Source organism: Cornus florida, unplaced genomic scaffold, assembly GCF_030987335.1.
Source record: "Cornus florida cultivar Cherokee Brave unplaced genomic scaffold, ASM3098733v1 CherokeeBrave_3.0.0_Hap2_Chr11, whole genome shotgun sequence".
NCBI lineage: Eukaryota > Viridiplantae > Streptophyta > Magnoliopsida > Cornales > Cornaceae > Cornus > Cornus florida.
The window spans coordinates 120,867,534-120,939,622 of NW_026775581.1; the positions used below are offsets into that span (position 1 = coordinate 120,867,534).

The 72,089-nt window shown below is 35.0% G+C and overlaps 5 protein-coding genes and 1 pseudogene across 8 annotated transcripts; 1 reads left to right on the forward strand and 5 right to left on the reverse strand.

Annotated features, from left to right (window-relative positions):
* Nucleotides 1-896: 896 nt before the first annotated feature.
* LOC132285457 (7-deoxyloganetin glucosyltransferase-like) lies at nucleotides 897-6,291 on the reverse strand (annotated as a pseudogene).
* A 4,273-nt stretch (nucleotides 6,292-10,564) lies between these two features.
* LOC132283575 (EPIDERMAL PATTERNING FACTOR-like protein 1) lies at nucleotides 10,565-11,538 on the reverse strand. The gene is made up of 2 exons (XM_059785549.1): nucleotides 11,192-11,538; nucleotides 10,565-11,088 (listed from the first exon to the last, which is right to left on the reverse strand). Exons 1-2 carry the CDS (start codon nucleotides 11,315-11,317, stop codon nucleotides 10,831-10,833), a joined length of 384 nt encoding a protein of 127 aa, XP_059641532.1. The 5' UTR covers nucleotides 11,318-11,538; the 3' UTR covers nucleotides 10,565-10,830.
* Nucleotides 11,539-25,592: 14,054 nt separating this feature from the next.
* Nucleotides 25,593-28,224, forward strand: LOC132284045 (F-box protein FBW2-like). Its single transcript, XM_059786104.1, has 3 exons — nucleotides 25,593-25,853; nucleotides 26,677-27,002; nucleotides 27,433-28,224. Exons 2-3 carry the CDS (start codon nucleotides 26,695-26,697, stop codon nucleotides 28,085-28,087), a joined length of 963 nt encoding a protein of 320 aa, XP_059642087.1. The 5' UTR covers nucleotides 25,593-25,853; nucleotides 26,677-26,694; the 3' UTR covers nucleotides 28,088-28,224.
* Nucleotides 28,225-31,073: 2,849 nt separating this feature from the next.
* LOC132282600 (uncharacterized) lies at nucleotides 31,074-39,898 on the reverse strand. 3 transcript variants are annotated; one of them, XM_059784330.1, is made up of 14 exons: nucleotides 39,627-39,894; nucleotides 37,980-38,045; nucleotides 37,844-37,892; nucleotides 37,133-37,272; nucleotides 35,918-36,019; nucleotides 35,365-35,439; nucleotides 35,176-35,279; nucleotides 34,998-35,079; nucleotides 33,885-33,977; nucleotides 33,348-33,412; nucleotides 32,907-32,919; nucleotides 32,699-32,779; nucleotides 31,630-31,738; nucleotides 31,074-31,414 (listed from the first exon to the last, which is right to left on the reverse strand). In XM_059784330.1, the coding sequence occupies exons 1-14, from the start codon at nucleotides 39,753-39,755 to the stop codon at nucleotides 31,302-31,304; spliced, it is 1,221 nt and encodes a 406-aa protein (XP_059640313.1). In that variant the 5' UTR covers nucleotides 39,756-39,894; the 3' UTR covers nucleotides 31,074-31,301. The 3 variants fall into 3 exon arrangements, 2 of the variants coding, with proteins under 2 accessions (XP_059640313.1, XP_059640314.1); XR_009471803.1 differs by lacking the exon at nucleotides 32,907-32,919 and having other exon boundaries at nucleotides 39,627-39,898; XM_059784331.1 differs by lacking the exon at nucleotides 35,365-35,439 and having other exon boundaries at nucleotides 39,627-39,895.
* A 2,641-nt stretch (nucleotides 39,899-42,539) lies between these two features.
* On the reverse strand, nucleotides 42,540-51,820 carry LOC132283134 (uncharacterized). Its single transcript, XM_059785040.1, has 3 exons — nucleotides 50,977-51,820; nucleotides 47,051-47,161; nucleotides 42,540-43,114 (listed from the first exon to the last, which is right to left on the reverse strand). The coding sequence occupies exons 1-3, from the start codon at nucleotides 51,613-51,615 to the stop codon at nucleotides 42,920-42,922; spliced, it is 945 nt and encodes a 314-aa protein (XP_059641023.1). The 5' UTR covers nucleotides 51,616-51,820; the 3' UTR covers nucleotides 42,540-42,919.
* A 1,084-nt stretch (nucleotides 51,821-52,904) lies between these two features.
* LOC132282766 (polyadenylate-binding protein 2) lies at nucleotides 52,905-59,115 on the reverse strand. Of its 2 annotated transcripts, XM_059784550.1 has the most exons (6): nucleotides 58,906-59,115; nucleotides 58,674-58,776; nucleotides 57,650-57,720; nucleotides 53,973-54,164; nucleotides 53,393-53,520; nucleotides 52,905-53,279 (listed from the first exon to the last, which is right to left on the reverse strand). In XM_059784550.1, exons 1-6 carry the CDS (start codon nucleotides 59,029-59,031, stop codon nucleotides 53,231-53,233), a joined length of 669 nt encoding a protein of 222 aa, XP_059640533.1. In that variant the 5' UTR covers nucleotides 59,032-59,115; the 3' UTR covers nucleotides 52,905-53,230. The 2 variants fall into 2 exon arrangements, with proteins under 2 accessions (XP_059640533.1, XP_059640534.1); XM_059784551.1 differs by lacking the exons at nucleotides 57,650-57,720; nucleotides 58,674-58,776; nucleotides 58,906-59,115 and adding an exon at nucleotides 56,618-57,360.
* Nucleotides 59,116-72,089: the final 12,974 nt, after the last annotated feature.

The window sequence follows — 72,089 nt, forward strand, 5'->3', positions numbered from 1 at the left end:
TTTATATTTGTCAATTTTATACCGAAGGGTAATATAGTCAATTTATCATTGTAAGGGTGTCTTTGTCCATTTTATCAAGTGTGAGGGGATATCATTGTTCAAAAAATAGATAATTTTTATCTGTGTGTCTTTTTGGCAAACCTATGGGGTGTTACTATATTTTACTCTAAATTTTTTTTTTTTTTTTTCTTATTTTGTCCCCTTCACATTCATTAATTAACAAAGAAATTTCTTTGAAAAGACAGAAAAGGCTTTATGTCATTATACAACAACAATGCACACAACCAGAAGAAGAAGAAGAAATTCAAACAGAAAAGAGGATTCTCAGAGCAAAAAACCTAGAACTTCCATTCAAAGATCTAATATCTTTGATGCCTTACCCAACTATTTTCTCATCTCCATCCTCTCCAAGTTCTCTTCCATCCCTCGAGTTCAGATTTCATCAATATCTTTTAACATACATATATAGATGTGTGTGTGTCAGTAGTAGTTCTTGGGTTTCTGTTTATTATTGAAACCAATATTTTTCTCTGTAAAGTTTCAACACACTTGCAAAAGACTGAACAAGCTCCCTCTCCACCCACTAGCGTGAGTGTAATTTGTGAGGTCAAAATAGTCATTTTAGATTTATGATTTTTTGGAATAAAAATATTTAAATATTAGGGGTAAATTTGTTTTTTCACACGTTTTTAACGGTGTCATTAATAGAAAAGTCATTCTGGATCCGAGTGATAGTAATTTTCAAAAAGGTATCTACAGTTGATATTTAACCAAATCTCAAGAAGTGTCGCTGAAATTAACCCTAAAAATTAAGTTCAATCCAAATTCGATCCTAATTATAAAAATAATTGGCAAAGTCTGTAAAAAATCAAATTCAAACTCAAGTTGCACCCCTATCTATTCTATTCCAATCCAAGGGTAAATTATAGAAACTACCATTGAGCACCAACAAAAAATTAAAATAAGGCTGGCCAAACCAACGGAAAAGATAGACAAAGGGATCACAACTTGCACCCTTAATTTGTACACACACAAAAACAAAAACAAAAAAACAAAAAACAAAAAAACAAAAAAACAATTTTGTCAAACCCAACAATTAATTCTAGCTGCTAAATTTAAGCCAGGGACACTTTGTTAATTAGGGGACAGATAGAAGCACTTCCTCCACCATTTTGTCCAAATTCAAGAAAAAAGAGCCTCCACTAGGACTAGTGGCCTCTTCAGCTTTCTTCTTCAACTCCATCACCCTCTTCTTCATTTTCTTCCCCTTCTCTCCCTCCATTAACTCTCTCACTACCCTCCACCTTCTCTCTCTTCACATCACTATCAATCTCAATGCCAACACCCCACTGCGTGCAAAAACACATACAATTCGTCTATTGATCCGCGAAGAATGGCCAACAACTCATCGGCACTCCTGCACTCACGCTTTCCATTATTAAGTTCCACCCACAATGTGTTAAAAACCCTCCAATGGAGGGATGGTTCAGGACTTGTTCTTGGTCACACCAGCTTGCTAACAAGCCTCTGCCTTTTTGTTTGTGTCACAAACTCGGGCGGCAGAACTAGTGGGTCACCCGTGACGAGATCGGGTCGGATGATCCACAAGAACTTTTGCTTGCTGTGAGCAAGTCCCCATGCAAACTCAACCAAATGATTGTGTGTCATGACTGTTATGCTCCCGAAGTTTATGTAAACCACTGACTCGGGTTCTTGCGAATGGAGCTATTCAAGACAACCCGCATCTTCCTTCCAGAGGCTGGATCCGATTGGCTCCGCATCATCATTTGGGACCCGATTGAAAAGAAGTTGAAGAGGTCCAATTGTGTAGATACGTTTGTGAATGAACGAAAGTGACTCCAAAACATCGTCTTCCAGGGCATCAAATGTGTTCAATATGATAGCGGTGGCTTTCTGAGCTCTTTGAATTTCACCCATGGCATATTGGAGCATGCAGTCATTCGGGTCAGTTGCTCGGATATGAGTTGGGAGTTCTCATAAACGGATACTTTTAATTCCGGGAATCCAATCAATAACGGTGTCTAAATATCCGTTTGTAAGGTAACTCGCATCTGTAAAATTAAATATTATTAATATTTACATTTGAGGTACTGTTATATTCATAATTCTTTTTAGAGCACTACTAGCATTTACAATCCATGTGGCAACTAGAAATTCACTTCTATAGGTGCAACTTTTGATAATAATATTATTAAAAAAATTTAAACCAAAGCAATAAATTTAATTATTAAACATAATTTACTTAAATTCAAGATAGCATTATAATTATATGCTAGTTATTAAACATAATTTACTATTTTTTTATTTTTATTTTTGCAGTGAAGGACTTAGGTGGCGGTTCGTACTCACGTGACATTTTGTTGAATTGTGGTCCTCCAGTTCCGACAAAAGTCTTTTTTTTCAAATCTTAATGGCTACATTTATATAAATAAGCTGTCGTATTTTCATGGGGGCCTGACTCAATAAAAACAAAACAATCACATGATTTCAATATAAAGTGATTACCTCGCAATGGGTCCCATGTAGTTGGTAGAGTGATTCCACCATTCTAATTCACTGAAGAGTATCTTAGGATTGTGTGAGATTACAACACACCAACAAATAATTTATCAAATATAACATTAAAAAAAAAAAAAAAAAATTATCAAATATATTACAATTTTTTAATGGTAGGTGTCAAATTAATGAGTGAAATTTTATTTGTTTGAATATTATTACTACAATTCATAGCATTATAGTCATGAACTATAAAGTAAGGCAGGTAACGTATGTCCAAACCTATTAAATTGTCCAAATTTGCTCATTAAAAATAAATTATTTAAATATTAAGATTTAAGTGAGTGGGTCAGTAATGGATAAAAAGTAAGCATCCATATAATTCAAGGGTCAATAGTGTGGATTAAGAGTGAGTACCTATCTTAACCAACTCAAACAAAATAATTTTTTTTTTTTTTTTTAACAGTCCTCTCTCTTTCTCCTTGCATAAACTCCTGCCCTATCAGGGCAAGTTTTGTCCTCCACTCTGATGTGGTCCTATAAAAACTTGACACCTATCCCAAATATTACCCGTTAGTTACTCGGATTAAAATCCATCACAGAAACCTATTTGCTCTCTCCTTCAGGGCTTAGATCAACAAGAGAGAGAAGGCATGTGGGTCAGATGACGGCGAGAAGAACCCAGACGATATAGGAGCTAGAGTTGCCGGCTCCGGCGACAAGATCCTCGAATTCTGAGAGGATCCCCGGTTGAGATAGGTTCGGCGATAAAGTGGAGGCCGACAATGTGGGTCAACGATGAAGTCAATCAGTGGCGTGAAGATGATCTCTGGAGCCGGCGAAGATGGAGATGGCAGTTGAGAATTGAAGCGGCGAAGGTGCGAGAGAACAGATCGCCGTTGGTGATAGCGATAGATCGCGACGGCCGCACAAGGCAAATATATATCAGTCGGCAGCGAAGGCTCCGGAGCTGAGAGTTTGGGGCGGCGAATCTAGGTGGAGACGAGAGAGATCCGGCAGAGGGTTTTGAGATCGAGGGCTCGGCCGTAATGGAACCGATTGACCGATGGAGGGCTCGGCTTCGGATACTGACAACGGCGGTGATGGGCTAACTTCGGACGGTGGCGAGGACGGCCCGGTTGAGGAAAACTCGGATGTGGAGAGCTCGGCCGTGAATAATCTGACCGGCGGTGGAGATGGCAGACCTGCGAGGACTAAAATGGTGTGGGCTTGCGGCAGTGCTTGGAGAGAAGAAGAGAGAGAAAGAACTGAAGGAGAGAAAATGGGTCTGTCTATTGGATTCTACCCGATAACCCAATTTGATTCAATATGATTCATTTTTTATATTTTGGACAGGTGTCAAGTTTTCATAGGGTGGAGGACAAGGGCAGGATCCAAGCATTGCTCTAAGCAATAATCACCTAAAATTTCAATTTTTACTTGGGCAAATTTCTATAAACTCCCATTACTTTCAAAAAAATGATCATTAAACCCCAACCTATTTCTAAAAATCCCAACACTATTATAAAGTTATCACATTGCCTTAATATCCGAGTCTGACCTGTTAACCGAGCTGTGAAATGACAAATTTGACCTTATCCTTTAATGTTAAATTAAAAATAGAAAATTATTATTTTTTAAATTACAAAATACCCTCTCATTTTTTCTTTTCCTTTTTTTCTTTTTTGTTTCGTCTCATCATCATCTCCGGCAGCAAGAATACTGCAGGCAATGAAGCAAATCGCCGCCGGTAGCGACCAAACCAGGTCGCTGCCGGCTTCCTCTCATTCCAACGACCTTTTGACCCAAGAAAGTTTAAAAACGCGGAATGGTTTATTTTTCGTTATCGCCAGAGCATTTTTTATATTCCGAAAGTAACCATCCCTCGTTTATAAAGCCGCGTCAATGAAGAAATCAAAGATAGCTCCAGTATTGTGTATAATAAACCAAACTGCGTGTCATACATCTGCACTAACACATAATACAGAGAGAGAAAAAGTAAAAAGAGAGAGATGGAGAAGAAGCCGTGGTTTAGCTTCAAGAGACTGGGGAAGAAGAGTTCGTGGACATGGAGGTTCGGGAGTTCTGGGTTTCGGTGGAAGAGGCTGACTTTTCAGATTGGGTTCATCAACGACTTTCTCTTCATGATCGCGTCTGTGTTTGAAGCCATTGTTCTAGTCTCAACACTCTGTTTCTTCTACCTATGTTGCGGTTGTAACTTCTGAGCCTTTAATTGGAAGAATTGGGTACCCTGATCTTCTAGAAAGAGAGAATAGGTACGTTGGAGTGAGAAACAGAGGAGGAAGATTGGGCTTGAGAGGGAGGAATGGTCAAATCTTGCGTGTGATTGAATATTCTGAAATTCAAGTCTAATGGGCCTTTTTTTTTTACGAAGAGCATAAAGTTTCTCTCTCATTTAAATTGGGTTCCCTGAGAAGAAAGATGAAGACAATGAGGTAGTGGAAGAAGAAAGATGGAGACGATGAGGTTTGGTCGCTGCCGGGGTCGATTGGCTTCATCGCCAACAGTATTCTTGTTGTCGGAGATGATGATGAGAAGAAACAAAAAAGAAAAAAAGAAAAAAGAAAAAAGGAAAGGGTATTTTTGTAATTTAAAAAATAATAATTTTTTATTTTTAATTTAACATTAAATGATAAGGTCAAATTTGTCATTTCACAACCCGAATGACGGGTTGAGATTTAATGATCATTTTTTGAAAATAACGGGGGTTTACAGAAATTTGCCTTTTTTACTTTGAGCCATGTTTGTTTATCAAGAAAATGAAAGAAAAAATAGGAGGTCAGAGATCTCAGCTAATCTGGGAATGTATTGGGTCCTAACAAAAGTGCCAGCGCCAAGATTGGCGATCTGAGGTGGCTTCGTCATCTCCTACTACTTGGAATGTGTTGGTGATTAATTTGCAGTGTATGCAAAACCAATATATATATATATTAGGTGCCTAATTGTTGTTTTGTGAAAATTATATTAGGTGTCTAATTGTTGTTTTGTGAAAAATAAATTAGGTGCTTATGAAGGGACCAATTTAAAAGCTGAAAATGTATGTTGATTTCAAGAACAGATTGGAGTCTCAGTTTTAACTTCCTCTAGTGAAGGTTAAACACACTGACTTGATCCATAGAGACTTAAAATCCGATCTGCCCTAAGTGTCCTTTAAGAAGGTGAGTTTGTAGTTGACGAGTACTCATTTGGTGTGAGAGAAATTTTCATATGCATAAGTATACACAAGCATGTACCTTTAAGTGGTGTGAAACCTCGTTGAAAGAGTTGAGGGAAGTGTAGATAGCACAAAAAGCAGAATGCACTGACCGTCCAGAACAGCACACTAGCAACTCCCAATTCTTCAACTACTTGAAGCGCGAAGCTCATGACCCCATCGGAGACGATGCAAGACACGGGAGGTACGTTTGACGACGACATAGAATTGAGTCTATTACAAAGATTACGAAATGGGACCAAGCAGTTTTTGGCGGTGGAGATGCAGAGTTCGATGATGTCTTGGGTGGCATCCGGGTTCTGCGGTGGCGGGAGGCCATCGGGAATGGTTTCGAAGCGGAAGGTGGGCGAGGCACGGAGAGATTGGGGACCTCTAGACCTGAGAAGATGAGCATAGTTGAACTCCGTGTGGACAAAGGTTATGTAGAAGCCTTTGTGGTGAAGTATCTCTGCCAACTTTAGCATTGGCCCAATGTGGCCTTGTGCTGGGTATGGGATGCAAACCGCGTGAGGCCTATGCAGGCTATGCGTCTCTGCCATATCTGTCTCACACAGACACACACACTTGGGTGCTTGCCTCCTACAACAAATTTCAAATAAAAGATGGATGTACAAGTCGAATTATTTGTTGGGAAATGATAGCAGTACTGTTTATATAATTATGTCTGAAAAAATTGTTTTAAAAGGTGTCACTTCAAATATGGAGCCCTATTGTTTAAACATGGAATCCTATATATATAATGTTCCGTATCACGTTTTTATAATAGCTCGGATTGTTTAACATGATATGTGTTGTTTCTCTTTGTTTGTCAATATATATATATATATATATATATATATATATATATATATAATCAATATTCAAAACAGCATTAATCACCACCAAAGAATCATATTCAAACCAAAGAATCTCGCGTGTCTTCTCTCTATTCAGAGATCGAATAGTAGTTCGTACATGCATCTTCACTTTTTACTAGTGACACACAGTGAAATCGTTAAATCACCTGTAATAAAATAAATAACAGTGAAAGGAATTCGTGTCTAGGTTGATTTTGTTACTTTCTAGTCAAGTTGATAATTAAACTACATTCAAAATTCAAATAGACTTCTTGACTGGTTAAGTTGTTATTTAAAAATAATAATAATGAAAAAAAAAATAGAGCAAGCTTAGAATGAGACCAAAAACTTGTCATTCAATGAATTATAAATCTAATAGATGAGACGACCTCACCCTGAGCCTGAGGGCCAATTGAATTATTATTTGAAAAAAAATTGACATGATAATTAAAAATTATTAGGACATTGTTTGAGAATATATGATTTACATTAATGGTGGAGGCTTTATCGGCGATGAGGCTTTATTGGCGACGTTACTTTATATGTGATGAATCCACACCATAGCCGACAGTGTGGGTTTTCTTTTTTTCCTTTTTTGGTTATGGTGTGGATTCAAAATTAGGGATTGTATTCTCAAAGCCCTATAAAATTGAGTTATTTTTAAGGTATATTGGTGGGCCGATTTGAAGGAGGAAGGGCTAGCGTTTGGTGGAGAAGTTGCAGAATAGGTACTAGCATTTGAGTACTAGCATTTGGTCGCAATTCCCCACTCACAACAGGGTTGTTTCATGTTTCTTCTCCGGCGAACACTTCCTTTGAAAAATCTTTGATTGTCCGGTCTTTTATTGAAGAATTAACAAGCTATATGTGTGTGTGTGTATATATATATATATATATAGAATGAGGAGAGGAGAGAGAGATGTTCAGGGCATGGTCAACCAGAATTTTTTATTTTATTTTATTCTTATCCAACGTGAAGAAGATGAACAATAATATATATATACACACACACGCTATTATATAAATGTGCGTGCGTAAATGTGTGTGCGTGTGTTGACAGAAGGCGTGTTTGTGTGAATAATAGGTGCATAAGGGTGCGTTTGGGTTTTAGGAAGGAAAAAAAAAAAAAAAGAAATGAGAAAGAAAAAGAAAAAGTGTGTGTGGGTGTGTAATGGCACAAGAAGGGGCATTAAAGTCTTTTCATACTTATAAAGGTATTATAATTATTAAATTAAATATCGAGGGTCACGTGACAGTCACATGACCGTTTTATGGACGGCAAATTTGGAATGGAAGTTTGCCGAAAGGGCCATTCTGAAACAAAAATGTATAGCTCAGGAGTTAATTAATTGCAATTGTAGTCGTTTAGGGGGTTAATTGTTGATTTCTCAATAGTTCATGATTGTTTGCATTTTATCTTTACATTAATTACAATGTCTCAAAGTAAATATGTCAAATTTCATTTAGATTATGTTTAGCAAGCATGAAATTAGAGCTTTGAAATTGAAATTAATAGAATTGAAAAAAAGTAAGTCAAAATATTATATCAAAATTTTTCTCATTTCAACGATTCCAATTCCATACAGCCAAACACATATTCAGTTTTTTTACTTGGGTGGTAATTTCTTGGAATAAGTACTGAAAACACCCCTAAAGTATACTCGGCGTAGCACTTTTACTCCTTATATGAAAAAGTGTGCAAAAAATATACCTAATCATTTCACATTATGCAAAAATACCTCTCAATCAAAAATCTTACATAAATTAGTATTGTTATACCCATTTTACTCTTTTACTCTTCCAAAAATTCCCAAAGGTGTCTATATGCAACTAATCTACTTTAAAATTTTTTAATTTTTTCATTTATTTATATCTTTAAACATTTCTTTTAAACAAACTTTGATAAATTGTAGAACAAGGATTTGAATTTTTTGAGAGTCAAGTTTACTGTTTTTTACTATATATATATATATATATATATATATATATATATATATATATATATATATTTCATACCAACAATATTAAAAAAAAAAAAAAAAAATCAATATCAATGTGAACTGGTTTTTAGAGTTTGGAGCATATTTGTTTTCTTTAGTTTGCACTTTATTTTCTATTTTTATCTTTGCTTTTCTTTTATACTTTTGTTTTTATTTTTATTTTCTATTTTTGTCTTTAGTTGTCCATTGTGGGCATCATCCATTAGTGTCTTTTTCGATCATTTTACATTATTATTATTATTTATATATTTTATAAAATGGTTCAGTAAGAGTAATTTAGTCAACTTAAGATTTAAATTTATCAAATGAATGTATTTGCATCAAATTGAAAGTTTAGGAGTGTTTTTTGCACGTGGGGGGCGTCCTCCAATAGTGTCTTTTTTGATTATTTTACAAAATTAATTATTTTTATATATTTTATAAAATGGTTCAGTAGGAGTAATTTAATCAATTTATGGTTTAAATTTGTCAGATGAATTTAATTATACCAAATTAAAACTTCTAGAAGGTTTTTCACATGAGAAGTGTGATATGCACCGTCTTGAACTTAATTTCTTCTTAATAATAAGACCAGCTCTGCAAGTCAATGAGAAATTAGAACCTATTTGCATCAAATTAGAACTTTAAGAATTGTAATTTGTTTCTTTATTTTTCTTTTATGTTTTATGCTTTGAACTTACACTTAGATTTTTTTTCCCTAATGTGATTTTTAAGAATTAATTTAGAATTTATTTGAATATTTAATTGGAGAAAAGGTTTAAAGAAAGGGACATAGGTGGTATTATAAAATGAGAGGATATATTAATGAGTTTAAGAATCTTTTTGTCATATTTTTTAAAGAAAAAGAAAAGTAAAGTGTAATAGTATAATAGTAGAGTACAAATCTGCCTCTCTCGAAAAAAAAATGTATTGAAAGAACACCAAGAGAGTTTCTATACTTTACCCATACATGTGTGACTCGTAGTAAATTTCTATGTTTAACATAAAAAAATTAAAAATTCTAAGTTAACCTTAAACAAGTCATTTATCTATCACATATAATCTCCATCAGGCTGCATTGTATATATATAAAAACTTTATTGTGGTTCAAATTTGGATAAATTGAAAAAACCTTTGGCTGCATTTAAGGACATGAAATTAAAATTGATAGAATTAGAAAAAAAAAAAAAAAATTGTTCAATTTTTTAAATTGTTTTTTTCTAATTCCAGAAATTCTAATTCTATAACTACCAAACATAACCGAAATTGACAAAATTAGGAAAAAATTTTGTTCAATTTTTTGAATTATTTTTCTCTAATTTCACGAATTTCAATTCTATACAAACTAGACATAACCTCAGCCAATTTTGCAGTTAACAAATTTTAAGAAATCTAACAAATAAATTAGTTTAGAGACAATAATAAATGCTTAACCTCTGTGATGGATCACCTTTTGAACTCATACAGTCGTACTCCCTCCAAACCAAACCAAGTCAACTTCATTCCTGACTCATTCCTTGGCTTTTCAAGATATGCCCAAAAAAGATCAGAAGCACAACTATTGTTCAACCCTATTATGATTTCTATTTTTGAAAAAAAAAAAAAAAAAGAAAAAAAAAAAAGACAAAATATATTAACTGGGTGCCCACAAATTTTAGCGTGACTTGGCTAGAAACAAACTCTGTCAGCTGTTAAAAAGATGATATGACAAAAATACCCATACACTGCATCACATAACACATCAAACATGGCAAGGTGTTTTGGTCATTTCGGGTACAAGTTGTACATCGCTACTGTAAGCAAAAGATTGAAAAGAATTGCAGACGTAAGAGAGATGGCGACGATTCTGTGTAAATCCCAAGAGGATAAGAAAGGAACGACCGAAAGATTTTGAAGAAACGATTCATCGAATCTTGGGCAGAGGAGTACTGCGCATACCGAGTAAAATAGTAAAATTTGCCATTAACAAGCAACATTTAAGTCAGACTGAGAAAGTCTGTTACAACCCCTGCACAATCTCTATAAATTTCAATTACTGTAATGTATATACACAATAATAAATGCCACTAACACCCTTCAAACATATCTCGTCTCTAAAAAATAAAAATAAAATAAAATCTCACATGTCTAAAAATCAAAATTAAATTAAACAAATTAAAATACAAATAAAAACAAACCATCTATTGAGATCCATAAAATAAAATAATATTTATATATATATATATATAAATTAAGAGCAGCTGGCTTGATTGTTATAATCTGATCAAGGGTTGTAGAAGTGGTCATCACATCTGCATTTCCAACCAAGTGGCTTGTAATTGGAGTACTTGTTACCTGCTGATGATGAAGGTGATGAGTCAGAGTAGTCCACTGGAATGACTCGGTTTGAACCCGGTTGGACTCGTTCGCGACCCGGGAGAGTCGGCACTTGGACTGCCATGCATGGGTGGCACTGGTTGCACTTGTTGTGACAACTCGGAGGGGTTGAACCCAACCTCGTTTTATCTTCAAATAGTAAACCCTACATGCATGTGAAACTCACCCAATTCAGTATACATATACTGATATATATATACATATATATTATGGTAGTGAGAGAGAAGAGAGAGAGAGAGAAGACTTACTTGAGTGGAATCTGAAGGGTGTTCCTGTTTAAAGGAAGATGATGGAGACAGTAGTTGGAGGATTGTAATAAGTATGGTTGTGGAAGAGAGAAGATACCATTTAAGTGAATTCATGGCCCAAAACATTTTATCTGTCCATCATTAACACACAAGCAGAGAAGTTGAGTAATAGAAACTCAATCGCCACTATCTCCAACCTTCTTCCTCTATCTGAAGATAAATGCAGAGAGAGAGTGAGATATATATATTGGGTCAATATTATATATGTGTTGTAAGGAAGTGAAGGAGCGTAGAAGGTAGGAGTGGGTGGGAGTGGCTTTCAATTAGAGAGAGAGAGAGAGAGAGAGAGAGAGAGGATTTATTGAGGGAAGGCAGCAGAGGAGTGAAAAGAACAGGTGAGGAGGAGAAAACAATAAATGGAAAAATTGATATCAGAAAGAAAAGGGCCTTTGGACCACTGTTTGTTTCCTTTCTACTACTCTAATGGGCTTGGCTATTAGTAGCTATATTGAAAGTGACAGATTGATAGTATGTCTTAGTGCTGCTAAAAAATAAAAAATTACTAAGCTGCAATTTTGTCAAACTGACAGTAAATATTCTTAAAAATATCAGCAGCACGATGGTAGGATGAAATCCTATTCAATCTATTTGAATGTGAAATCGAATTCCTTAGCTATACATATTTGTAACTTAAATCTCACCCGTGTGTCACAAGACTAATACAAATGGAGGTCATTGTTGTCCAATGAAATTAAAGACAGTGTTGCATAATTTGCATTCTTAATTGTAACATATTAAATCAAAATACAATATTATTTGTTTTGTTTTATAATAATACCAAAAGATTAAATGTAGGAAATTAATAGTTGTACCCTGCAACTGGAAATTATATGCATGGTAACAGAGAGTAGTTAAAACCTCATTTAATAGGGGAGACCATCTTCTGCTTGGGTTTCAGAATCAGAATATGGGGTTTTGACTGTGATTGATATAGTGTAGAACGAATAAAAGTGAGTGAGATTGCTTACATTTTCCAATTTGCCCAAAAAACAGAGATGGCTTACATTTTCCATGTGCCTGGACATGATTTTTTGGCAAAGAAAATAAATAATAAATACCTTAAAATTGTGTAGAAAATCTGGGGTCTTCCACTTGAAATTTAAGGAAGAGAGAGGTGTGGTTAAAAATGTCATTAAATAAGGGAAGACCAAGGTTTTGTTTGGGTGTTGAGAAACAGAATAATGGGCATGTACATAGGGATTTGACTGTGATTGATAGAATGAATATAGGAAGAGGAAGTGAGGGATATGGATGTCTTGCATTTAACATATCTGGGGATATGATATGGCAAGGCGTGCTGTTTGTTTACCTAGAAAATGCATTGACAAAGACCTGTCCTTCTCTTATGGGTCACTGTGCATTCAAACCTCAATAACTCTACCATCAAATTAAACACTCTTGTCAGGACACTCTAGTTTAACCTTATTGTATTCTCAATTTTTTATTTTTAATGTTCACGTAGTCTTTTTTTTTTTTTTACTGGCAAAGTTGTAAAACGGCAAGAAAATGAGAATATATGAATTTGTGAAAGAATATTCAAACAAAATTAAACTAATCTTATTTAAAATGTAATTCAACAATTAGGATGTTTAATAGAGGACAATATATTTTTGTTTGTTAAAAGGAATCTTTCCATAAATGTTACTGTATTACATAATGGGGAAAGATGGTCATGCACTTTTATGGAGCCTGCACTGCAGCTTAATTTGGTTGCCGAATATTATTACTTTTATTCTCCGTACACTTGGCTGCATTTTTCGTTACAAAAAAAGAAAAGAAAAGAAGTCAAATGATAATTAGTGACTTATTTATTTATTTATTTATTTTTTGGTATATAAAGAGAGTATCCTGATCCTTGTTAAAAATGTGTGTGCCAGCGATGCTATAAATAAATGTTGTAATTTAGTTGTATTTTCTTATCTTCTAAAATATAAGTTTGAAAGTTCAAGTTTTTAATAAAAAATAGGTATGTGCGTGTATAAGTTCGAAAGTTCAAGTTTTTAATAAAAAATAAGTATGCGTGTGAGTGTTTCTTGTCATGATAAAAATAAAAAATAATAATACTAATAAAATTAATAAGCAAATATTCTTGATGAGAGATCCACATATCCTTTAATGCGATTTAAGTTTAGCATGAGAGATTCCTGTGCTCTTCAATGTGATTTATCTTCAATGTGATTTAAACAAGTGTATATTGAGTATGTCTCACTAATAAATATACCTCCTCAATCAAATATAACATATTATTTTGTTATGAATAATTTTATAAATAAGTAGACCAACTTTTTTTGAAATTATGCATTGTCATTGATTGGCTACAAGCCTATACCAATGACTTGATATGCCTAATGCAGCCAACATTTATTCCATATAAACGCATGTACTTAATATTAAAGGAGTCTAGCCATACATTCAGTGTCTTGCGTCATTCCTCCATAATGTAACATGTTTTGTGGGGTTAAATCACTTGTACAACAACTCACATCATTGATATAAAAATTTCACATTATTTATGCAATAATTTTTATTACATGGTCTATTGCCATATGGTCTGGTCAATGATAACCAGATATACAAGTAAAATTTGAATAAAAATGATACATTTATTTACATTTTTAGGTGTCATGGGTGGAATTTTAAGGTGAACTCCACATACCATGAAAAAATAAATAAATAGCTTTTTCATGTATATGTTGTATTGCACCGCTTACAAAGGTACATTCCACCAAACCATATGATGCTTCCTTTTATTTTACTTTTGTATGTTTCCTGAATATTTACAGATCGCTATTAGATTAATAGCAATCTGTAAAGAATGCAATAGTATTAGTCAAAAGAATCACGGATTGGCAGTAATATCACATGTATTCTTAAAATAATATATATATAGATATATAGATACAAAAGCTGAGTACATAGAGACTGTGTGTTGTTCTGGACCTCTGGTTGACAGTAAAGAATCCAATGTAACGCCTTTGTACAGTGATTAAAAATAGCGGAGAAGAAGAAAGTTATTCAGCTTTTTAGACGCTTTAGAAGCACGGAATAATAACTTCTAAGTCTGACAATTGGAAAACTAACATGCCTATTTTCATCCACGTCAATTAATTATGATTACATTGTATTAGCACAACAAAATGGCCTATTTTCATCCACGTCAATTAATTATGATTACATTGTACTAGCACAACAAAATGTAATGCATCAACGTTAGAGATACTGCTTCCACACCTGCCAAAAGAACTCTCTCTCTCTCTCTCTCTCTCTCTATATCTGTATGTGATTCATATAGGTGTGCTTGCATCTCCATGAGGTACAATACTTTACAGAAAAATGTCACCTCTAGCTCAAATATCACTTGTTAGGTCCAGCGTGTAATCTCATCTAAAAATTAATTGGTGTCCAGTGAGAGTAAGAAACGATTTTTATTACATTCGATCTAGGCCTACCGTGCAAGGAGCGGCATCATGTATTATTTTGCTATAATAGGTAGGCGTTTACTCATTTATTAAAAAATTTAAACTATTGGGTAGTGTTGCATACTCACCCATTTATACCCCCATCCAAATTCGATGTGGGACAAGTTCCACTTGTAATATTCTCCCCAACCCGAACCCACGCAATGCTCTCGTTACTGTCGGACCACCCTGCCTACCCAGGAATAGACCGGATGCCCTCCGGGCCGGACGCTTGGCGTGACACCGAATTAAGAATTGGGTCTGACTCTAATACCAACTGTAACGGGTGGGCGCTTACCCATTTACCCAAAAACTTGAACTATTGGGTAGTGCTGCATACCCACCCATTTATACCCCCATCCAAATCTGATGTGGGACAAGTTTTACTTGTAACACTTGCCAACATGTATTGCATCAGACGGTCTAGAAGCATCACACGTGATGCTTTGTAGACAAGATCGTGGAAGTTATGGTGCACCCTGCCAACATGTATTGCATCAGACGGTCTAGAAGCATAGCACGTGATGCCTTACAGACAAGATTGTGGAAGGTATGGTGCACCTCACTCACAATTCACTAATAGGGTTTAACTTCTTTTTTTTTTTTTTTTTGGTTCTAATAAATACTCCCTCCATCCCATATTAGTAGTCTATTTTTCTTTTTTTATATGTCCTAAATTAATTGTCCTCTTTGAAAAGTCAAAGTAAATAAATTCTATATTTTCATCATTACCCTTTATCTTTTTAAAAAAATTTAAATTTTGTAATTATATATAGGATAAAGTGCATTCCCCCCTAAACAATTGGGGTATGTGCAAGAAACCCCCTTGAACTATAAAAATTACAAAAACACCCCATGAACTATTGGGGTATGTGCAAGAAACCCCCCTGAACTATAAAAGTTACAAAAAAAACCCCCTGAACTATTGGGGTATGTGCAAAAAACCCCCCTGAACTATATATTTTTTTGCAGTTTACCCCATCCACTAGAATTGATTGACTGAAAGGGACGATGAAGTCAAGGAATTTGTTGCTGGGATTGGTGGGTCTTATGTCATAGCTCAATCATAGCCGTTGCACCACTAGCCAGATCCGTCGGCCATATATATCGCACTTCTTTGCACCTTGCGTTAGCCCATCGCCGTCACCGCCTTGCCTGCAGTTCAGCTCACCTTGCTCGCCGGTCCATTCCACCGTCCATTCCAATCTCGCCAGCCCATTCCGCCATCTCCATAGCCGAGCACATCGCCGTCCGTGTTTCGAGCACATAGCCGTCCACAGTTCACCACCGAGCCTCCTTGAGCTCGCCGCCGCCTCCACAGTTCACGGCCGAGTCAACCGAGCTCTCATCACAGCCGAATCCTCCGCGCACAAGCTGCCATCATCCAAGACCAAGCCATCCCGCTGACCTCGGATTTCTTTGGTCTCTTCTCTCTCTCTAGCTCTCAGTTTTGGGTTGTGTTAGGTGAAAGACATCTTTTGGCTGAAAAAAAAAATATAAGAAGTGTATAAGTTAAAACGATGCAGTGTAAGTGTTATAAGGGTAAACTGGTCTTTTAAAATTTTCGGTACCGGAAGTTAATGTCATGGGGGTAAATTGCAACAAAATTATAGTTCAGGGGGGTAAATTGCAACAAAATCAAGTTTAGGGGGGTAAATTGCAACAAAATCATAGTTCAGGGGTATTTTTTTGTAATTTAGGGGGGTTTCTTGCAAATGACCAATAGTTTAAGGAGGTAATTGTAACAAAATCATAGTTCAGGAAAATTTTTTGTAATTTAAGGAGGTTTCTTGCAAATGACCAATAATTCAAGTAAATTTAATGCACTTTATCCTTATATATATTTAAACTTTGTAAACGCATTCCTCTTTACAAACTCTAATTTTTATACATGGATTTCTAACGTGGGACGGTAAAAAAGTTGAGGGGAGCAACTTATAAAAGTTTAGAAGGGCCACATGCCCCGTGGGCCTTAATTGGGTCAGTCCAAGCTTGTAGACCGTTGGTTGAGGCTGTTGAGCTGTACCAGATCCCACCAAAAGTTGGTAGGACATGATCGGAATCCAAAAGGTTTGATGTGTGTGATTTGGAGTGTACAACCCGTCAGATCGTACAACGGTTCACATGTCATGAACGGTGGTGATGGACTGTCACTGCCATCTCTTCGTACTCAAGTAGTCTTCAGACAACACTGTCTTTTCTCCTTAAAAGCTTTAAATTTTGATATTTTTTTTTAAAGAATTTATTGCTGTAACACTTATTATTTGGTTGTAAAATCAGTCAAAAAATTTTGGGTGTGATCAATTGATGACAATGATTTGTGCCACAGCTAAAGCAGTTTGATTGAGATCCTGATAATGTTGTTTTCTGATAATGTGGCACAGATAAAATCATGGTGGGCCTTGTCGTTAGCCTCCAATTTTTTGCCTTCTTTTTTTTTTTTTTTTTTTTTTCTAAAAATATTTTACACCTAAAATGATTTTTTTTTTTCGCATTTTTTGAGGGTCCAACCCCAACCACCCAACTTCAAAGGGCCCAACCCACTATATATACCCCACTCATCCCATATGTATAATCTCCTATGTAACACGAGCCCGGATACGGGACACGAGTACGATACGATACGGATACAGCGATACGACAAATTTTAAAAAAATAAAACACGAACACGGCATGGATACGGTAATAAAATAATAATATAATTTTTATTATATATATATAATATTTACTTTTAATTAATTTCTTATATATATTAATAAATACAGCTCATTTAAATTAGGCTAATCATCTTTTTTTTTCAAAAACATAAAGTCAATAGTACATATTCTATCCCAAAAAAAAAAAAAAACAAATATAGAGAGAGAACTATTTATAAATTAAAATATATGTATGTGTGTGTGTATATATATATATAAGAAATAACCCGTACAGCTTACCTAACCCGCCCTATTTCTCTCCCCAATCACTTTTTTCAATGACCCACTCACCCACGTCTCTGCTACTACCTTACCTCTATCTTCCCAATTTGAGATCTCAGATCTATAAATAGTAGCAATTAATATTACACTATCGTGTTCCTCTATGGTTTCCGATTATTCTCTTACGGTCTCTCTATCTTCACAATTGTTACATCCATAGATACATCAAACCAATTTCGATTTCAATTATATATATATATATATATATATATATATATATATATATATATATATATATGATACCATGTTACAATGGTTTGTCTCCCTTCTCAACTTCTTCCTCTCTGGCTCTTTTCATCCTCTTCCTTCACTACTTCAGGCAAAAGAGGCACGGTGAAATAGCTCAATTCTGAGATGAGAAGGCCGTGTCCGTTCAGATCAGTGCATGTCCGATTAGTGTCCAACCGTGTCCGTTCGGTGTCCGACTGTATCAAACATATTAAAAAAATGCAGGACACGATTAGAGAGTGTCGAACACGTGTCCAAGTCTGGGATACGCGTGTCCGACACTGGTACTTTAACCCTTAGAGCAGTGTCGGTGCATACTTCATAGATAATCCCCAATGTTATATGCCCTTTGATAAATCCTCTTTCTAGAAATTATATTATTATTTTTTTTCTACAATAATAGCCAAAGAATAATTTTCTCTCCCTATTTTAACCTTTTATTCCTCTTCATTTTATGTTTAAGTGCCATTGACACTCTGTCAAAGAACCACCATTACTAATTTCTAAATAACCACATCTCTTATCATTTCATAGCTCAACTCTTCGACTTGTACATTGTTATGATCCAGATATTCTATTGCACATGAATGTAATAATTGATGGGGAAAATTAACTCCCTTCAATCCACTCAACGGTTGGCTGTTGTTGAGAGTTAAATCTCTCTTTCATCACATACAGCAAAAGTATCATCACATCACATCAACACAAGCATATATGGAGATAACATTCATACACATCTACGCACAACACAATATTTTACATGATTCACCCAATACTAGGGTTACGTCCATGGGTGAGAAGAAAGAGAATATACAACCACATGTCAAAACCCCATTCACCCACTCATCATCTCTTATGAGGCTACATGTATACACTCGGGAATTACATATATTCACTTCTTTACTTACAACACTCACCCTTAAACCCCTATACCTTTTCTCTCCTCTCTCTCTCCTAAACCTAGGGGTGGCTACGGATCGGATCGGATCAGATTAGGCATCAATCCTAATCCGATCCGCTCGCAACAGATTGGGAGATTTTGAATCCGCCATCAATTTGTTAGCCAACGGATTGGATCAGATCAAATCAGATCGGATTCATAAAATAACGAATCAGAATGGATCCAATTCGCGGATTGAATTTTTCAAAATAGTCTATTTTCACCAATTTTATATCCACTTACAAAGCAGTATAACATAACATAGATAAAACCAATTGAAATGCATAATAGGTGAGGTGACCGCTTTTCTCTATGCTCTCTTTAATACTTTGAGTTATTTCATCTTTGGCTAGGTTTAGGTTTTGATTAAATGAAAAGTCTGTGATCCACTATTATTGATTGAGTAATAAATATTATAAAATTAATTGTATAATACTTATTAAAAAAAAAAAACAAAAACAAAAACAAAAAAAGAACGGTATGTTTGGAGTTCATATTATAGTAATATCTTTACTTTTTGGTAAATAACATATATACATTTATATATATATATATATATATATATATATATATATATTACGGATCGGATCAGATTTTTGATAACCTAATCCGCCACAGATCCGTGGGACTACGGATTCAATAAAATTGAATCCGCTACCAATCCGTGAGACTGGCAATTTGATCCTATTCGTACGAATCGGACTGGATCAGATTCATTAATTTTTTGCCCACCCCTATCTAAACCTCTCATACTCATCTCTATTTATAAAGTCTTCAAATCTAATTCCTTGTTGGAAAAGTATTCCCCAACTTACTTACAAGGAGTTACTATATCAATCCCAACTCTAAAATATAAACTTAATGGGACACAATTTTCTTCACAAATTTCAACATTCTAAAACGGAAAAGGAAATTAATTTCTGCACACAATTTTGAGACACAAACCCAACAATCTCCACCTTGGCTCGAAATTGGTCTTCACACGCTCCTCCATAACTCCATTTCAAACAAGAATCTCTTAATAGCTCCACCTCAAATAAAGCCCTATGATGAAATTGAAAAACACTCTAACAATAGTAAATAATTTTTTTTTATTTATTTATACCCTCAATATATATATATATATATATATATATATATATATATATATATATATATATATATTAGCATGATTTCTATATTTATGGTAGGATTTTTATGTTGAACTAAAAAGAATTTCAAATGAAATTGAATTTAAAAATGTATATCATAGAAAATTTTCGACAATTTCATACCCGGAATAAATAAATAATTAACTATTGTATTTCATGTGCAATAATTTAGTAAAAAATCAGAATTCAATAATTCTAAAGGTAACAATTATAAAGAATTCATTAATTACAAATATATATATATATATATATATATATATATATATATATATATATATATATATATATAACGTACATTTCATGTGTGCATAACGCCCTTCTACTATGAGATTAGTAACATATATACCCCTTGGGCATTTTCAGAAAAGTAAAAGGGAAAATGGGTATTACAACACTAATTTATGTCAGATTTTTTATTGAGGATATTTCCTCACAATGTGAAAAGAATAGGGATATTTTTTGCATACTTTTTTAAAATAGGGGGATAAAAATACTACGCGGAATATACATTAGGGATATTTTCTGCACTTGCCCATATTTTATACAAACCAAACACCAAAAAGTAAGAAAAATATTTTACATCAAAACAAGCAAAGATTAAGGCTCTTTTGACGAAAAAAAAAAAAAAAAATCAGTATTTTTTTTTTTTTATGTAAAATATTTTACACATAAAATATATATATATTTTCTTTTTTGGTGTTTGTTTGGCTTGAATTTCAAAAATATTTTATACAAAATTAAAAAAAATTATATTTGGTTACTTCTAAACTCAACTTCCAAGGATCCAACACAGGCCCTTTTGATAAAACCTCTCTAGAAATTATACTCTCTTTTCTTTGTTATACAGCATCAGTTAACGAATGGTTCCCCTCCCACTAGATTTTTATGTTTCTATGACCTAGATATTCTTTATGGGGTTTGACAGAAAACTTTAATCACTTAAATCTTAGATCTGTTCTTGTGTTTAGGATTTTGAAGAGGGTAAAATTTGAAAAGTTTTTTAATGGCCCCTAGTTACAATTTGGAAACGTTGTAACATTCAATCGATTTTTTGAGAGGAAAGAGATATATGATAGATTCTCACAGACGCGTGAGAGTGAACCAATAAACCGGGTAAAATATTACTGATTTTAAAGGTGTAAAATATTTTACTGAAAATTTTTACTAAGTATTTTATAAAACCAAACACTAAGAGTATCTCTAATCGTTATGTATATATTTTTTTGTGAATATCTGATGTGTCACAATGAATTTATACAAAAATTTTAAATTATTTAATTTTAGTTCCAACGGTTGTTTTATACCTTTTAGGTAAAAATATATTTCTTAATAACCATCAACCATGTGTCATGTCAGGACCCCACTTTTATAAACCTACTTAATATATGATTGATTATTTAATGGAATGAGAAAGAGGAATAAGAAAGAAAATAGATTGATTTGACAGTATAAAAAGGTTGTGTAAAATACACAATCCTTTTACATATAACCTATTGGTAATGTGGCAATGTATTTTAACAGATTGCTGAAGATAGAAAAAATTTACACATCATAAGTGACAGTGTATATTTTACACAAAAAAATATTTTAACATATGACTAGAAATGCTCTAAAAAAATAAGAAAAATAAAAATATTTTTACATTAAAACAAACAGGGATTAAAACGCTATCTAGACTAGGATTTTAGAGTGGAGTTCCGTCCCTTGTCAGTACAATTCAATTGTAAACTGTTTACTTTTACCATTAATGTAAGTGCTTAGATTAAATGGTCGAACGGTTGAAACTTGGTGGAACCTTACTTCAATAACTCTTCCAGTGGATATTGTTTTTAGGTGACTCATAATTTTTTTTTTTTTTTTTTAGTTGTAAGGAATTATTTATTTATTTATTTTTTTTTTCATGTAATATATTTGAACATAGAGAAGATATCTTAAAACGTGAATATCAATTAATATCAGCTGTGAATATCAATTTTTTTTTTTCATGTAATATATTTATTTATTTTCAATTGATTCTTTACCAAATAATTCAATTAAATATTCAATAATATCAGGTGTGAATATCAATTAAAGAATTCAATAATTCCAATATATATATATATATATATATATATATATATATAACGTACATTTTATGTGCACATAACACCTCACTACTATGAGATTAGTAGCATATATATTCCTTGGGCATTTTGAGAAGAGTAAAAGGAAAAATGGGTATTATAACACTAATTTATGTTATATTTTTTATTGAGGGTATTTCTTCACAATGTGAAAAAAAATAAGGGTGTTTTTTGCACACTTTTTTAAATAGGGAGTAAAAGTATTACGTAAGATATACTTTAGGAGTGTTTTCTACACTTACCCCTTTTTTATACAAACCAAATACCAAAAAATATGAAAAATATTTTACATCAAAACAAACAAAGATTAAGGCTCTTTTAACGTTGAAAAAAAAAATTCCGTAAATTATTTTTTATGTAAAATATTTTACACATAAAATAATTTTTTTTTTTTTTTTTTTTTCTTCAGATTACCAAAGAGAGAAATTGAGGTCAATACCCTGTTTATTCATTAATAAATTTAAAGATAATTTGAGAGAGAAAATTTTAGTGACACCACAAACGCATAATTAATGATATCTTTTATACGTAATCTCTTTTATCTCGTAATAATAATCAATGACATTGTAATCCTCTATATTTTTTAAAATATATGGTGGGATGGTTCAAGTCATTTTAAGGACAAATGGGTGTTAAGAATTTATTGTCAATGAAAAAAAAAAAAAAAAAAACTTATAATAAATGTCAAGGGTATATTAAAAATAAAATTTTAAAATATTCAAAGCCATATATTATGAGAAAATAAATGTAATCAATTTCAGGGTTTAAAAGCTGTAATATTAAGAAATAGTACTAGTGGCGGGATTTATTACCACCTTATAAAGACAAATGGGTATTAGGAATTTATTGTCAATGAAAAAAAAAAAAAACTTATAATAAATGTCAAGGGTATATTAAAAATAAAATTTTAGAATATTCAAAGCTATATATTATGAGAAAATAAATCAGTAATCAATTTCAGGATTTAAAAGCTGCGCAATATTAAGAAATAGTACTCGTGGCGGGCTTTAGTACAACTTACAAGGTCGTTAAGCTTACCTTTTCAAAAAAAAAAAAAAAAAAAAAAAAAAAAAAAAAAAACTTACAAGGTCGTTAAGGCCATCGCCTGAGGCCTGCAAGTAAGCCACTTGCACATTAAGGCCTCACTCCTCACTTATTACATTTCTTTATTATATATATAATGCTATTCTTTTTTTCTTTTAATGTGAATATAATTAGTTATTTAAAGGAGCCCTTAAAGAGATGTCTTCTTCTTTAACAACTCGGTTTTTGTTTCTTTGAAAAATGACTTCAAATTACTTGAATAAAAAATTATAGTTTAAGATATCTCTCAAATGTAGTTATCTTTTAATATAAAAGTTTGTATTTATTTTTATTTTTTTTGTGAAAAAGAGAATGATCAATATTTTAACTATAGAAATCAGTTACAACCTCTCATTTTTACACACGTGGAGAGATTCTTTGTATCTTCATCAATAATATCATGAGAGAGAATATGAGAAGTTGATACATGTACCAGCCTTACTAACTTTTGAGTGAGGAAAATATCAAGATCGATTCGTTTTGGATATAATTAGCAGTTTTGGAGCTTAATAAGTTGAAAGGTTTGGAATTCGAATTCTGTTGAGTGTTTTTTGTGATCCTTCAGAACTTTAAGAGATTAGTTAGATTGTTAAGGGATCTTAAAAGTTTGTGTTATTTCGAATACTACGAATTAATTAAATATATATATACACCAAGAACGTTTGCATTTATTTAAAAAACAAGAATTTTTTACTTGTAGTCACGGGATTAAAGTGGGCCTAATTGGAATAGATTATTGTTTGTGTGTGTGTGTGACTTAGGGAAAAGTTGAAAGAAAGTACAATGACTAAATGCAATATATTTGTGCTTTGCAATTAACTAATATTGTGGGTATCATTGAAGCGTGGTGTAATTGCTTCTAAAAAGCTATATTGGACAGAGATCTTCTCACATAAAGAAATAATACTTCATTGTTCATGTTGGATTAATGAGATGGTCATCCCAAACGTAAGTTAGAATTGATATCATTACCAATGTTACATGAATTTGAGACTTCTTTTGCATGGAGGATCGATGCTAAAAGCATACTTTATGCATTGCAAAATATGAAAGTTGTGACTTTCCGAAAAATAACAGAAATATGAATTTTGTATTATCTAATATTTTAAAAATTAAAAAAATTAAAATACTTTAACTACTATCACAATTATTATCGATCTCATTCAAAAAAATGAAATTAGACAATTATATTATTATATTGTTTTGGAAAGAACTCCCAACAAAATATTTAAAGTGTAAGCAGTTTCATAAAAATTTTCTTTTCCTATTTTGGGAATCTTTTGATATTATGTTCAAAGGGTACTTTCCAAATTAAGAAATATTAGGTGTTACCTTCCAAATCTGTTAATATTAGGTACAACTCCTCTGCCTACGCAATTACTCAGTCAGATAAGAGCATTTGCAACAGATTTAATAAGAAAAGTAATAGCTAAAAATAAATAGAGTAAAAGAAATTTAAATTTATCAATCCTCTAATTTACAATGGTTTCTTAATATTTTAAAGATTTGACATTTATTACGGACTGTAATGAACCAAAATATAAGTTATATTGAATAAAAACTTTAAAAATGTGTTAAAAATGATAACAAATTTTTTTTTTCATGATATTGACCATTTTTATATTTGTTCCGTACTTAAAGAATGTCTTAATATATAAGAGATATCCAAACAAGTTCTTAAAAGTTTATAATAGTCTAATCATTATTTTTTTTTACCTCATGTAAGTATTTTTTAAAAAATTCCTTAAATCAATCATTTCATTATTAAAAAATTAAATAATATTTCTCTAAAATAAATGTACCCATTCATTTAAAATAAAAAATATAACTTTTTGTATTTTAAATAATATTAATATTATATTTTTCCTTAATGGTTAAAGTTCACTCAAATATTGTACATGTATAACATAAGTAAGTGAATAAATATACACACAGAAGTTAGTGAACAAGTATACCGATTAAGATATTTACTATTTGACACAGTTTAAATTATTAGGTTTATCGTTCTTAAGAGACCCAAATCATTTTTGGTTTGAATTCGATGAGTAACAAGAATTTTTAATATTTTTTTATGATCAGAACTTATATTACCGTCTACTCGTCCCCTTTAATAGAACAAAAACCCAACTCGTCAACGTATTAAAGATTGGACCCGCTCTAATATCACTCCGTCCCACATTGTGCTGCCTAGAAAGCAACATAAATTGAACTCCCTTCAATTAAAAATAACACAAAAGACAATGTCGTTACAAGTAACAACCTCCCAGCGCGACGTCGTTTAAATGCATCTGTGGAACCTTTCCTCTGCCGACAGATTAAAAAAAGTTGCATGTAATTCGCAACCTCTCATTACCCAAAAAGATATACACACACTCATCATATAAAATACACACAAACACACACATATACAATACATTAAATTGCTTTCTCAAAACAGTTATTTTGCTTTTTCTGTTTCACATTTGCACTTCTTCGTACAAATTGTATCCCTCTGCTTCTCTTCTTGTTTTTTCTGTCTACTTATACGTACCCGTCGTCATCTACCCTCTCTCTCTTTCTATTTCTCTCTGAAACTCTCTCTCTCCCCCCTTCTTTCAGGCGGATAAACCGGTGTGTACAGATCCAAGGCTACATATAGCTGGTAAATTAATCCTAAGCTCTGTTTTACAAATTTTTTTTTCCCCTCTTGAATTACTAACTTCGATTCATTTCTTGGTATGCTAATGGATTGAAAATTACAAGTGGGTTTTCACCAACTTCATTTATGATGCATTTACTGTTCTTCTTACCACGTTGTCTTGCTTTGCGAGTCTTGAATTGCTTCTCATCTTTCTGGGAATTTGGTTCTTTGAATTTTATAATTTTCTTGCACATTTTTGATGAAATTGTGAACTTCTTTGTTGGGATTCGTTTCTTTTTCTTGGATGATCGCGTTTTCGATTGTCAGTTCTGTTCATCGTTTCTGTGCTTTAATTTCCTCCATTTTCCGAGGTCTGAAAATGGGTATAAAATGGGGTCTGGGCTTGTTTGAATTGCAAGATGGGTTTTGTAGTTATGTGAAGTTGCTTCCTTTATTAGGGATTGTGGATCAGTAATTTTGTTTTGGCTTTTGGGGGAGATTGGAGAGTTGCTTCCTCTGATTTGATTGATATGCTTTTTTCTTTTGTGAGTTTAGTTAATGTTTAATATATGTGTGTTCAGATCTCAATCATTTCTTATAGATACATAAACATTCTATTTGATAATCATAATTGTAAAGATCATTGATTTGTGTTAGATCACCTGTCTTAATTTTTGACATACATGTTCTTCCCTTTTTCACCATTTTGCTCTGATTTTTTTATTTTTATTTTTATTTTTTTTCAATTGATTATCACAGAGTTTTCCTAGCATTTCGGAATTTGGTTTCTTGATTTCTAGCTTGGGCCAGCATTTCTTGTTAATGGTTCTTCACTGTTTGGCAGGAAAAAAAGGAAGATTAAATGGAGGAAGGATTTGAATTTCGATGTTGGGACGAATTAATACCTGATGCACTTGGGCTAATATTCAGGAACCTTTCACTTCAGGAGGTACTTACTGTAATCCCAAGGGTTTGCAAATCATGGGGACAAGCAGTGATGGGGCCTTATTGCTGGCAAGAGATTGACATTGAGGAATGGAGTCGGCACTGCCAGACCAACAACATTGATCGAATGCTTCAAATGCTGATCACAAGAAGCTGTGGTTCAGTCCGCAAGCTCTGCGTGTCTGGCCTATCCGGTGACCCGAGTTTTTTCTTCATTGCAGACCAGTGAGTAAATTTCTCTACTGCATTACTGTTAGCCTTCAATTTCCATATGTTCCTTTTGTCTTTGTTTATGCAAGAAGATCACAGCAATCCCTCCTTCAACTTATAATAAATTCTACTCGAGAAATTGATCCTTGGACTTTGGTGATTTGGGTTATTCCCTTTTTAGTATATGACAACAGAATTAATGATTAACCAAGGAACAATGTAAAGTAAATAAGTCCAATTACAGCGAGAATTGTTTTGGTTTAATAATTTCCATTAACTTGCACAAAATTCCATGAGTTAATTGTATTTCCTGCTATTGTTTTTTCAAGTCAAAGCTTAGCTTCTCATTTTGCAAATTGCTCAAGTAGGAATATATGGTATAACTATGTAGCTTAATTGTGAATTCGGGTTTTTGTATTTAACTGTTTGTTGTTTTGGTTGGAAGTGCCAAATCTCTTCAGACTTTGCGGCTGCAAAGAAGTGAAATAAGCGATTCAGTAGTGGAACAGATTGCAGGGAGGCTCTCTTCAATAACTTTCCTGGATGTGAGCTATTGTAGGAAGATTGGAGCCCCAGCCCTTGAGGCTATTGGAAGGCACTGTAAATTCCTTACGGGATTGCGTCGAATCATGCACCCACTAGAAGCGATTGATAAGCTTTCTCAAGACGATGAGGCTCATGCCATTGCTGCCACAATGCCCAAGCTCAAGCACCTTGAGATAGCCTACTTGCTTGTTGCTACAAAAAGTGTGCTTGCAATACTTGCAAACTGCCAAGAGCTCGAGTTATTGGACTTGCGAGGGTGTTGGAATGTGAGTCTCGATGAGAAGTTTCTCAAGAAATTTGCAGGGCTGAAGGTGGTTGGACCCCTTGTTGATTCTTATGAGATCAATGGCTGGGACAATTGCTCGAATTACTCTGGTTCGTCTGGTTACGTGCCCTGGGAATTTGTGGCTGGTGAAATAGACGATTACTATGATGAGATATCCGATGGGTTTTGGGAAGACGACCAAAATGCTGAGGATGTGGAAATGTGGTTCTACGACGGCCTTTTTGATGCTGCTGTGGATGCTGGCCTTGATTGGCCCCAATCTCCTTGAGGTTTGCTTGTGTAAATGTTTGATGGATTTCGATATATGTCACTGCTCGTTTGCTATGTTGTTAGAAATTCTGCTTGTATTGCTACTTAGTTGGCCATTATATGTTCTATATGAAAGTATATCTCTGCTTTTCTAAAGATACATGCTGTTGAATGGTAGTGGTTTGTAACCTTGTTGTATATAATATAGTTCTATTTCTCTGCTAAAGAAAAAATGAAGTAACAGAGCAGCAATTGGAAATACTTTTGTGCTTTCAAATACTGAAATTTGCTTTCTTATCTGCTCTCAAATGCAATAGTAGATCTTAAAATTGATAACCAAAGAGAGAGAAAAATAATGTTTCCTGTGGAGATGACAGTCCTAAATCTACTTTGGTTGCCACCCACCCAAACAACACAAGGCAATAAATAAAATAAAAGCTGGAATCCAGAAAGAAATGGTCCCTATCATATGCTGAATGAGCTTCTTTTGCCTTCAAGAGTACAAATGGACCACTTCAGAATAATTCCTATATGTGGTGTGTTTATGTGTGTATTGTTGCAATGAAATATCTTCTCATTATTTGTTGACAATAATATAAATTTTTGATTCGGATTAAGAAATATTTGGATTTTAGTTAAATATTAATTAATCATTGTGTCTTAGGATCTATCCATTATTAGTTTGCAGGGTCCCACTTTCATACATGATGATGGGGGGTGCAATGCATGTTTGTCTTGCCCCATCTTCACAAGATGTTTTAAGAAGAAGTGATGAATAGAGCAGAATAGCTGAAAACAAATGGTTACTTTGATTTCACACCATTAAAAGATTTCTGCAGGCAACAAGAACAAACAAATAACACACACACACACAATTGGGCATGTATAAATCTAAGAAAAAGTAAATTGCTGGTGGGCCATTTCAAAGGGACTGAGAGAGAGAGATGCCAAACCTGTGACTCATTCTGTAGCACTGGAAAGTAAATTGGTAGTATAGAAGGTTTGTGTCTGTATTTGGTTGGCTTTACAAAAGATGAGGAGGAAGATGCCTTTTGGATAGATATCATATGAGTCTCAACAAAAAAAGGGCCAGCATTTCTTTAACTTTTGTGTGCCAAAACATCAACAACAATCTGTGTGTAGGGCCCTGTATCTTTTAGCTCTTACATACACGAGTAAATCTTGAAATTACAGTGAATGTTGGTTGTATCATGTAGCGATGTGATATATCATTGGCTTTTTTCTTTTTCTTTTTTTAATTACAAAAACACATATAATTGGCTGTTGGTGTTGGAATATCCTCACATTTATTATTATTATTATTATTATTTTTAAAAAACAAAGTAATAATTCAAAAGAAGAGAGAGAGTTCACAATTGGCTACCACTAAAATATGATTTTTCTAGAAATTGACAAGTGGAAATATATGTACCAAAAGATCTGAAATCTAGAAGATAAGAAAACAATAAACAATGGTAGATTTTTATAATAATTCAAGAAAAAAACTTGAGAAAGTGTGAATGTTTAAGAATAATCTTGAAAAAGGTTAGGAGGTAGGGTTGTGTTATAAATACGCCAAGACTGGCCATGGAAGCCAAACTAAAAAATTATCACTATGCGAGTTATAAAAGATATTTTTCTTCCAGCTATCGAGATGGTGAGATTGAGATTGAGATTTATGTTTTTGTCTAAAATTATCTTATAAATTATGATTAATTATGAAAATGGTACAAGTCTAAGAGATTCTACTCCAGCCATTGTCTAGAGATGAAAACTTCTCCGGAATCAATTAACCATGATTAACCAATAAAAAAGCATTTTCATACCATTCACGAGTGTCACGTATACACATATATGTCGTATCACATAATGAGATTCGAATAATAAAAAGGATAAATTACATTTGCATCCTTTGATGTTTCAATAAATGACACTCAGATGTAAATCAACGCATTTTTAACCATGACACTCCTATGGTTGCAAATGTCATATTTGTTCTTAATTATTTAATTCAATTAATTTATAAAATAGCAACCCAGTTAATTGACGAAACTACCCTCTCATCGTTAAGCCTCCTTCTGTATCCTAATCTGTAACTCTTTTTTTTCTTCTTTTTGGGTTCATTTTAGTACTTAGCTAGCGGCCGACTCTCCCTTTCTCTCTTACTAATCTCTTGTGGTGGTTATGGTAGTGTTTAGGTTATCAGGATGTTTAAAAAATAAAAATAAAAATTAATTTTTTTTTATTTATTTATTGTGGTGATGGTAGTGGTTCTGGTAGCGTCTCTGTGTGTTGGTAGTGTTGTCTTTGGTGTGCGGGTGGCATTTGGGACGAATAAGTTAGGTTGGCCATGACTGTTTTCAAATTTTTTATTTTTTATTTTTTATTTATTTTATATATTTATTTTTATTTATCTACTGTGGTCTTTGGGTGTGGTGGTGGCGGCGGCTATGGTGGTGTACTTGCTATTTAAATAAATATATTAATTTTCTTTTTAATTTTTAATTTTTATGTTATGGTGGTATAAGTATTGTTATATATAAATTATACGACAATACTTAAATCCTCTCACAAGCGAGGATCTACAATATACTCACTATCTATGATTTGGTAATTAAAATAAAAATTTATTATCGATCCACATCAGTGAAAATGTTATAAATCCTCACCAGTGAGGACTTAACTATTGAGCTAAACTATATCCATATGTATACAAGAGATGAAGATGTAAGTTTTGTCCAAAGTTAAATTTATGATTTTATAATTTAAATAAAGTTACTGATAAGTCAAAAAGGTTAAAAAATAATTTCATATAATTTTAGAGATTTGAAGGGGCGTGGATGCATATTTTTGAGAGTGTCAATGTAAAAAAATCCATTGACTTTTCACCGAGCGTCGCGACCAAAACCTGCAATTTACCTTAATAAAAAAAAAATAGCACATACTTAATTTTGATAATTTTTTTATTCAGCTGTATTGGGACATGAAAAGTCTTTCTAAGAATGTTTAAATCAAAAGTCGCAAAACATATGTATTAAAGTTTCAGAATATTCCGAGAGAAAAGGCACCAAATGTAAGCATTATTTTTTGCAGTAGCAAAACCCTTCGGAAAAGTAAAGTAATCTGAACATCACATACACACAGGACTTTTATGGCCACTAGTAACCATCACAGGCTCTGTTGAATAGATTGCAGAAACTGCAACAACGATTTCGACCCAGATTCATTAAACCTTATGCCAGAACCGATGACCTAGAATTTAATAAATCAGATCGATATAAATCCTCATCTTCAATTACAGGTGGTATACTCCATGTTCCAAGAGATGGTCCGGATATTTTCCCACCTACAAAAATCAAATTTAGTCAGATCATGTTCCAAAATAATAATAAAAACTATAAAATAAATAAAGAGAAATAATTGTGTTAATGAAAAGGAAAGAATGCTACCATATTTATACAAATAACAGGATTAAAGTAAATGATCCTAAATAGGTGGCACAAGGCTACGTTGAGTCCAGCGTCAAATGAACCAAATGTGAATCACCCACAAAAAATTTACCTTCTCTTGTGGCTTCTTCACATCTTCTCTGGTAATTCATGGACAGTTTAGAATCCAAAGCTTCCAATAGGTGTTTGTACTTCTTTTCAGCATCAGTTATGTATTTTGCCTATTGAAGGAGAAAAAAAAAAAAAAACACCAACACACAAAAACAAAAAGGACGACGAATTTTCAAGTAATGCTAAAGCTTTCCAATGACTATATACTAAAACAGTCCAAACAAATAAATCAAGAAACTAACGCTATGAGATTCAAATGAAGACATGAAAATTGGACATGTTACCATATGTGGTGAAGTTCACAGTTCAGGTATCCAAAATAATTGGTCCTACAACCCACTATAGGACACAGATTACTAAAATTATTAACTATTCAGATCATGCCCAAAGACTATATTTCCCCATTATGACAACCTTCCAAGAACATACTAAAGATACAAGAAACATCTACGTGACATGAGCTCTCCTTAATTCATGAAGTACCAAAGCAGGATAAACACCCGAGGAAGGGTATGGAATTGGACAGGCACCCATGAAGCGTAAACGAACACGTAAAACCCTCTTGCTATTTATTCCTTTTGTTACATCATTACTTAAAACGGGTAGAGTGCTCGTGTAAAATACTATATGTCCCATCAAACACCATTTTATCCTAAGAAATAATAAATAAATATATAACCTCATCATCATGTTTTTGGGTTTGGGATTTGATAAATCTGACAGCCGATGCACATGATGTGTCCATGCAACACAGAGAGATAATCGAGTAATGCTCCTAAGAGGACCCTCTTAGGAGGGCTTTACTCTATATAATCAGCCCATAGTTAAAGGCCACCAACCAACTGGCTTTACCAAAAACTGCATGGTGATGCATGTATTTCCAACCATATAACATGGTTGCTGTGTCTTGAAGAGAGAATGATTGTAAGAAATCATTTTTCCTGTTTATATGTTTTTTTTCCCTTCTTAGTACCGGTGCAAACTTGATCCAATATGATTGCCCAATGAGTGAAATAAATTTCAGGCAGTGATATTTATAAGACATACCAAGATAAACTAGATGTACTCACCAGCATGGTTGGTGCTGTGGAAGTTCCATATATTCTGACGAACATGCGTAAAATATTAAAATTATTCTCCAACACATCATCCTACAGAAGAAACAACAATATTTTATCTTCAAGAGAGGGCAAACTAATTAAAAAGAATAAATATATAACCAAGATTAACTAGGAAAAAAATATATATATAAACGAGATTAGGGAACTCCTCACTCACCTCATAGTCAAACCTACATCATCATGGTATCATCTTCTTAATAACCAGATATGATATTATGCTTCACATGTGCATTAAAATTTTCAAAAAAAAAGAAAAGAAGGTAGGATTAATTATCCAACAGAGATGGAACCAATAAATAATAGCCCCAAAACAGCAAAAGCATGAAAACAAGTGAAAATGCAGACATGTTTCCACAGACAAGATCTCAAAACTCACATGAAAATGCCTATCCTGATGGAATAATTATACGTAAACTCACGAGGACCAACACAAGCAACTTCCATATAATTTCAGTCCATTTCTTTTATGACTAGTACATAATAATGAATATAAAAAGGGCTATAACACTTGCTCTGTAGAATAATTTTCACAAAAGTTTCTTTAATGGAATTGAAGGGAAATAAATTATTTGAGTACCAAGAGAAGGAAAGTACTTACAAATCATCAGATACCTCTACGAGGAATTCAGAGATTGATAGGAATTCCATATGCAATTCATTTACCTTCACAACAGCTTCACAGAGAACAAATTAAACTGGTGAAATATAACATTTCCAACAGAACTGGAGAAATAAAATGCACTTCATCAAGTTAAGGTTACAATAGCAGTGAAAAGGCCAAAAAGGCCATTACCGAGTGGCTCTTCCTACATTTTGAGGTGCAGGGTGGAGAAGACTCCAATACAAACCAAACCTTTGGTATTATTTTGCACAAAGTGTCTACTCTTGGATTCCACAGAATATAGCTGGCCTAATAACCGTCCTATACAATTTTTCTTTTAATTTATTTGACATTCGTTTGTCAAATAGGATACAACTAGCTTGCCTCCATTCTGTCCACCTGCTCCAATCCTACATTCTACATCACCATCTGTCTACCCATCTTTTTGTAATCTAACATTCCAGATCAAAATAATTATCTCATTCATAAGCAAATGAATATAAGAAATCTACCAACAGGTCAACAGAGATGTACCTTTTCTCCTCTCAACTGATACAGCAGAAGATTCAGCACCCGATAATCAAAGGATTTCAGATGAATAGCTCTTATCACGTCTTCGATAGAAATCTGTGCAACATAATATCTATGATAACAGAAAACAAAGAAAAGCAAAATATTGATCTTTCCCACTTTCCACATAATGTCATTAAATTAAATACCAAATGTCAGCGGAGCATTTTTGTAGGAAAGTTTTTAAAACTGACATTCTACCAGTTTTCTACATTCAGAGGGAAAAAATGGAGAATTGCATGAAAACTACCTCAAGTAAAATTTAAGAACTATACTAGAAATATATCAATTTGAGAATAATTAAACGTGTCAGAAACAGTTTGTTAACTTTGTTAAGACTTGATTTATTTGAATAAAACAGCCTCTTGAGTTATCTGTGCAACATTTTTTAATATCACTGTGGTACTGTGATAACAGTATGAAGCCATATATCTTTCACCATGAAAGAAACTCAATTTGCTTGCTTTGAATTCTATGTACAGTTTCCAGCATAGCACAAGTATAGTATTTCATTAGGAACTAGCATTCCGCTTTTCTCTTATCCTGTATTTTAAACTAGAGTTCTCTTGCTGGCAGGCCTTGAGCAAAGAGAAGGATCGATGATTAGATATCCTAAATTTTAAAAATAATTAATTTTTCTATTAGTCGTATGCTGAGCAAATTGCAGAAAATATGCTACTTCTTATGGTCTGACCATCAGTAAGGAGCATGTCTTCTGCGTCATGAAAAAAGTATAAGCTTGAATTTAATTTCAGGATCCAGTTTGGCATTATCCATGCTCTTGCATATTGACTGTTTTGGATTTGAAGATTGAATAGGTTGGGCTGGATGCAGTACAGATATGAACGGCATTAAATTACATAAAGATTGCAAAACTTGAAAGATGATGTACAAGGAGGTTTTTCCCAATAAAATTCCTTGTGCGCATATAAGAGAATGTATTCATTAAATTATTAGTTTTCCTAAAATTAGATAGATAGCACATCATACAGACATAAAAAACAATGATTGTGAAATTTAAAAAGTTTGGATGATTAGGAAATTAATTTCAGCAGAAGAGATTATGGTGATATCTACCTCCATTTTGCTTGTTAGTGCACAGCAGAGCTTTCTTTCAAGAACCCAATATTCTTCTCCACACCTAAACTCTTCTCGTATCCTGAACCCATAAAGAACAAGCAGATGAACAAAACTCATAGGCGTGTTTTTACACTACTTTTCACAAAAGAATATGTTTGTAAGCAAAAGATTGGACCTCTCAGTCAAAAGTCCATGATGTGCAAGTATAACAAGCAGCGGTCCAAAGGGATCTGTTCCGAGCAGTTTCATGCCCTTAACAATACAGCTCTGTTCAACTTTCTGTATCAGCCAAAATTAAGTGGGCCAAGTAAGAGTTGATGAACTGTTTAAAAGAATTGTGTATCATGTCTGTTTATAGTTATACCACATCAGATCCTCCTCCTATAATTGGAACTCCAATTGCTGGAAATTGCAGTAGTTTCTCGTTCAAAGTATCCAACTGATCACCAAAAAAAAATTAAAAAAAAAAAAACCGCTATTTAAGGAACAAGGAACAAAAAGAATCTGGTAGCTAATGGTCCACGTTATCAAATGTTGGAACTGGTTGCAACACTATACATCTCAAAATTGCACTGCCTTTGGACCATTTTTGAAGAAGAAAGACAGCAACATGGCTTATCTCAAAAAGGGCTCTTTGATTTCTGTATAGGCTTTAGAAAGAGAGAGAAAGAAAATAAAAAATTACACATAAACATAGGATGGCTAGGAAGTAGGCATATTGCCTCAGTAAAAGGATATTCCATACTTCAAGTTGAAGTAGGGATGTATGTTTCCACAACATCATAATAACACAAAGGCTGCAGGGGTATATTTTTTGAGTTCTCAATACCGTTTCAACAAATTTAATCAAGAAGTATTCAACAAATCTTCATTTAATAATAAAATACCAAACATGAGATATTTGCCAAATTGTTTACCTGATAAATAAAACTTTCTGTAAATGAAAGCATTGGGAGATATCTGAATATTGATTGTGGCTTATTTACATCCATTTCGTGAAACATAAAATAAGATCTGCACTGTTAATTTGAGAGAAAATCACAACATCACCAATTGGAATAATTAGATAATAACAGTTTGCAACCATGATAATGTAAATTTATTTGTATTACCATGACTATGCTCATCTTTGAAAGTGCCTAACAGTGAAGAAAAGAATGATGGTATAATAGCAGCAGATGATTGATGCAAGGCATTCCATTGATGATATTTCATCATGCAAACTCAAGAACCGTGAAAATGTTAACAACAAGAGAGAACCAAAAGGAAGAAAAAAGAAAGCAGAAAATGTTAGTTTCCAAATTCATAATTAAAGGAGTCCAGCTTAGTCTGCTATACGCTACTTCATGAACCTGATTGTCATACTTCAAGCAGAGATCAATTTGATACTCAGTTTGTCGCACTAATTCAGCAAATCAGATTGAGGATTGTTCAATTCATTCAAAATTATGTATAGATCTATAAAAGTTATTTGATTGGAGGGTTTAAACATTCTGCTTAATAAGCACCACAACCATGACAAGCACTAGCTACAAAATAATTATATCAAAACTAAGAACTCAACTACAAAATCAGCGGGGAACACTTGACTCTTAATAGAACAAAATGATTGAAAAAATAAAATAAAAATGCGAAATCTAAATTTGCAGTTTCTTTTAGAAAATTCATCCACTGTATTTAAGCAGGATGTCAAGAGAAAAAGACTGAAGACAAACTTAATCTTTGATATTATTTGAACTAAGTGGTTGCTCTCATACTCAAAATCGCATTTTCACACTTCTCAAACCAAGAAATGACTCCCCTCTAGTTTGAAAACGTACTAATAAAATATTTAAGTTTCTAAAAAAACATTAAGCGCTTGTTTCAAATATAAATGCAAAACAAATTCTTGTTCAGAATCACAGATTGACACAACTTCCAATAAGATAGAAAACCTCTTGGTTCAAGCACCTTATTGTTATTAATCTAGTACAGTCACTAGGCCAGTTATACACACAGAAAGCTTAAATAGTTAAATATTAGCATGTCCATACGTAAAACAAAAAATGCAGCATTAGCTTATCCCCTGCTTTTCAAAAGTTCCCGTGGTTTGTCTATCACAAAATCAACGAAAGAAGAAAGGTATTGCTTACAAAATCTTCTAGGGTAGAGTTTGCTCGTTGCATTGCATCCAGCCCAACCATAGCCATGTCTTCAGAATCACTTTGTGATGAAGCACAACCTACTTTATTGTCATGAAAAAGTGGGGAAGTATTTTCAAGTTGTTCATTTCCTGCAAGAAATTTACAGCTGAACACACATATTATTAAACAAATAATGTGAAGCCAAATACAGCAAAACAAACAGTTTCTCAAGAAATAGTTAAAACAGTAAACCCCTGATAATTTGTTTTCTTATCAAATATCTCAAATGGTATTTCACAAATATGGAATCTCATATGTACTGGTGATAGTTTAAAAATTTTAGACAATGAAAGTATCAAATTTCTTCCCTATGAATTAAAAGGAACTGTTAAAACGAGCATTTGTCAATTTTGTAAAGTAATAAGAGATATATTCAACCCAAGTAGTTGGGAAAAGGCTTTGTTAAGTTGAGTCGATTTTAGTAAGAAATGGATTCAAACTTGTATTTATTCTATCAAATGGTTTCTCCTATATATTTTCATGGAAACTATATATTTTATGTCATTTAAACACCAGCACCATCGGTGCAAGGATGTTGAGAGAATGAGTAAAACAAATGACAGAAAACAAATATTCACTGGAGGAATGTCCTAAAGAAGAATTCAACGATTATAGCTTCCCTGAAACAACCACCATGATTGCTTTCTAAATGCATAATACCTTCCCCACCAAGCCAGAGCAGTGCTTCCTCAAGAAACGCAGCCGAAATCTGTCAAAACAGATGATATAAGCACACAAATTGCATCCTCTGACTGTCACAGAAGTGGAAGCAGAACAAGCAGCAAGCAGTACTCACCTTGGACAAGTGCTCAGAAATCAATTGGCACTTCATATCCATGTCAAGTTCACCACAAGGTTGTAACTTCAACATGTCATATACAAAAAATAAAGGATCAACAAATGCTGCAGAATGCTTTTTCTGCTTCATGTTAAGAACAAAGAGAAAGGTGCCACAAGATCACTCGTGTCTATACTCTATACAGGCACATGTGCATGCACTGAATGAAAAAAATAACTCAGAAATAATACCTCCATGGTAGCCCCACAAGATTCAACACTTGATATAGGAAAGCCATATTTTTTTAAGAACTGAAGTTGGGCCATGAAACTAAATGTTTGAACATATCTGAGGTAAGAATTACACATGCTCCCACACACATGCACGCATGCACGCACGCGTGCATGTGAGAGAGAGAGAGATGCATCCCAACAAAAGTAAAAACAATACCCTGTTCAGGGTACTAAATCCTACGATACATGCCAAAATAGTATAGTAATAGATATAAATGCCACCATATCTTGGTTTAATATTTTGACTCGGCTAAAGTTAGCCCAAAAATTGAGTACAAATACATGGAAACATTTGGAGACACCATGTACATATGACATCTTATATGACATTGTACCAGATAATTGAGTTCCCCTATGAAGGTATTCTTGAACAAAATGAATTTTTTTTAAAGGATGTATGAGCATTGTGGACTATTTTGTAAATGTAACAATCGGGAAACAATACAGAAAACTAGAAGGTTTTATAAGAATAAAAGAAAACTATTTATATAATTAATGGTTTGCTTGATACAAAATCACTTGGAGAGGTATATAGAAATTTAGAAGGACTTCTTATTTTATGGTGAAACGCTGCATGTGAATCGCTTCTCAGTTCCCTTTTCCCATTTTATAAGAAGTTGGAAGAGCAAGAATGGAGCTCTTCAGGCATTTCACCAGTACTATCTTCATCTTCTACTCTCAAATGTGAGATTGGTTTCCACTATAATCAGAACTCGAACCTTGGCCAATAGCGTAATTATGACCTAATGTAGAGAATGAGACAACATGGACTCAAATTCTCCAATCATCGTTGCAGCTTCTAGCTCTTGATTTGCTCCTATGACATACTACTCCTACCAATTTTTTGCTAACACCAGATGCGAAGTATACTTTGGCAATAAAAAAGCCTAATTTTGAAGATTTCTAGCAGGCGCTTTTCATCCTCACATGTCCAACGGGGATACTTTGTCCAACACAAATTCAGTATATAGGTCGATGTCATTGTACACCAATATGGGTACCTTGGGATAAATAAGTCCGTCCAAGTAAAAGATCCGGCATTGATCAGTCACTAACAATTGAGATTTTAAAACTCAGGAACAGTCTCTACACTTATGCAAGCTATAAAATAAACCCTAAAAATAATCTACTTGGGATAATCTAGTGAATTACATTTTGACTTAAATTACTATGTAATACTTATAGCCCGGCCATAAGACATGTATTTATTTATTATTTTAGATTTATTTTCCGGTAAGGAAGATATGTATTTATGCTTCAAGCTTAACAGCAACAACATTTCATGTGTTAAATGCATTATAACCAATAAATTGTGAAAAATGGGAAAATTCCGACATAATTTGAATAATAGTGAAGATGTTTTGGGGTTTACCAAAAAGAGGATGAGATTAGCGACGAAGCGATCGGAGTCGGCGTTTCCGTTGGAAGAATTGATTACGCCATGCGAGTGCATCAACAATAGTGTCCTCTGTACTTGTTCTAGCTTCCTTAGTCCTTCCATTTCACTACACTCGATGCTTTGCTCTGTATGTGTATGTATGTATTCCTCTCACTACACTCGATGCTTTGCTCTATATGTGCGTATGAGAAGTCGCGAGCAAGAAGAATTGAGAGAGCAAATTATACGAGGACCGAGGGGGACCAAAAGCAAATGTTTTATTTTCTTTTAGAAAATGAAAAAGTTTTATTTTTATTTTTCTAGTAAATTGGGAAAGGGAACTCCAACACGGCAGAACCTTCCCGCTGGGTACAACTGAAAAACACTTATGTTATGTTTGGTGTACAGGAATGGAATGGAATGGAATGCCCATTTTAATTATTTTTCTGTTTGGTGTGTATAAATGAAATGGAATGACCATTCCATTATAATAAAAATACTGGGAATGAAAATCCATTCCACAACTAAACCTATAAAATGGTCATTCCATTCCCAAGTAATCTTTTTAAAAAAATCAACTTCCCAAAAAACCCTCATATTTCAAGTCCAAAAACCACTATTACCTTCCACCACAACCACCTCTGCCTTACTCATCACCACCACTACCACCGTCTTCCAGCACCACCACCACCGCCTTTCACCACAGCTACTACCACCGTTTTCCACAACCACCAGCGCCAGCTTTCACCACCACTACTGCCACCACCTTTCACCACCTTCCATTACCATCACCGCCATCACCTTTCACCACTACCACCACCTTTCACCACCACCGCCGCCGCCTTTCACCACCATCGTCACTGCCACCGCCTTACACCAACACCACCACTGCCATTACCTTCCACAACCTTCCATCACCACCACTGCCACCACTGCTTTCCACCACCGCCACTGCCTTCCACCACCACCATTGTCACCACCTTCCACCACCACTACCATAGTCACATCACTATCTCCTTCTACCACAATTACCACACTACTGCCACCACCTTCCACTGATAGCACTGCCACCTTCCACCACCACCACCACCACCACCACCATCGCTACCTTCTAACACCACCACCTATACCACTACCGCTTTCCACCATCCACTACCGCTACCATTGATTTTTAAAAATTATTAGAGAATGTCATGTTGTTAATTTGATTTACTTGTTACTAAGAGGGATATTTTGGAGAATTTAATAAAAAATTTATTCCATTCTAAATTTTAAATTAGTCCAACCAAACAATAGAATGGTTATTATCATTCATTTCATATTTACAACCAAACAATAGAATGGTTATTATCATTCATTTCATATTTACAACCAAACAATAGAATGAGAATGGCCATTCCATTCCATTCACATTCTCATTTCATTCCCACTTGCATTCCATTCTATTCCTGCACACCAAACATAACATTTATGCCTTATCTTTTATCACTTGGGCAACACCCTACACTTAAAAGTTATTTGGTGGTGTTAATAGCCCCATCAAAATATACTCATTTCACTTTCTATCCGGATTTAACGGGACAAATCCTCCTTATAACATTCTCTCCCACCCGAACTCACAACACCCTCGTTATAGTCGGATCACCCTACATACCCAGAGTGGCACGCCCAAACTCCTCTAAACCCGTCCTCCTTTTAATTTGCTTATAAATTTTTAATAAATTACAAGCAAATTCTTACAAATTTTTTTTTTCCTACATGTTAACATACAATAAATTAAAATTTAACAAAGAAGTTTGAAAAGAAAAAAAATGATTATAATTTGAATATTATATATAATGTATTTCTATATATGTATATATTATTAGAATTTGTGTTTGGGTTGGGCTCGGGTTTCTAGCACCTCAACACAAGCCTAACCCTAATTAAGTTCAGGTTGAATTTTTTTTAATTCAGATCCAACCCTAATTGTAAAAATGATTGTCCAAGCTCGTGAAAAATCGGGTTGGGCTCGAGTTAGATTTGGGTTACCCAATCTAAGTTGCACCCCTAATCCGAATCAGGTGTTTGGTGTGATATCGGATCAAGGACAAAAATCTGGCTCTGATACTAATTTTGACGGACCTTTTGTTTTGCAATCCGATTTAAAACTTTAAGCTATTATTTTTTTTCTTTTTGCATTTTTTTTACTCCGTATTTTTTAGTTGGTGCATCCGTAGTTATTTTCTACAGTACTGTTTTATAAAGAAGCCAAAAGCTACTTAATTAGCCATCGCATAATGTCAAAAGCTAGTTTGGTGTTTCTTTCATATGCAAATAGGAATTGACAAGACTTGACAAATTATCACTGCATTTTTTTGAAAGAGATGTAAATGTTTATTCTTTTTCTTATATTATCAGTGAATATTAAAACATTCAACAAGCGATATGTCATCAGAAAGACGATAATGAAACTCCATTTTTTGTTAATATTTGAATTCCCTGGTTTAAATTTTATTCGAAGATTTACTTGTATTTATTCTTCTTTTTCAAGCCGTCTAAATTATACTGGTTTGAATGTTTACAGAACTGTAAAGCATACATTAAAATATTGACAGGGCCAGCCAACATAATGCACAAATTCAAAAAAAAAAATATTGGCCGTAGATTTCATCATCCTAAGTTTGAGAATTTAAAAGTTGATGAATGTTTAAATTTTATCCTTTTTGTCGAATCTTTTGTCCTCCCACTTGTCTTTAAATAATATAATACAACAAATTGATCATTCAAACAATTTAATAATTTACAAATATCAATCTTAATTTAAAAAAATTCTACAATAATTTTCACTGATAAATCACCTCCAAATTTAAAAACATTTACCAAAAAAAAAAAAAATCATAACCATTCCTAGTATTAAGTAAGTGAAAGAAAAAAAAAAAAAAAAATCTGAGAAATTGTAGTTCTGAAAAGTACATATGGTTCCAACAGCCGCCGGTAGTCATAAGACTCGAGGCCAATTCCCCAACAATATATGTTTAAAAGTAGTATACACAGGTGTTGCACATCACAAACAAGAACAATATGCTTACTGTTACAAACTACAGTTTCTTCTCTGTTTCCTTTGCTGTATTTCCTTCTCCCTCAGAAGCCACAAATTCAGCAACATGGGAAACATTACCTGCCTGAGGATACGATGACTGAACCAGCAAAATCCAATTGCCTGTGATAAAACAAGATATAATAGCTGGCTTTCAACTTTGAAGAAGATAAACAAACCCCATCTAGATTATAGATGCTTCAAAATCCTAGATTCTGTCATTGTTGGCTTCCGTTTGCCCAGCCAAAGCTTCAATTTGGTCAGTTCCAATCTGGTTTATCTTGTCCTCAGCAGAATTGCTTGTTTCAGTGGCTTTCTGATCATGAATAGGTCCCCGTCTCTCCCATAACTTTCCAGTCTTCCCAATTGCAAGAATAAGTTCGAGTTGTTTTTGCTGCTGCTCCTACAGAAAATACTCCATAAACCAATATAAGTCGGGCAATCACCTTGAGATTACATTCAAAAGAAATATTTAATATTTATAATATAAAAAAATTAAAAATTAAAACCAAAGATCTGCCACTGAACATGAGTCAAGACTCCTGAAATTTTTTGAACTATTTTCAACAATATTTTCTTATGGATTACCCCAGCAATATAATAGTACAATAAGTTTCAGAAACAAACATGATAGTATCGTAGGATCCTTGCTAGAATCATGCTCTGCTATTTTTAAGTACATTATTGTTAATTTTTTTACTTAAGTCCACAACATTTATGCTTGTACCATCTTCAAGTGAAACCTGAATTGGTTTACAATGAATGATGAAGAGTTTTTAAAAACTTGACTGTTGGTGTGTACAACACCTTCGTTCAGCATTTCTCTGACCAAGCCTTCTACAAGGGAAATGAGACCCGAGCTGGTTTTCAACGCCAATACAAATTAAAATGAAGAAATGCACTGAAAATAGCAGTTTGATGTCAAATCTAGCGCAATGCACATGGCGCAATGCAGCAGGCCCCACAGGGTAGAGAGGATTACATATGCCAACTCAGATTACATAGCTAACAATACAAATACAATTACAACCATATGAAGGGTATAGAGAGAGAGAGGTTTTTGACAAGAACAATAGAAGAGGGAGAGGCTTATGACAAGAACAAGAGAAGAAGAGTGAGGCAAAGAATGAGATTGAAAATCGGTAAAGCTTTCAGAGGAACAGAATAGCCTAAAAGCAACTTCAGCGACTGAATCTATCCAATTTAAGGATGGCAAAAGAGTAGAATCCAGGTTAGGTTCATCCGTTCAGGTTATACAAAGGGAGGCCATCATGCCTATCGGTGATTTCCATATCTAACCTGGACATAATTTTCTGGAGCATTATATTCTTCAAACAATATCTTTTTTAGACCATATATTAATTATTCCAGTAGAAGGAAAGAGGGATAGCAACAAGAAAACAAAAGCATCTGAGTTGCTCAATGACGACAAAAGCATCACAGAAATGACCAATGAAATCACCTCATAAGTACTCTGTGAGCCTGTGAATATTCAATGATAATGAAAACTACCAGGCAAAGTATTCAGGGTGAAAGAGAAAAAAAAAAAAAAAAACACTACTATTAGCAAAGTTACGAGAGTTCGGGGCTTCCAGTTCTTGCCTCTTCTCATACAATATATAATGGTCTATATATTTATCTCTCTGAAACAAAAACTTCACAGATGGGGAGAAATTTGACATAAAACAAGATTATCCACTGTAACAACCCTGGAGATCCAATAGTATCCAAATTTTCTACAGGGTATAAACTCACAAGTATATATTGGCTGGACAGTAAATAAACTGATACCAAGTGGAGATACGGAATGCAATTGCAATTTTGCAGCCATAAGACATTTTTTCCACTAGCATTTACCTCCAAAACAGAATAAATTTCATTTCTGATATATTTACCGACTAGATAAAATCTGTCCATCCCACATTAATAGTTTTGTTTCCTGCTCTGTTATATTCACTCTTGTGATAAAATCTGTCTATCCATATTCTGCTTTGATATTCGATAACTCATAGATTGATATAGAAACAACAGACTAAATAGATGCTCGAGGAAAGACTACAAAGATACTTCTGCAGCATCTAATAAACATGCATATTGCATAATTTTTGACTTGATTATCTGTCCATCTCAATTTGAATTGATTGTAAAAAATTGCAGCCGCATCTAATTTTCAATTTTTGAAGAATTCCTCTACAGTAAATTCACACATGAATTGATTATCAAAAAGTAAAATATATATATATATATTGCAGCAGCACACTGATGTATAATTGGTACAAAATGAAATTTGATTTTGCAATTTTTGAAAATAAAGCAAATTGAATGTGTAAATATGACAATGATAAAAACAAAAGAGTTAACCGCAATCAGGAAACAAATTTTGGCATTGACTTCTATAGTTTCAATTTATGACCTATGCGGTAACCATTGTTTGGTTAGAGAAAAGATATCCACTAGGGGTTGATATGCTTCCAATCATCTTTCCCTAAGAGAAGAGATGGAAGAACATTAGGTCATTGTTGTAGGTTTCAATTTTCATCTGATTTTCCATGTGGCCAAAGAATGATCCAATCTTATCTAGGTCATCCGAGTATTCGGGTGGAGGTTGCAATTCTAACTCAAACTCGCAAACCTCTGTCCACGAATAAGTGGGCTAGGGTTAAATTATTAAGATAGTCGGGTCTAATTGGGTTACTTAACAAACATGTTTATAGCCAGGTTTTAACGGATTGAAAGTGGGTGCTTCTTGTGTTGTATGCTAAATAGCAATTTGAGGATCAAAACAGGATGGAAGCAGGACCAAACTATAGGGTTTGCGTTGTGTGAATTTTTAGGCTCATTTATTCCAAATCTGTATCATGGTATGTTTATATGCAAGTCAAGCTTGGGTTTAACCCCTTCTGACCAAACTCACTTTTGACTTGATCCAAACTCGCCCAAGCCTGCCTGTTTGTCAGGCCTCATATTGACTTTGAAGGCTTTTGTCTGAATGCAAGTGTCCATGGTATGTTACTCATTACTCAAGTCTTATACAAGTCTTTTGGATAATATGTTGTTGGCATGAATTTATATATATATTGTTAAGTTTTGGGAGTTAAAAGGTATCTTAAAATTTTTCATATTTGCCAGATATGGGCTATAATAATGGTCCAAGGATCTGATTTTTGGTCACATGTCTAGAATAGTTAATCAATGTTTTCAAGTTTTCTATTTTTGAGTCATATTCCTAGCACTGTTAAGAGGTAAGAGAAGTCCAACAACCAGTATACGCACAAATATATTTCCTACTTTAAGGGTTTGGTTTTTGGAGAATTGAAGGTTCTTTGACGATGTGAATGTTATAGGGTGATATATAAATTATTTTGTGATATATAAACTATTTTGAGGCATCCCACCTTAGGGGGCCTGAAATCTTAGTTTGTTCCTCTTGGGATTGGTGGCCTGCCATCTTGGCTGGTACCCAAGGTGACGTTAAGGACTGCATTTTAGCTTTAACAGCAGCAAGACACCATAAGGGGAAGACAACTGAACTAGAGATCATAAGACTAAATGATACAAATTATCATTGCTGACAAAAGACTATTCATAGAATAGGGCCACAAATTACCATAATAAACATATATTAGCAAGATAATAGATAAGAGACTACTAAGAGAGGCAAACTGTATATCATTTTAACAACATCATGGTGATGACAGAGTTATCAAGAATTAAAACCCAGTGGGCAAGCCACTACACCACAGATACCATAATGACAGTAGAGAATGATACCATGAAAATTTGAAACAGTCATCAAACTAGAGAATCACATCAAACTAACCACAATCAAAGTAGGAGGCTATAATTGGAGATTGTAAGTACCATGACCAGATGGAGCAACTTGAATGGAAAGAGAGTATGCATACAAATTGATAAATTTCTTGTAAATAAGAATTTTGCATTATTCATCCATACTAAAACAAGTATTGAGAAACGAAAGAAAGTCCACCAGACTACTACACAACCTAGCAAAAGAAGCAAGTAAGATGGACAGAAGGGTATAGGCCTCAGCTGCCACAACATTACATGTTATCAGAGAACAGCTGAACACTAAAATTTTCTTAAAAGAAAGAAAAAACGAAGTTTAAAAAATCTACCAATCTTGTTATTAATAAATACATAACCTTGAAGAAATTATTAATCTTGGAATAGCTAGAATCTTGACAGTGATGGTTCCACCCTAAACCTCAAATAGGAAACCCATTATAACTCCCTGATTCTGACAAATATCAATGTCCTTCTGGGAGTCAAATTGTTAAAAGAACTTAGTAAGGTGATAAAACTAGGATGTCACATGTACCTGCATTGCCAGCAGAACCTTTTGGATTTCACCAAGCTCCTTTTCCAGAATGTCTTCTTGCACTGCTAATGCTCGAGTGGCCTCAGAATTCTTCTGAGCCAAAGCTACAGTCTTCAGACACAAACAGAAAGTTAGAAGTTCTGACAAATGAATTCCCTGCAATAAATTTACAAGCATGGTTTCCAGATAGAGGAAGAAGCAGTCAATCATTATCACAAATGCCTTACCCAATAATTTGGGATCAGCAACATGATTCCTACTCCACATCTTCAACCTGTTAAGAATTCATGGCCTCAGCATAGGAGCTTAAATGTCTTCTTATTTGTCATTTTTAAAATAGCATCTTCAGCTCACAGTAAGTCACATCTCCTAAGGCAACATAGTTGTTCTTCTTGGGCACGTTCAAACTATCTCTAGTACTACTCTATTATTCAATCCACTAATGGAGCTACTCCCAGTGTTACTTTAGAAAATATTCTTAACTGGCATTTCTAAATCCAGGGAAAATTCCTTCACTAATTAGTAGAAGAACATCTTTGTCTCCACTAAGAAATGTTAGAAATTTTGAGAGGGATTAGGTCAAGATTTCCATCTGACCATTGATCAAAAGACGTGTTTGAATTTTGATCAGAAGCCATTAAAGAAACCCCCTGGCAGGGGGTTAATTGGTGCTGTATGCTAGACCTGTTCTTTTGGAGCCTATAGACCCCCCACCATCCATCGATAGCGGAAACATAACATTCTAGTGCACGAGGCTCCCACCACCACGGGGTCTGAGTAGGGTTTGATGTACGCATTTCCTCATAATTGGGAGAGACTGTTTCTTGTTTCGAACCCATGACCTCCAGGTTACAATGGAGAAACCTTACCATCGCGCCAAGGTCCACTCTGAAGAACATAACATGCCAACTTATTTTATAGAACTGTGAATGGAAACATACATATCTAGTTCCTGAATCCAAATGAGGTACAAATAGTATAACCCTATAAATGAAAACTTATTGAAAACTGTCATTTCTGATTTTATTTTACCTACACCAATCATACATATCAATTCATTTTTTTTCTTTTCTTTGGGCAAGGATTTCTCACTCATCAATTATGGCATCCCTATATAAACAATTATCTTAGTTTTTTGCAAGTAACTACTAAATATCAATTGAAAATTATAACAATGTAATAAAGAAAAGAAAGATCAGCTATCGTTCAAAATAATGAAAAAGAAGAAAAGCCACCAATATAACAGTGAAGCTAGAAATTCCAGCCACCCTAAGCAGCTTCTAAATTTCAATGAGGGGGAAGATGGCCCATCAGAGGAACATAAGCCACTTGTTTAGACAGGGAAAACAAAAATCACCTTTTACTTGACTGACCTAGGTATCCACCAATCTCCACCACATGAGAAGAAAGCAAATCCAAAATATCATAGAGAGTGACAGTGGTGCCATGGATTAAGATATCACAATCTGACACATTCCATCCTAGCACCACGTGATATTTATTGTGGACCGCACATGTTTTTAATAGCCCAACCAGTGCTTAACTCCAGCCCCTTGTTGGTAACGTTTCCAACTTTTACACTTAATATATATCTATATATATATATATATTACAAAATAATTTTTCAAAATTATATTTTATTTTGGATGTATGATTAGACAGAGATATATACATGGGTTCAAAGAGGGTGCCACTTCATGGACATTCAAGTTGTAGAATCCCAAAGATAGTTTTACCAATTTGATATTCCAATTGCACCTAAAAGAGGCTTCAACTATTTTCAATAAGCAACTAAGTGCCTCTAAGTCGTTTGATGATCTCCTCTAACAATGAAATATTATTATTTTGATGATCTCCTCTAACAATTGTTACTTATGTGTAAGCCATTTTTTATCCCGTTCCAACACGAGGCTCCCGCCATTGCGAGGTCTGGGATGGTCAGATTTACGCAGTCTTACTTCCGCATAGACATGCTATTTCCGGTTTCGAACCCATGACCTCCAGGTCACAATAGAGCAACATTACCATTGCGCCAAGGCTCACCCTCCTTCCCCCACAACAACACAGAAAAATAAAATAAAACACTCCCTAACCCAAAACCCCACCAACTTATTGCATAGAACTATGGATGGAGAACACAAATTTCTACTGCCTAGAATTTCAAATTAGGCACAAATAGTATTACATGTCCAAATAAAAACTTATTAAATATTACTTACCATTTCTAATTTTATTTTTCCTAAACCTTTCAAGCATAAATCTTTTATTTCTTTACAAGGACTTTCCACATATCAATTCTACCATCCCAATTTTTTTTTCTTTCCAAGCACCCAGACAAATCCTATTAAAGAATATAACAATGAATTACATAAAAGAAGGATGATATATCCTTCAAAACAAAGAAAAATGAAGAAAAGCCACCAATACAACAGTAAAGCCATAAATCCCAAAGCAAGGGCCCTCATAGGAACTAATAATAAGCTCCTCGTTTAGCCAAAGGCTGACCTAGGGTACACTAATCAACGACTGAGGAAAATACTACAAATCCAAATTCTCTCTCAAAAGGTGACAACATGCAATGGGCTAAAAGATCGCAATTAAACCCATTTTCAACACCAGATTGAAATCATTTTCAATCAAACTACGATGTGAGTTCAAGGCAATGCCATTTAAAGACCTTCCAAGAAGGCTGAAATCTCAGCCTCATATAGCCTCTATGACAACTGTCATATGAACAACCCATACCACTAATATGTTTGTAGAACTTTACTTTCTCCTTACTCTTACTGGAGTGCAGTCACCGACAAACACACCAAGCAAATATCTGCACTTGAGCCTCCCAACCATTATCCTACAGAAAACATCCTCAATGCCCCTTTTCTTTATGAATGATGAACACAACTCAAAATTTGTCAAATTATCCCCTGTTCTTAGAATTTAATCCTAGTTCCTACCACCTACCAGCCAAAAACAACACACACACATAAAAATAAAAAAGAAACTTGACTTCACCTCAATGTGTTTCTTTTTACACACAAATTCTCATCAACAACTTTACCGGAAAAAAGGTTCTCTACAACATGATTCAGTAGAGCTATCAATCAAATATCAGATATCTCTTAAATGATCCACCAACTTCAAAGTGTTAGTCAACAGAATGGCCAATAAAGCCACTCTTTAGAAGGATTGTAATAGCAATAGGATATATATGGCATGAGGAGAAAAAAAAAAAAAAAACTACACAACTTCAACAATTAACTAAGCAATTAAACAAGACCCGTTTATCATGTCATCATGTCCTTTGGTTACAAGTCTAACTCAAAACAATGTAATTATATATATATATATATATATATGCCACCATCATCATCATCCTTGCCTTTATCTTTCTATGAATGGGGTCGGCCACATGAATTCTCTTTTTTCATTCTTCTGTATTATATACCAAGTCTTCTCTTAGATTTAATTTTTTAAATCATTTTTAATTACGTGTAAGTTTTGATCAGTCGGTTTGTCGTTTACCTTTTAGGCAAATAACTCTTCATCTTCTAACAGGTGCATAATCGGGTCTATGATGAATATGACCATACCACCTAAGTCTAGTTTCTCTTGTTTTATCATTTATAGGGACTATACCTAATGTTCCTATCACATGTTTATTATCAATCTTATCTTTTCAAGTTACTCCAATCATCTAAAGTAACATCCTCATTTCCACAACATTGATGTGTTGTTCTTGTGTCTTTTCCAATGCCCAATACTCTGCTCCAATAAAAAGACCTTTCTATAGAATTTTTCTTTTAATTCATATGGTATATATATAATATATCTTCCAATATGTTACTGGGGTTTAGAAGTTCTCCTCTTATCACATTATAGTTAACAAGCTAACAGCAAAGTTATCGAATGCCAGAAAATATCATTACCTCAGCAATGGGATCCTTCAAAGACTTCCTCGTAACTCTAAACCGAATCCCCAACTTCTCAAGCTGCCTTGACAAAACCCTGATAATAGTCGCTGAGCTCCGAAGATCCTCTTCTAATTTCTCAATCCTCCCAACCAAATTAACACCCGAACCCCCTGGTTTCGAAAAGTCCACACATATCCTCCTCCACTGTCGCCTCCGAATGGAAGCACCAATCGCCACCGCACTCACCAAGAGAATAAACTGCCACACAAGAACCTTGTTCCCCAACCACACTATTACCGGCTTCTGTGAGTTGGAAATCACCGAATTGACAACAAATGCAATCGAAATGACGGCCGACGAAACAAGACATAAGAATTCAGCAATTGAAAGAAAAACATCGAAATTGAAATTATCAATACCGTCGTCCGGTTTCTGTACGGTAACGTCTGATTCGTAGACTCTTAGAGGCCATTGGTGGGTACGAAAAGAGATTAAATCATTGAGCTTCAGCGATTTGGGCTTCAGAATTTGAAAATGTGGAGGATTTGTGAAGTACTTGGAGTGAATTGAGAGATGAAAACCAGGGTTTTTGAGAGGAGTAACATGAGGAATTTTGAAGAATGATATGCGAGGGATTTGAGATGTGAGTAACATTGTGGGTTGAGTGGATTGGTAGTGGTGGTCAGTGAGTTAGGATTTTGATTAATTGGATTGCGGAAGACATGGTTTTAGGGTTTTTGATTTTGGGAGAGGACGATAGGAGGACCAACCTGCTACTTAGCTTCGGAGAGAGGAGAGAGGGGTGGTAATGACTGACGATATGTCCAATGTTCGCGCCGTGGGTTTATAGGCCAACGTCGTTTTTTTTTTGTTTTTCACGGTACTATAAATTCAAGCTACACCTACATGGGTCACTTTTTCAATTTTTTAAAACTCTCATCAACTGTTAATTCTGAAAAGGGCAAAAAAAAAAAAAAAAAATCTATCGGTTAAATATATATATATATATAAACATACTGTAATATGTATGTTGAAAAACAAAAAATATATATGTGCATGTGTGAGCAAATTTTAACGGGTACCTAGATTGTGTTTTGGTTGGAATGCCCAGTGATTTTGCTTGATCCATTTTACTATCATATATAATATAATAATAAATTAATTAATAAATAAATCCATGCGAGTCTTCTTAAGAACACAAAGTTCTAACACAAAGTTCTCACATTTAATAATTTATAAAGTAACATTTAATATTTAAAAGTCGCAACGGGAACATTAATACAAATTTATCCAACAGCTCTGATACAATATCAATATTCAATTATTTAACCAATTTATCAGATTTTTTCAAAGTAATTGCTCTAAACCTTAAAGTCACAATGATAACATCAATACTCAAGCGTCTAACCAACTTACCAACAGGCAACAACCCCCTTTATTTCTTTGGAAAAGAAAAACAGTTCAAGAATCACTACTTCACAGGTGAGAGGTAAATGATTGCTATTAATGTGGACTAAATTTTATATTATTTTGTAATTAACCTATAAAATATATTTTAAAATTACATTAAATTCCATTCTTTTTTAAAAATAATAATCATAAAATCACCCGTTGTAAACGTGTCTTTTAGGCATGTCCAACCAAAAAATAAAAGTATCCGTGCACCTAACAGTAGTAGTACTTATGCTTGGCAAGTCTCGATCTTACCAGGGATCGCAAATCCCAATACTTCGGAACTCTTTTCGTATGTATAGTTGCAACATTCTGTTATTTAAAATCAAGTGCCTTTTTAACTTAATTTTCAAATTATTTTTAAAAAATTAACCAAACATCAAAGGACTGCAAATAATATTACCAACTGTATCCACAATTGTACATTGATCCAGCGCAAGTAGGGAATACCCTTTGGTTAAAATAAGCTTTCTACGCTAAATAATTCATGATTCATCCCAACTCCACGGTTCTTTTTTATTCCCCATTTAGAAATAAAAAACATTTTCTAAGCACAACACTTTCTTCCCAACCCGTTCTAATAAAATAGAACGGTAGAAACAAACAAGAAGAAACAGATGCATTATTTTCCAAGTATCACCAGCAAATACAAAGTCTACAAGCTAGCTAACAATGCATAGCAAGAACAAATTTCAATGTCTCTCTCTCCAATGCATGGTTAAGCTCATAATGCATATAAACTAAAGAAAATCCATCGTCCATCCTCTAAAATGAAAATATATTATAACTGGGGCCAATGTCTTGTGTGCATCCACTTTCAGTAATAGGGCATGTACCGCATTGGCCTCCTGAACCTGGGTACCTTCCTGTAGCAGATTACGATGAACAATAGAAAGAAAAGAAAAGAAAAGAAAAAATTATTCATCTCACTCGGAATTCAAGTACAGGACCCAAAATGGGGGACTGAAAAGGAACTCACCCATATCCATAGGGGGAGTAGAAATAAGGGGGTACATAAGGCCTCCTGAATCCATACCCCGCGTAAGGGTTGAAACGCCTTGCACGGAACTGCTTCATCCCAGGAACATTAGTCCTTTTAGCATTAACCTGCAGATAAATATATACATCGAAAAAATTATTAATCGAGTGAGTAGAAAGAGATGAGCAATGACATGACTGTTTCAAAAGCAGTCATGATATGATCCATCATTTGGGCTCAAAACTTTAAGGTTTTCAATTTGGTGTCTCCCAGTCACCAGACGCTTTCAGACAAGTTGGCACCAACCAAACAAGTTTATTTTACACACACAAAACACACATAAATTGGCGTCTCCCAGTCACTGTGAGGCTTTCAGACAAGTCCAGCACCAATAAAACAAGCTTAGTTTGTACATTCATATTTGTGTATGTATTACAGTATGTCTTCCAGTCACCATGAGGCTTTCAGACCAAGTCCAGCATCAATCAAACAATGTTCATTACTTTCATACACATGTATGTATTTATGCATGCATGTATGTCCATATGTATTTATTAGGTAAAAAGATTAAAATTGTTACCTTCAATTGGCGGCCACGTAGTTCAGATTCATTCAGCGAAAGGGCCTCCTGAACAGCCTCTACTTCAAGGAATTCAACATATGCGAAACCCTTTGGCTGGCCAAACTTATCAGTCAGAATAGTTACTCTGTTCACCGTACCACACGATTGGAAATGCTGCTGAACCTCTTCAGGGGTGCATGCATAGTCAACCTGCATGACAAGATTCAATACACAGCATCCCAGTTGAAATTTTTTCAATTTTCTCCATGCATTCCTTCCAAGTATCATATGAAATGAGGCATAAACCAATTAATGGGAAAAGAAAAATACTGAAGAAATTATCAATTAACAACTGAGCCATAACCTTAGTCAAACTACATATTATCATATCATTCCTTACTAACTCTACCCAAGTTAACTTTGATCGTCCTCTTCCTCTTCCCCTAACATTACCTTCAATGTGGAATATGTCACTCTTCCTGACTGGCACATTTCTAAACCATATTAACGATTTTCTCTCATTTTATTTGAAATTGATGCTACTTCAATCATCTTACAAGTTTGTATTTCTAGTTCTATCATTTCTTCTCTTACCGCACATCCATCTCAACATTCACATGTTTGTCACCCACTTCATGAATATGTTGTTTTCTAGCTTCTCAACATTCTGTCCCATAGGTATGACTGGTTTAATAGTTGTTCCCATTCAATCTTAACGGGATATGCTGACCACATAATATACTAAATGTGTTCCTCTATTAAACTATAGTTAACACTATCTCCAATTTCTCCTTCATTATGGATAATCAAGCCTAAATAATGAAAACGTCCACTTTTTTGTACCTCTTGATTCTCAATCCTCAAAACTATCAACCATCCCTACCATAATATACATATCTATACACACACACACACGAATGTACAACCACATACAATCACATAATTCCATTTCTTCTTATTTTTGGTAATGTTTGAGCTTTAGAGTTATCTTCATGTTTTAGGGTTATTAGGATTTGCTTAATACTTGCATATATAAAGGCTGATGTGTAATCAGACGAAGCTTTGATTATTGAAATGTTATTGTGAGTTTGAGAAGTCTGTGTGTCTTCTTCTCCCTCTTTCTCTGGCTCTTGTCAAGCCCTCAGTCTCTTTAGCCTATCTTTTCATTCTCACCCCTTCGTCTATTTTCTCATCCCCTTCTTATCAAAAAAAAAAAAATTTCTCAGCCCCTTCTTTCATTATGGTCCTACATCTTTGGTCATAGCACTATTTGTCCTATCAACTTGGTACCAGAGCGTTCTTGTCCAATCTATACTACATCAATTGCCTCTAGCCCTCTGATCTAAACAAAAATCTGAGCAACTATCACTCGAACCCCTTACAGTATGAGATTGCCTACCTCCCAGAGAATAATCTAGTCCAAATAGAGAAACCGCACCTTCTTGTATCTTCAGATCCTCAATTTTCACTTAATAGGATATTGAGTCATGTGTGTCAAAGTCATGAATTGTTCATCTAAAACAAAAACAAAAGATGATGGAAATAAAGAACACCGAATAACACAAGACAAGTCTATCAAGACTCAATCACATATCTAGGGTAAAGATAATGAGATAATAGAGACTTTACTTGACCTACATCTGATTTTTAATTGGCTCAAAATAATATTTTGAACTTGTTGTTTCCTCAATGATTTTTAAAAATTGATATTTTTTTAATAAAAGAGTGAACAATTGAAATGTCAATCGATCGAGGGAACTCTAGAATGTCTCAATTGAAGAATAGAACAACCGACACATTCCCAAGAAAAAATCTTTCAAAAACTAGTAAGCTTCAATCGATGGTTTTAACAATCGAAGTTAGTGCAGTGGGTGTCAATTAAATTATGACAGAACAACCTTGAACATTTTAACATATATAAGAACAAGAATTAAATAACTGCTTGGGAAGAGGTTATTAAAAAGTTTAAAAGAGTAGGTGAATTGACATGTAATAGAAAAGCTTGGAGAGAGAGAATTCATGTGGCCGACCCCATTCATTGGGATTAAGGCAAGGATGATGATGATTAATTAAATAACTGCATAAAATTTACTGCAGCCTTTTGCCTATCCATATATTACAAATACTTCACCATAAACTTCTCATGTAGTCCTCCAAACCATTACCTCACAAGTCACATTTATTGGAAGAAGAAATATGTGTGCATGCAAGCAACTCTTCTTACAAAACTACCATCATCAACTCGCATATCAGGCTTTTAACATAAAAAATCAGAAAGTTAAAACAAAATATTTTTTAATCACGATGAACGCAGAACTTTGCTCACATCAATAATATTAATGGCATGGTCTAAAGTTGAAATCTAAATAATTATTTTTCAACTTTTCCTACTAAATGAAAAACAATATCTAAAGCAAATCCAAATAGCCTGGGCAAGGCTTGGATAAATTGAGTTGGGAATTTTGCCACCATAAATGGCTTTGGAATCCCATGTGAAATCAAATTAAGAAACACTAAGCAGAGACCTATATATTGCACCGTGCAAAGAATTCACAACACATCACTTATGGATGGTAATGACAGCCGGTATCTTCTGTTGAACAATTTTTTTATATTACATGCAAAGAATAAGGCCACAGGCAAGGAGTGATTGAGAACCTCACCACATCCGGCTTAACAACTAGACATATCTGAAACTTCAACATCCACTTTGGCAAGCATCAATCAAGCTCAGCAACTAAGATTGCATGGCAACGATTCACCTTCGCTCTTCAAAAGACATTGACCTGCCCTCTTGCATGATTGTATTGAACTTGAAGAATCTTAATTCATATACATAATTTTTTCATTCCACCATCCCTTGAAATGTTATCTACCAACAAACGTACAAATCTTTATTTCATTCGAAAAAATAAAAAATACAAAATAAAATAGCTTATGTTCGCTATTTCACATATTTCATAAGTTTCATGTATGCTTTCATCACTCCCTTTTTTCTTTTTCTTTTTCTTTTTTATTTTCCTTTCTTTCTTTCTTTTCCTTTTTTTTTTTTTTTTTCTTTCTTTTTCCTCTTTTCCTTCTTTCTTTCTTTCTTTGTTCCTTTTTCTCTCTCTCCCTCTCTTCTTCTTTTTTTCTTTCTATTTTTCCAACCAAATGTTCCTTTGATCCTTTTCTTTTTTGTTTCTTTTTTTTCTTTTCTTTCAGGGACGTCTTTCCCCTTCAATTTTCAATTGTTTTTTTCTTCTTCAATTTCTAACAACTCAGATTTCAAAAATGCAGGTACAGTTTTTCTTGCATCCAAATCAAGCTTATGAGGAACCAGTATAAATTGCTCCTATCATCAAAATAAAGGATCAAGCCTATTTGGAACCAGCATAAATTCCTTCCATCATCAAATAAAGGATAATAATTCCAACAGTATTCAATAATAAGAATGACCCTGCGACCACAGGAAGACATAAAGTCAAACCATGACTCTAAAGATGGGATGTATCCATATCCACATCCGAGCCAGCATTAAAAAGAATGATAGAGAGATATATATAATTTTTTTTTTATTATTATAGAAAACTATTTAACAAAAGGAGGAGAGCAGATGCGAATGTGACTGGAATTTTGTTAGGCAATGAATGAAAAGCACAGAATCCCTACAAAAGGCAAAGCATCAAAGCAGATGAAAGCACTCTGGTTCTCACATTGCCAACAAATATTGATCGTGAATCGACCTCCTCTCTGCTTGCCTGAGAAGCAGCTGCACTAGCAGGATCTGTGTAAATTATAAAACAAATTAGTAGGGAAAATCGGAAGGTAAAAACAGGAGGGAAGAAATATGGAGAATGACTTATCACTTATGTGTTGCATTTTAAATCACTTGAAGAAGTAGCATACAAGGAATGCGTTAGAATAGCCATATGACCATATAGAAATGTGCCTACACTAGGTGAATAAGTTGAAAAAGAAAGTTTTACTAATTATATTGTGTGGAACCAACAAAATAGGCCAACTGTTTTTGCTCCTGCTCACCCTCCCTTTAAGGTCAGTCAATATTTACAGTAGAAGTACAGACTTCAGATTTGTATAACCTTCTTCAGAAGTGCATTGTAAGAAGGAATACAAAACAAGTGCAATGTGATCAAATGCTTGCCAACTAACATGTCCATGTTCAAACATTTTCGAACCCAGCTGACTGACTTCTGCAATCCTCAAAAGGCCCTAAGAGACTTTCAAATCTCACTCCTCAATAAAAAAAGTTTAATAAAGTTTTCAGATAGTAGGAAAATATTCAGCAACATGGAAAGTGGCAAATGACAAATATCTTTTTTATGAGAGTCTAAAGATAACAGAAATCGTATTTTTCATGGCCATACCAATGAGGTCATCAAGCTTATATGACTAAATCAGGATCTAAAGTGGTGAAATCAATCATATCAGTTACCACACACAACCATATTCCTTCAATCGCATTTTCCCTATTAGCAAAACCAAAAAGAGTATATTATACATCTATTTTCAAGACCATTGTTACTGTGTATATATTTATATATATTTGCCCTAAGGATGATTTAGAAATTGTATATTTAGAAATTGCTAAAACCGCGCACCACAATGCCAGGACTATTAAGAGCTAGCTTACTAAAGTTGGCAATCCAACAAACACAAAGAAGTCATATACTAGAGAAAAAAATTGAAGATGTGAAGGCTTAGGAAAAAAAAAAAAACCTTGAACAGCGCCCATTTCCTTCTCGACTTTGGCCTGCATTTCACGAAGAGCGGCGGCTTCATCTTCCATCTCCTTTAATCGTTTCTTCATCTCATCTAGCTCCTGCAAACACAACATTCAGATCCAATCAATTGCGCGATCCAATCAATTAGGTTTTCACAAATACATGTGTATATATATATATATATGTATATAAAAAGTGAATATGAGAAAGAAGGGGGAGGAGTGGACCTTAACGGCGGCGTCGTCATCGGCGGCGGACATATCGACGTCGGCGTTGTTAGGCTCCATCTCTCCTTCCATTTCACCCTCGTCTGGGATTTCTCCTCCGTACACCTCATGTTCCTCTTCCTCCATTTCTCTCCTCACTCACGACCCTCGACTCTCGACTCTCGACTCTCGACACTCGTCAATTGATTGCAATCTCCTCCTCCTCTGTGTTGTCTCTCCCCTACATGGGCCATACGGCAATTATAAAGAAACGGTGTCGCATAAAGGCGCAAGTGTTACCGACCAACCGTCTTGGCAGGTTATTCGAACGCCGACATCTTCTACCCAATGCGCGGGTAATACAACCCAACAGGTAAATGGGCTGTCGAAAATGACCCGGCCCAACCGGTGTCAACCAGCTGGAAAAATGGGCTCCCCTCTTTGGTACCCAAATTAATATCCATCATTCTTTTGGGCTTGGCAACTATCTTTGTTTTGGGACAAGAATGTAAAATTCTACTCGGCCAAGATTTTTTATTTTTTTTATTCTTGATACTTGGCCAAGTTAGCTAATCCAATTTAAGCACACGCGATGATGGGCCTCTCCCCACTACCATTAATTAATTAATTAATTAATTATTATTTTTAAAATGGTTTACAACTAGTCGGGTCACTTTAACTTAAAAATAAAAAAGCTTAATAAATGACATGGTCTTAAATATCTGAATTTGTCGTTTTATTGAAAAATTATTAGACAGCTCATAGCTATTTAATATTTAATGGACTATCTAATATTGTAGAAATTAGTATTAAGAATTGTTTATAATATATTAATACATCTTTGTAGAGTTTCAATTGAATAGTCAAACTATTCCACTTAAATGTTAATAGTCCAAACTATATAATAATTCCCCAATTTTACCCGTTGAGACTTGTTGGATCTTTATGCTTATTTGGCAAAAATTCTCATATGCATAACTTATCCATTAATTGGCGAAAAAAACTCATTTTAGATTTATGGCATGTCACAATGAATAACATTGATGTTATAGTATGTGATTGTGATATGAGCTTTAAAACATGGTTCAAATTATTGAACTCCTGAAAAAAGATATGTCAAGTGGGCCATTTGCCCTAATTAATTGAGGTGAATTTTGCAAAATTCATAATAATATGAATATTGGATGCAGATGAATCAAGTGACATGCCAATTGAATTACATGTTTTTACAATTTTTTTCTTTTACCTTAAAGGTGTGTTTAACGGCATGAAATTAGAACTTTAAATTTGGAATTGGAGAAAAAAAATTTCTTCCTGTAAATCTTATTTTTTACTTTGGTTAAAGAAAATGACAAACACCACACAATGTCAAATTTTAATTATTGTGTTGATCATGGATGGTTTTATTGAAAGATGCCCTGGTGATTGCGTAAAAAATTATTACAACAATTGCGATTCATCGTAGCTATTGTGATCCACCAATCACACAGGTCACGGAAGGCTACTTATTTTAATAGATAAACAGTAAGATTTGGTTTAGTAGAGGCAATGCGGTTCAGTGAAAAGACATGATTTGGTGTTAAGCGCTGAATGTTATACATTTTAGCTCCTTTACATGCATGTTTTATTCTCTTAATAATGGTTTATTTGTGATTCTACATTGTTTTATTGTTTCTATTTAATTTAGGACTTTAATTGTAAAATTAGCCAAGACCAGTGATTCTGAACTTTAAAAGATAACATTCCGTGAGACCGAGTAATGTTGAAGATCAAGTCTAATTATAATTATACTTTAGTTTATTATTATTTTTTTTTGACTTAAAAAATTTAGAATTAATCATCACAATTCGATTATCCTACTTTCAAGTTAATTTAGAATTTAAAAAATCTGTTGACAAACTTATTTTACACAAGTCCCTTGGGTACGACACCCTTACAAATAAACCCTATTTGCAAATATTCGTGCATTTGCGAGTGGTACATATAAATCTCACAACAAGTTTTTGGCGCTGTTGCCAGGGATTTATTTTAGTTCTTGACAGATAATATTAAATTCTACAATTAATTTCAACTAGGATCTTAGTTTAGGATTTTAATTTTATTTAATTATTTATTTATTTTGATACTGTTTTATTTTATTTTATTTGATTCTATTCACAATTTCAGGTGGAAGATGTTCTTTGTCACTCCTTCAACTTTCGTTAGACCCAAAAATCGAAAGGACTCTCAGAAACTTGAAGAAAGATTTTGGAGGCCTAAAAAAGAAAAAGATGACGGATGATCCACCAGCTGCAGAAGCAGTTCGTTATTTAAAGGATCATTACGAACCAGGTGCATATAACTCTTCATCTGCAGTTTGGTATCCTTAAGTGAGGGCCCCTCACTACGAAATTAAGGCCAACTCTTCAGTTACTGCCTTTTTTTTATGGCCTATCAAAAAAAGGATCCATATCGGCACTTGGATGACTTTGCAGAGGTGTGCAGAACAATAAAGATCTAGAATTTTGACGATGATGTGCTCAAACTACACCTTTTCTCCTTTTCATTGAAGGATAAGGCGAAGGACTAGTTTAATTCATTGCCAGCAGACTCCATCACTACATGGGCTGAATTGTAACAAAAGTTTTTGAACAAGTACTTCCCATGGTGAGAACTACTCAATATCGAGATACTATTACTCGTTTTGCTCAAGGGCTTGACGAGCCTTTTCATGAGACTTGGGAAAGATTCAGAGACCTCCTTCGGAAGTGTCCTCATCATGACATGCCAAAATGGCAGCTTTTCAACTTCTTTCATAAGGGGCTCAATGAGGCACAAAGGTGTATGGTGGATGCCTCTTGTGGTGGAAATTTTATGTTGAAGAGTATAGAGGAAACATGGCAGCTTTTCGAAAATATATCTGATAATTCTACATAACATGTCTTACCTCCAGTAGTAAGACCTCATACCATATTAAGGAGAGTAGAAAGTGTGAATGAAGCAGGAATAAATCAAGGGCTAGTGAGCCAAATTGAGGCATTAACCAAGAGGGTGGATCAATTGATAACTTCACAATCAAATTTTATTCCTCCTTCAACTAATGCTCAGGGCTTTTAAGTGTGTTATTTCTATTCCAGTCCAACTCACCATGTGTCCATTTGTCCAAGTGCAGCTCAGTATTCAGAAATTCCACAAGAACAAGTTAATGCTACCTATGGAATGCCCAGAGGTAATATGTTTTCAAACACTTACAATCCGGCTTGGAGAAACCATCCAAACTTCTCATGGAGAAATCTAGCCATAGGGACATCAGTTCCTCCACCTCAAGCACCTCAGGTGCAAGGCAATTTTCAATCTCCAGTTCAGACTTCAAATCCTCAAGGGTTCACTCCTATGAATGCCTTTAGTCAACCTCAATAACTCTCATCAATGCTCGAGGCAATGATAAGCAGTTAGAGCCAACTAATCAACTTGTGCAGTCTCATTCTCAATCCCTTGCCAAGTTAGAGACTCAAGTTGGCCAACTAGCTCAAGCCTTGAATCGAAGAGAGGATGGCAAGCTTCCTAGTCAACCAGTGTCTAATCCAAGAAGTGTGCGTATAGTTGATGACATTACTGGCCAAGAAGTCCACTATGAACAAGTTCAAGCAATTACTGCTCTGAGAAGTGGTAAGAGAGTTAAAAACAAGGTGGAAGAAGAGGAAGCAAAGAAAGATGAAGATTGGAAGAAAAGACTTGAAGAGAAAAATGAGCGTAATGAAAAAGCACAAGAAGCACCTCCAATTACTGAGCCATCTCCAGAATAAAGGCATGTTGTTGTGCCATTCCCTTAAAGACTACAAGAAACATCAAAGGCAGCGAAACAAGCAAGCAAACTTCAGGACATAATGGAGATGTTCAAACAGGTGAAGATTAATCTTCCATTGCTTGACGCAATTCAACAAATCCTAGCTTACGCTAAATTTCTGAAAGATATGTGTACTCAGAAGAGACGTCAAGTAGCCATATTAATAAGAAGGTGCTATTAACTAAGCAAGTCAGTTCCATAATCCAACATTGCACTACGCTAAAATTCAAAGATCCAGGCGCTCTAACAATTTCATGCACAATAGGGAATCATCAAGTAGAGCGAGCTCTCCTAGATTTGGGTGCAAGTGTAAACCTTCTTCCTTATTCGGTTTACTTACAACTTAGATTAGGAGAATTAAAGTTTACCTCAATTATTCTCCAATTAGCAGATAGGTCAACCAAGTGCCTCGTGGTATTATCGAAGATGTGATTATCAAAGTAGATAAATTCTACTTCCCAGTTGACTTTATTATGCTAGATACCGAGCCAATTCCAGAGCCAAGGAGACACATTCCAGTGATCCTTGGTCGTCCTCTCCTTGCGACAGCAAATACAAGCATAAATTGTCGAACTGGCGTCATGGACGTATCTTTTGGCAATATGAAGGTGCGCTTAAATATTTTCAATGCCAGTCAATGCCCTTCAGACAATAATGATTGTTTTCTGGTCGATGCCATTGATGAATGTGTTGAAAAGATGACCCCATTTGCTTTGACAAAAGATCCACTGGAAGCATGTCTATCTTACTTTGATGCCGAATCATTTGATGTTGAGAAAAATATTGAAGAGGTGAATGCCCTGCTTGATGTGGCGAGTATGCACAACATTCCACCATGGAAGATTCCTATTGAGCCACTTTCACAATTGTCAAGTAAATCACCGATACCATCTTTGGAGTTTCCACCAGAGTTAGAGCTGAAGCAGTTGCCCTCTCATCTGAAATATGCATTTCTTGGGCCAGAAAGTACTTTTCCAGTAATTATTTCGGTAGAGCTATTGGGCATACAAGAGGAGAAATTATTAGAAGTATTAGCCACCTATCGAGAAGCTATTGGCTGGAGTGTGGCTGATCTCAAAGGGATTGATCCCTCGGTATGTATGGATTGAATTTTCTCAGAAGAGGACTCCAAACCTTCACGAGAAACACAGAGGTGGTTAAATCCAAATATGAAAGAGATGGTGAAAAAGGAAGTAGTCAAGCTACTTGATGCAGGCATTATTTACCCAATTTCAGACAATCAGTGGGTAAGCCCGATTCAAGTGGTTCCAAAGAAATCTGGGATCACTGTGGTGAAAAATTCTGAAGGTACTTTATTTCCCCAACGCACTACTACAGGTTGGCAAATGTGCATAGATTATTGCAAATTGAATTCCAAGACATGGAATGATCACTTTCCTTTCCCCTTTATTGATCAAATATTGGAGAAACTGGCAGGGAAGAGTTTTTTATTACTTCTTGGACGGGTATTCTAAATACAATTAAGTTGCCATTCATCCCAACGATCAGGAGAAGACAACTTTCACCTGTCCATATGGTACTTTTGCCTACCGCCGTATGCCTTTTGGACTCTGTAATGCACCAGCCACTTTTCAAAGATGCATGATGGCTATTTTCTCTGATATGATTGAAAACTTTTTAGAAGTCTTCATGGATGACTTCTCGGTGTTTGGGTCTTCATTCGATAATTGCCTGGAGAATTTAGTGCTTGTTCTTTAACGTTGTAAATAGAAGAATCTAATATTGAGTTGAGAGAAAAGTCACTTCATGGTGCAAGAAAGAATTGTCCTTGGCCATATAATATCCAAGAGAGGAATTGAAGTAGACAAAGCTAAGGTTAATCTTATCTCTAATCTTCATCCCCCATCATCGGTGAGACAAGTGCGATCATTCCTCGACCATACAGGATTTTACATACGTTTTATCAAAGACTTCAGTAAACTCGCAAGGCCCTTATGCAATTTATTGGGTAAGGATGTTCCTTTTCATTTTGATGAAAAATGTCTAAAGGCATTTGAGCAACTTCGCTCTTTACTGTCCTCTGTACCCATTATGCAGGCTCCAGATTGGTCTCTTCCTTTTGAGATTATATGCGACGCATCAGATTATGCAGTTGGTGCAGTCTTGGGTCAGAGAATGGAGAAATTGCCAAGAGTAATTTACTATGCAAGTAAGATCTTAACAGAGGCACAATTAAACTATACAACTTCTAAAAAGGAATTATCGGCAATGGTCTTTACTTTGGACAAGTTTCGCTCTTATTTGTTGGGTTCCAAAGTTATTGTGCTTTCTGATCATGCAGTTCATCGACATTTGCTTAACAAAAAGGACACCAAGCCAAGGTTGATTAGGTGGATTCTATTACTATAAGAATTCAACTTAGAAATCAAAGACAAAAAGGGTTCAGAAAATGTGGTGGCAGACCACTTATCCAGAATTTTGGTATATTCATCTTGCACTCTTCTATTGCATGATTCATTCCCAGATGAGCAGTTATTTTAACTTCATAAGGAGAATCCACCATGGTATGCTGATATTGTGAACTGAAAGGCGTCCAGAAGAATTCCGTCTAATTGGACCAAACATGATAAATACAAGTTCTTCTCTCAAGTGAAATTTTATCATTAGGAAGATCCATAATTATACAAGTACTGCTTGGACCAAATTATTCTTCGCTGTATGCCAGATAATGAAATTCCAAGCGTTCTGAAATTTTGTTACACACTTGCTTGTGGTGGCCATTTCAGTGGAAAGAAGACGGCAGCAAAGGTCCTTCAGAGTGGGCTAATTTGGCCTTCCTTGTTCAAAGACGCTCACAAGTTTGCTAAGGCTTGTGATCGATGTCAACGGTTAGGCACCATTACAAAAAGAGATATAATGCCTCTCTCCCTAATTCTGGTTATTGAAATTTTTGATGTATGGGACATTGATTTCATGGGGCCATTTTCGATGCCATATGGCAAGGGGTATATTTTGGTAGGGGTGGATTATGTCTCCAAGTGGGTAGAAGCAGTGGCAACACCGACTAATAATCACAAGGTGTAATACCCCTAGTTTAAAAGGATATTCCTGGGTTTTTTTAATTTTATTATTTAACTGCATTTTATTTGATTATGTGTGATTAGTTGAATTAATTGATTAAATTATTTTGTTTTCTTTTATTAAATTGATTAGTTGAATTAATTGATTAAATTATTTTGTTTTCTTTTATTAAATTGATTAGTTGAATTAATTGATTAAATTATTTTGTTTTCTTTTATTAAATTGTTTTAAATTAAATTGTTTTATGATGTTTTATTTGACTTAATTGATAATTGGGTTTATTTAATTAAATTGGTTTAAATTAGGATTGTGTTTTCTGTATATTCACGTATTAGCCGACATAGGTTATAACTTAGGTTATTCTTGTGCCGACTAAGTGTTGCATTATGGCTCAAATTATACAAGGATTAGGGTTGGACTACTACGCCTATATATATGACCTTATGTGGGTTTAGAGTTTGAGGAAAAATACATAAAACTCTATTTCCGTATACAGTGATACAGAGAGTTGTGAGAGTAGAGAAACATAGAGGGAACTTGAGTATTATACAGAGAGGTTCAAGGAAGGTTGGACGGGGTATTTTCTGGGTTGAACCAAGAGCGTCGAAGGAGTAAGACAGTAGTCGACGACGTTGACGGACAATTCAGAGATGGAGGTTTAGAGTTTCAAAGTCTGAAACTCAAGGCAAGTCTCTGTTCCACTCTATCTCTTTAATCTGTGTTCTGTACATGCTTAGAAAGACTCCAGGAATTAAACCAACATTAAAATGGATTAAATAAATATGTAAATTTATCTTGAATGCATGTTTAAACTGTAATAAATCTCGTGAACCAAACTGTGGTAAGTTCTTAAAGTTTCTGTGATTTGTTGCATGCCGTTCTTGAGTTTAAGCTTGGTTTAATTGGGATTATTGTTGTATGTCGGGGGCTTTCAAATAAATCTGGGACATTAAATAAACACCAGAATAGGAGTTTAAAATACTACAGAGGCTCTGGACTTCGCCGGAGGCGAAGAAGACGAACGGGTTAGGGGATGCGACTCTCAAAAGAGGAGAGCCGGCTCACCAAAAGGGTAGAGCCGGCTCTAGAACTTGTAGAGCTGGCTCTACATGGGGTAGAGCCGGCTCCACATGAAGTGGAGGCGGCTCCACTAAGGGGGGAGCCGGCTCCAACTTTCTGGAGGTTGCTCCAACCCCTTTTCTTGAGGTTTTGCGTGGTTCTGGGTCCGGTTTGGCCTGTAGGAAGGTTTCTAGGTTGGTTCAGGGAATGTGGATGATCTGTATAATTTTTCCAGAGATGTATAAACTGTTGGGAAGCATGTTGATGATATTATGTTGAAGTATACACAAAGATAAGGTTCAACATTAAACTTGTTTGGGAAACAGTGGATTAAAGGATTGAAACTAGTATATTGTTCTTACTATTTTCTGAAACAATTGAGGTTTTTTTTTTTTTTTTTTTTTTTTTTTTTTTTTTTTTTTTTGTCTAAATTAAAGACATTAAACATGTCTTAACTATGTACAAGTATACAGTTATTTATCCGGAAACAAAAATCTATTTAGCTGGAATTAATTGATGATTACCTTTTCCGTTGATTGCATTAATTATGGTTCTGTTTGGAGGAATTAAATGTGCAGTTTTATTTCATGTATTTAAATGACTGGAATTGAGATTCTAAAATTGTTATTGGATGCATAATTTAGTTATACACATGTTAAACTGTAATTATGCAAATTTTGGAGTATGGTTGATTAGTATTTGATATTGTTGCCATCAACTGTTTAACTGGATGAGCTAAATGTACAGTCTTTTCGTTTATATCAAGAACTGTAATAGGAAATCTAAATCTTATATGGGATGCATAAATTGGTTGTGTACATGCTAAACTATATTTATGTTTATTCTGGGATGTGGTTAATAAGTAATTTTCCGGTGTTATTAACTACGAAAACTGGAGGATGGTATGCACCGGTATGGGACGGTGTCATACTAGGTACGGATTAGTTCAGACACTAAGCCCTACCTAAATTTGGATTAAGGTATGGATTAATCATAAAGATTAAGTCCATCACCAACATATGTCATATCAATTGTGAATTGAATGATCCACTATTGTTTCAGGATGGATTTGTTATACATATATCAGACCACTACACAGATGGATGGTATTATGTATTAGGAGGAGTACGGACTTTATATATATATTATATGGTGCCGTGGTATGAGCTTGAGTCTCATAACCATGGTTAGGGCGCATATATCGCCTAGGATGGATAACTGGACATAGGTGTTGTTCCCTGGTAGGTCTAGGTACTCATGCTCACCTTAGGGTGCGTATTCGCATGTTGCCTTCTATTCAGGCTGAGACAGACCTACTGGACTAACGAGCGTCCTATAGTGTGTACTATATATTTATATGGACTACTCTAGATATTGTTGAGTCTTCCTAGGATGTATCTGCGTATCGGATTACTGTTTGGATTGTAGTAGATCAGGACTTGCATGTGGGCCTGACCCACTTCTTTATTTTTCAGGTGTTCGTCAGTTCCAGGGTTAAAGCTTGGACGTGCAGAGCAGATACAGATATTCATTCCTCCGACTATGTAGGAATCTCCTTTGTGTTAGCTTTGGTCTTTATTTTTATTATTTTCGGTTTCGGTTTGAGAATCTTTAATAAGGGGTCCAATGGATGGATTCCCAAGTTGTAAACCTATTGGGTTTGGATTTAACGGATTTTAAATAATTATATTATTTTAAGGATTTTCAATTAGCATTTTTTCAGCTTATTATTTTTAATTCTTATTTTATCTTGTATTCTGTGTTCGGTTACATATTAATTGTTTGACATCCCTCGGGTTTGGGCATGGGCCTGATCAACCCGTGTCTCGGATCCGAGGGTATCACAGTTGGTATCAGAGCCACTTCAGGTTCAAGTGTCTCTAGGATTCTATCGTATAAGACTTCCGCGTAACGTTCTTTATTGTTTAGAGCTTAAGTTTAGGATTCATTATATTCTTTACGGTTCGGTTTAATCGTACTGATGTCTGTCTTTCTGTGTTGACAGAATGGCTAACGCAAGAACCAGACGGAACAATCGGCAACGAAAGGAAGCGGCCCGTAGGCAGCGTCAGGAGGATGAAGGTCAGTTTTATGAGGAGCAGGAGGAAGTTCAGCAGACTGGGGATCAGGGAGGAAATCTAGAGTTTCCTCCTCACCTTAATGACCTTATTGCTCGGGCTATAGAGGCAGGGGTAACAGCTGCACTTCGGAATCAACCTCAGGTACAGCCGGCACCACTACCAGCACCAGTGGTTGAGACGGATTCTTGGGGAAAGGCTAGGAGCTCCTTCACAAAGGGGAGTCTACCTGTGTTCTCAGGATCAACAGATGCGAGAGCAGCTCACCAGTGGAAACAGGACATTGAGCGTCATCTTCGTTTGGTTCAGTGCACGGAGGTTCAGAAGCATATGCTTGCTATTTTCAAGCTAGTTGGGGATGCACTACAGTGGTGGGAGTCAGTTACCACCCTGGAGGAGAGGATGACATTGTCTTATGATGAGTTCAGTGCTCGCTTTGACGAGAAATATTTTCCCTATGCAGTCAGGGCAGCTATGAAGACTGAGTTTCTAAATCTGCAGCAGGGAAACATGACAGTGGCGGAGTATGAGCAGCAGTTCACACGCTTATCTCTCTTTGCACCGGAGAAGGTGGATACAGAGGAGAAGAAGCGTAACAGTTTCGTCAAGGGACTGATGTGGTCTATCAAGAGAGCTATTACAGGTAGTCCAGCCTATACTACCTATGCTCAGGTGGTAGACGCCGCTCTACAATAGTATCAGTTGACTGTGGACATCAGACAGGCTCGTGGTGAGAAGTGAGGTGATAAAGACTCTACTAATCAGTCAGCTGAAAAGGGGAACGGCAATGGTCACCGGTAGAATGACAAAGGCAAGTTCCAGGGACAACAGCCTTGGAAGAAGCACAAGGGTGGTTCAGATGCTCATCGGAATGGGGCACCTATTCAGAGGCAACAGAATGGGGGACCACAGGCAGGACAGGGTCAGCCACAGGCTAACCGACAGAGGAGGTCATTTGGTACTTTCCAGGGTAGTTGTTACACTTGTGGAGAGTATGGTCATACCACCAGGCAATGTCTTAAAGCAGGACAGGGACAAGGACAGTATGTGCAGCAGGGACAGAAGGCGCCAGTGCCTCTACCAGCTCCACAGGTTCCACGGATTCAGGGACAGACACATCTGGCTTTACCAGCACCGCCGCAGACTCAGGGACAGGCACCAAAGCAGTTGCACTATGGCAGGGTGTATAACCCTATGCCACAGGATGTTCAGGCACCTCAGACTATTGAGGGTAAGTTTCCTATTCATGGTTTGTATGGACGTATTTTATTTGATACAGGTGCTACACACTCATTTGTAGCTAGGACTTTTGTTGCTTTATCTAGGATGAGGACGAGGGTATGCACTAGACCTCAGGGTATTTCTACACCATTGGGTGATACAGCTATTATACATGAGAGTGATGGGCCTGTGACATTAGATATTGGCAGACTCAGATTTCTAGCCAATCTACTGGTCCTGGACATGCACACTTATGATGTGATACTTGGGATGGATTGGTTGTCTCACTACCATACTCAAGTTAATTGTTTTAATAGATCTATTATTTTTACCATACTTGGTCAGGATATGTATGTAGTAGCTATGCCACGTTCTAAAGGAAGTGGTAGCACCTATTTGTTCCATGTGGAGGAGAAAAAGGATGAGGGGACTACTGTGTCATTGGATAACATACCAATTGTACAGGATTTCCCGGATGTATTTCAGGAGATTCCAGGATTGCTACCTAGTCGCGAGATCAATTTTATAATAGACTTAGCTCCAGGCACTGCGACTATTGCTAGGGCACCCTATAGGATGACACCGGTAGAGATGAGAGAGCTGAGGGATCAGATTCAGCAGTTACTCAGCCAGGGTTTTATTCGTAGGAGTACATCGCCTTGGGGAGCACCGGTTCTATTTGTGAAGAAGAAGGATGGTTCGCTTCGTCTGTGTATAGATTACAGGGAGTTGAACAAGGTTACGATTCATAACAAGTATCCTTTGCCTAGGATTGATGACTTGTTTGATCAGTTAAGGGGAGCCACATACTTCTCCAAGATTGATCTACGTTCTGGGTATCATCAGCTGAGGGTTAAGGAGCAGGATGTTCCTAAGACAGCATTTCTCACGAGATATGGTTCTTATGAGTTTCATGTTATGCCGTTTGGGACGACTAATGCACCTGCAGTGTTCATGGACTTAATGAATAGAGTCTTCCGGGCTTATTTGGATCAGTTTGTTATTGTCTTTATTGATGACATCTTAATCTATTCTCGGTCGGAGGACGATCATGCTAGATATCTTCGCATAGTCTTGCAGACGTTTCGTGAGCACCAGTTATATGCCAAGTTCGAGAAGTGTGAATTTTGGCAGCGGGAGGTGAAATTTCTGGGTCACGTGGTGTCAGAAAAGGGGATAGCAGTGGATCCGGCCAAGGTTTCAGCGATGGTTGAGTGGGGACAGCCTACATCACCTACTGAGATTCGGAGTTTTCTCGGTCTGGCAAGATATTACAGGAGATTCATCCGGGGGTTCTCCAAGATAGCAGGACCACTCACTCATCTGACCAAGAAGGGTGTACAGTTCGTGTGGGATGAACATTATCAGCGAGCTTTTGATGAGCTGAAAAGGAAGCTGACTTCTGCACCGGTTCTGGCTACTCCGCAGAGCGGGATAGAGTATCTTGTTTACACGGATGCTTTGTTGCATGGTCTTGGATGTGTATTGATGCAGGAGGAGCGACCGATTTCTTATGGATCTCGGAAACTTAAGCCTCATGAGCTTAATTATCCAACACATGATTTGGAGTTGGCAGCAGTAGTTTTTGCCTTGCGTATTTGGAGGCATTATCTGTTGGGTGAGTCCTTCAGATTATTCAGTGATCACAAGAGTCTACAGTACTTGTTCACTCAGCGGGAGCTGAATATGAGACAGAGCAGATGGTTGGAGTTTGTAAAAGACTATCATTTTTCTATACAGTACCATCCAGGGAAAGCGAATATAGTGGCGGATGCACTCAGTCGCCGACCTGTTAGTAATCTTTCTGCTCTATTCACTACTGAGTGGAAGGCTTTGAAGAATGTAGATGAGTTGTCAGATGCTTTTATGGCTTGCATGGTGGTTACACCTTTCATCATTCACAAGGTTTTACAAGCACAACTCACCGATCAGCAGTGTGTCGACAAGGTCGCAGAGATAGCTTCCGGAGAGGTTCCATT

Coding starts and splice junctions, on each gene's coding strand:
- LOC132283575 (XM_059785549.1), bottom strand. CDS start 11,317: ATGTTTTGGGCCATGAATTCACTTAAATGGTATCTTCTCTCTTCCACA. Junction 11,089..11,191: donor ACCCTTCAGATTCCACTCAA/GTAAGTCTTCTC, acceptor ACATGCATGTAG/GGTTTACTATTTGAAGATAA.
- LOC132284045 (XM_059786104.1), top strand. CDS start 26,695: ATGGAGGAAGGATTTGAATTTCGATGTTGGGACGAATTAATACCTGAT. Junction 27,003..27,432: donor TTTTTCTTCATTGCAGACCA/GTGAGTAAATTT, acceptor TTTGGTTGGAAG/TGCCAAATCTCTTCAGACTT.
- LOC132282600 (XM_059784330.1), bottom strand. CDS start 39,755: ATGGAAGGACTAAGGAAGCTAGAACAAGTACAGAGGACACTATTGTTG. Junction 38,046..39,626: donor CTAATCTCATCCTCTTTTTG/GTAAACCCCAAA, acceptor GACATGTTGAAG/TTACAACCTTGTGGTGAACT. Junction 37,273..37,843: donor GCTCTGGCTTGGTGGGGAAG/GTATTATGCATT, acceptor AATTTCTTGCAG/GAAATGAACAACTTGAAAAT.
- LOC132283134 (XM_059785040.1), bottom strand. CDS start 51,615: ATGTTACTCACATCTCAAATCCCTCGCATATCATTCTTCAAAATTCCT. Junction 47,162..50,976: donor TGAAGGATCCCATTGCTGAG/GTAATGATATTT, acceptor TTGTGTCTGAAG/ACTGTAGCTTTGGCTCAGAA. Junction 43,115..47,050: donor AGGTTCTGCTGGCAATGCAG/GTACATGTGACA, acceptor TATTTTCTGTAG/GAGCAGCAGCAAAAACAACT.
- LOC132282766 (XM_059784550.1), bottom strand. CDS start 59,031: ATGGAGGAAGAGGAACATGAGGTGTACGGAGGAGAAATCCCAGACGAG. Junction 53,521..53,972: donor TACGTGGCCGCCAATTGAAG/GTAACAATTTTA, acceptor ATTTATCTGCAG/GTTAATGCTAAAAGGACTAA. Junction 53,280..53,392: donor TACTCCCCCTATGGATATGG/GTGAGTTCCTTT, acceptor AATCTGCTACAG/GAAGGTACCCAGGTTCAGGA.